We start from the raw sequence: 72089 nt of genomic DNA, 5'->3' as shown, positions 1-72089 counted from the left end.
AGTTTTGATTTTAATTTAAATAAAAATTTTTATTCTATTTATTTATGAAATAAATTGATTGCATGTGATCTTTTAATTGATAGTCTTTATCACTTGCATATTAATGCAAATGTGAATTTTAACGAGCAAGTAGTAAGTATCATAGGTCAAAAGAGTTCTAGAAATGAAACTAACTAAAACTTACTAATAGCATCATAGACTAGGTATATTGGAGAGGACAGAATAAATAAACTAGAAAAAGATGAGATCCTTGGCTCCTTTGATTTAGAATTATACCCAGCTTGTGGATCTTTCCTTTGAAGAAAAATATCCAAGTTATCCTTTATAAGATATGAGGAAGGGCCACTGATTTACTTGCCCTGGTATACATCGATGTGTGTGGGCCATTTGATGTATAGGTCAGGGGGGTTATACTACTTCATCACCTTTATCGATGATCTATTATGGTATGGATATGTGTATCTAATGAAATATAAGTTTGAAGTCTTTAAAAAGTTTAAAAAATTTAGAAACAAAGTAAAAAAATAAACAGGCAAACTCATCAAGGTTCTTCGATCTAATCGAGGAGGTGAATATCTTAGTAAAAAATTTTTGAGATGTCTTAAGGATTATCGCATAATCTCTTAATGGACTCTTCTTGAAATACCTCAGCTCAACAGGATATCCGAAAGGAGGAATAGAACCCTATTAGATATGGTCAGGTCCATGATGAGCTTCACTGATTTATTCTTATATCTTTGGAAATATGCCTTATTAACTTCAATTCATTTATTGAATAGGATTCTATCAAAATCTATTCCTACCACACCATATGAGATATGGCATAGTAAGAAGCTGAGTCTAGGTTATCTTAAGGCTTGGGGATGTCTGACTGTTGTTAAGAGACAGATGACTGATAAATTAGAGGATAGATCTGTAATAGCCCATTTTATTGGATATCTAAAAAAATCAATGGGATATTACTTCTACTTTTCACAAGATCATAATGTGATTGTGAGTCAGAATGCCATATTTTTAAAAAAATAATTTATCTAGGATGGTGGCAGTGGGAGGTTAGTTGAGCTTGAAGAAAAAGTCTCTGAAGAGCAAAGAGCTATGGATCCTTTGAAACCCATTTTTCATGAGCCAGTAGATGTTCCTCCACCACCTCGTAGATCTATCAGGATCTTCCGACCTCCTAAAAGGTACATGGATATGCTTACAAAGGAAGTAAAAGAAATATTTCTTATAGAAGATAATGTTCATGGTGATGATCCTAATATCTTTGATGAAATGATGTCTGACATCAATTTTAAAAAATGATTGATGTAATGAAGTCAGAGATTGACTCGATGCACTCGAACCAAGTATGGATCTTAATGGATCCATCCGAGGGTATAGTATCCATTGAGTGTAAATGGAACTACAAAAGAAAAATAGGTGCCGATGGTAAGATAGAGACCTATAAAGCTAGGCTCGTGATAAAAGGTTATAGTCAACGTGAAAGCATTGACTATCAGAAAATTTTATTGTCCGCAGCCATACTGAAATCTATCCAGACTTTGTTTGCTATTGCAGCTTATTATGATTACGAAATCTGACAGATGGATGTGAAAACTATTTTTTTGAATGGATATCTTGAAGAAGAATATATATGGAGCAGCTTTTGGGTTTCACATTAGGTGATGGTGTTCATCGAGTTTGTAAGCCGCAAAGGTCTATATATAGATTAAAGCAAGCTTCTCAGAGTTGGAATCTTCACTCTGATGATACGATCAAATCGTTTGATTTCATCAAGAATGAAAAGAAACTTTGTGTATACAAGAGAGTCAATGAGAGTGCAATAACATTCCTTATATTGTATGTGGATGATATTCTCCTCATTGAAAATGATATTTCCATGCTGACCTTGATCAAAAGATCGTTGTCCAAAAAAATTTTCATAAAAGATCTAGAAGAAGTATCCTATATTCTTAGAATAAAAGTTTATAGGAATAGATCTAAAAGGATGCTAGGTCTGTCACAAAAGCCGTACATAGAGAAAGTGCTGAAGAGATTCGGCATAAAAAACTTTAAAAGAAGAATTTTACCTCTTAGGCATAGTATTCATCTTCTCTAAGATGATGTGTCTAACAACATTTGAGAAAGTTCAGTGCATGAGTAGGATTCTTTATGCTTGGCATAGGAAGCCTCATGTATGCCATGCTGTGTACTCAACCTGATATTGTCCTTGCTGTGAGTGTCACGAGTAGGTATTAGCCAAATCCAGATGAAGAGCATTGGATAGCTATGAAGAGCATTCTTAAGTACTTGAGAAGAACTAAGGATTTGTTCTTGCTTTTTGAAGGAGGTTTTGTGTTACGAGTCAAGGGGTATACTGATTCAGACTTCATGTTTGATCCTGATGATAAAAAGTCTACGTCAGGATATATGTTCACATGCAATGGTGGCACAATCAGTTGGAAGAGTTTCAAGCAACCCATCATAGTAGATTCGACCACAGAAGATAAATATGTCGTTGCTTTGGATGCCGCAGAGAAAGGCTTCTGGTTCAAAAAGTTCATCATAGATCTTGGGGTTATGACATCAGATGTCATTCCACTTTATTGCGACAATAATAGAACCATAGCACTTGTTAAAAAGCTGAGATCTCATCAGAAATTAAAGCACATCAAGCGGCGGTCCATATCATACGTGACTATCTTGAAAAGAAATATGTTGAGGCGTGAAGAGCAGACTCCACGGATAATGTAGCAAACCTACTAATAAAACAATTGAGCCGGCCAAAGATGGAAGTCCACTTTGAGAAGATGGGACTTAGATTAGTGGCCAATTGGCTTTAGTCAAAGTGAAAGATTATTAGATGTATGCCCTAAAAGCTAATATGGCTGACATATTATAATAAATTTAGGATATAATTTTATACTTAATACATTGATTTGATCAATAAAAGGATAAGTTTAATTTTTATTCAATAGTGATGTGTCTTTGAATCATCCATAAAATTAATACTTCGATACATATTCTCAAGGTATTGAGAATTAGAGGTATGTATAATTAATTCTTAAATACTCTTGATCATAGTATCATCACGAGGATGGTGATCGATTCAAATAGATCGGCACATAGATCGATTCCTTCTAAGTAGATGAGTCTCTAGTCTACTATGTAACGATACTAAACAACGAGTGCAGATAGTTGTTAGAAAATAATTAGTACTAAGCATGACCATATAAAAGATCACTTGAATTTTTAATCAATCATCAGTGATTATCTTAATGTTATAGTTGTGTGAATGATTTTTTGATCAATAATGGTATGACTGCTCATATTGAGGCTACTAGAGTTTGACTGACACATAAATATGGCCTCATTGAGATCTTGAAAAAGAAATTGACGATAATTGATTTACTGTAGGAGTAGGGTGCGTATCTAGATGGAATCTATCGATTTTGATGGAGAGGAGTAGTCCTATGAGATTTGAGAAACTAAGTCCGAGAGTCTACGAGGATGGTGATCATCGAACTCATTAGATTCGATTGTTCTAATCAATGGGTTGGCCAAGTTCTCCTTTCAGTCGATCTTCTTAAGGTCGACTTTACCTCAATTTTTTTAGATAAGGTGATTGCATTGCAGAAAGTATTTAGTTCTCAGATGAAACATCAGTTCTTTATCTTGAGCTATGGTTCTAGTACTGCTGTCAATACAAAAGGATGGGACCATCAACGAATGGTGCCCCTCCAAGCTCACTAATAAACTTCCATGACCAAACAACTTTTTTACCAGCATCAAATATCGCAAAAAACTCCGTATCACAAATAAAATTATCTACTAAATACTACATGGAATCTTTCTAGTGCATCACTCCTCTTTTTAGGGTAAAAACATAACCTGACATAACTTTATCATTTCGATCAGACTAGAAACGAAAATTTATATTCTATAAGTTTTAAGTCAGGTTCTCCATAAATGAGCTACTTGTCCTTAGTATTTCATAAATACTTAAGGATGATTTTCATAACCTTCCAAACCTTTATGAAAAACAGAGATATCATTTTCGATTAAGAGAATTTTATTCCAAACAATACAAAGAATACTATTACAAAACTATTAGTCTATTTATACATACAGGATTCTGCTTCATTCTTAACAAAGCTATACATTCAAAATATATGTTCCAACTCCGAGAAGCTTGATTCAATCTGAATCAACTTGAAGATTGTCAAAAGAAAAAACATCTCATAATAGTCAATACTATATCTTTGATGAAATTTCTTGGCAATCAGACAGAATTAATAGGTCTCCACCTTTCTGTTTGCGCCTCTTATCCATCTAAAATCCACTTACACCCTATAAGCCTTATCCCTTTAGGTGAACCAACAAATATCCATACATCATCGATCTTCATGGACTTCATTTTAGATTTAATGGCTCCAAGCCACTTCTCAAAGTTAGATCCCTGTATGGCATCTGTATGGGAGATCAAATCCCCATCTCAAACCTAAAAATTGAAGTATCTATTTGGCTGACACGATACTCTACCTTATCTACTCAAAGATGCCCTTACATCGGGCTCCAGATTTGATCTAATCAACTCTGATTCTGTTAGTTTATGTAGCAGTGTTAGTTCCTCTATCTATTAAGGTTCACCAAGCTTGTTCTTATTAGCATCAGTTCCTTCACTAAAAAATTTTTTTTGCAAAAATAATGCCTTATTATTTACAAACATCTTATGTCCATTAGGAAGATAGAAGAAATATCTCTAATTTCTTTGATATATCCTAAAACAATATTTATCAGACCAAAATCTAAGCTAGTCGATTTGTGAATATTTCACATAAGCTCGACACTCCAAACCTTAAGATAAGAGAGCATCGAATTACCCAAGTCCATATTTCATATGAAGATTTGGTGACCGATTTGCTCGGAATGTTCTTGAGCACATATTAAGTAGTCTCTAAAACATAACCTCAGATAGACTAGTAAACCCCAACATGGACCAAATCATATCTAACAAAGTTTATTTTCTTCTTTCAGATATCCTTTTAAACTGTGGTATCCTAAAAGAGGTCCATTGAGAGAGAATCCAATTCTCTTCAAGACATATCAAAAACTTACTGTAAAGATATTCACTTCATCAGTCTAACTTATGATTTGTAATACTCTTTGCAGTTTATTTTTCTACCTTATTACATAATCATTTGAATATTTCAACTAATTCAAACTTGTGCTTCATAAGCTAGACATACCCATACCAAGATAGGTTGTCTAAGATTTTAATATAGTAAAGCCCGCTTTTGGCACTTATATTCATGAATGCAAATACATCAATATGTATCAAACTCTGAATATTATTGGCTTATTCATCCTTTCTAATAAAAGGTGACTAAGTCAACTATGCCAAAGGCAGGCTTCAGTGATATTATCTAATTTAGGATGTTAGTTAGATGTGTACTTTATACTAACAGGCTGTGATATTGAGTTTATGCCATTTTTAATTATCCATTCATTATTATAGTATTATTCACAATGATATTACAATAATCATTCTTATTGACACCACCAATATAAGATTGGACAATAGTGACAAACACTTAAAATGACATCATCAGGGTTGAAAATAAGCTCAACAATTCTTAATGTTAGGATTAGAACAGACTTCCATTTTTTACATTCAGGAGTCTCTTGCCGTTTTCAAACCTTCTAGTATCCTGAAGTCTTTGCAATTAATTGCAAACATAATTTACATTGTCGGTATCCAATATCCAGATTATAGAATCACCAATAGAGAAATTTTAAGAAGTTATCATATAACTATCTTGACCAATAACTATTTGCTGATTTCTCTTTTAGGCCTGTTTGGGTTAAGAAAACCAAAATATTAAGGATAATTGCTCTTCCAATAATCCAGCTTCTTCTAAAGAAGCATTCTGTCTAATTATGGTGAGCCTTAGACTTCTTGATCAATTCAGGCTCAAGGACTATGCTTAACTTCTGATGCTGCCTATCGAAGTTAGATCCGATAACATTGTCACTGTCTAATAGTGGACAGAGCGATAATATTCTAGCCATTTCTGAAAAGAGAATAATTGACTTACTAGTATATAAACTATTTTAAGCCTAAAGATTTAGATTTTAGTCTAAAAATTTTTCTACTATTTTATATGAATTAGTAGCCTTTGTCTCCAATTTAAGGAATTACTTTAATTTCTTAATGGGTACTAGAATCCATATAAACTACATATAGGTCTAAAGAAGGCTCAACCAACCCATGTGCATCTATGGATAGGTTCTTAACTAATTATTTCTCCAAACAACTTCTAGTAATTGATTTTGCCCCAGGTGCCTTTTTAGTAGGCGGAGGCCTCCGCTAAAAGTTCTAGTTAGGTCCAACCATTAACATGAACATACTCAAAAATCTAACTAACAAATGATCAGGCCCGAAGAAGGCTCAGCTAATCGAACCACCATCAGAGAGACTCAACTGAGTCATCATATGATGAATAATAATTCTATGATTTAGAGAAACATCAGACGGATGGTGTCTATAATATCAATCTGAAGTAATGGACCCATTACCATTCACCTTAATAGGAGGCTATGATCTAGTTATCCCCATAACTAGCTCATTTTATGGATCTAATAATTTAAAAGATTTGATTAAATTTTTTGAAAGATATCAGTCGACCTGCAAGTCATAAATCCTTTCACTGACTTCATCAAGTCATGAAAAAGATTAGAGTCTAGCTGATCTAGCTGGCACGTTGTAAATCCTCTCACTGACTTTACTAAGTCATGAGAAGGACTAGAGATAAGTCGGTCCAGGGCACCTATATCAGTCACACTAATTAACCTCAATGATATAGGTTAACTCGAATCACTTAACGATCTAATTAGTCCAATGACTCAAGCTTGATCATGAGCCACAATTAAGGTCCATTTGGTCTAATCAAAGATATGGACTCGACCAACTATAACTATTGTATTTGATCTAAAATATCCTTGACCTAATCTAAATTAACTATTGGTTAGATCAGATCCACTACCCTTTTAGTTTGTTAAGTATTTGATTTTAACCTTAGGTCTAACGCAATTAGAAAGACCTGATTTGAGCTAACCTATGCCCCATGTTTTATGCAATATCATTAGATCTTTAATCATAATTATAGATCTAAAATATACTTCTAAATTCTTAATTAAGTGTAGCATTAATATGGATTAAGGTTATTAATTGAAACTATTTTAATTTTATAAAATAATTTTATATCATTTTTATGCAAAATTTTTTGTTATGAAAACTAGGTTGGCTCACCTTTGAATTGAGTTGGCTCACTTCAGTAGATCGACTAAGTCTGATATTTGATCAACTAACTGATCATGAATAGTAACCATTACTATTCGGCCTGAGACAGCTGGGTCAGGTTAGTCAGCACTGAGCCGACTAAATTAAGAGACTGGGTCAACTCAGTTCAAAACTGAGTCGGCTCAGTGGCATGCCAACAGGTATCATATAGTTTTAGATCTGAAAATTCTTATATAAACTGAAATAAAATCAATCATAATGAACTTTTAGATCATATCTAAATATTTTATGATTCTAAATTTTATTTTTTATGATTAAAATAATTTTAATCATATAGATTAGATGTTTTACTTTTTATACAACTCATACATTGTATCACATACAACTAATCTTAGGGCTTCAACATCTAGGATTTTGTAGAAAAGTAAGTTCTTTCTTTTACGTTCTTCCTTATGGAATTAAATCGCATGGCACTCCTACACACCAAAAGAGCACCCTATTGAATAGGAAGTGAGGACCTTTAAACTCTTTTTGCTGCTATGATCGGATGGTCTGGTGATCAACCTAATCTAAGTCCTTGCTAATTAGATCATCTAATCTACTCACATACCATATATGCAAAAATTTAGATCTAATTTAAATTATATTAGATCTGATTTTTATATTAGATCATATCTAAAATTAGATCATAATATATCCCATGTATTACTAAAGCTAGATTTTCAATCTACATACATATATGTTCATGTCATAACGAACCTACACTTTGAAACCAGCTGAAGGGAAGCGTGGCGATTTTGTGCATGTATTTTTAAAATTTTTATGGTAGAACATATATAGATTAAATAATTTAATCCACAATGCATGTATAGATCAAATCTAAAACTACCATACAGGATCTATGATATGAACTAATATGCATATATGTAAATCTGAAATCTAAAATTCAACAAATAAAGATCTTATCTATATTATATTTAGATCATATCTAAAAAATAAATTGAGTTCAAAACTCTATATTTGAGCGTAGGTAGCAGATCACCATATCTGAAATCTATGGTAGTTGGTTTTTCATGATGCTCAGCAGCCGCATGCGCATCCAGCCTCTATGGGTATCTACACGAAGCCCTTGTGCTAATTGGTATTGCTGGGAGTGCTAGCTCGTGAGATACCTTTTATTGGCTAATCTAAGAAGAACATGAAAAAGAAGAATAAGAAGATCCTCTACTTTTTTTTTCTGGATCCATGCATTAGATCTCTACGATAGAGATCTAGAGAAGAACCCTTTCTTTTTAATTCTCCTACGCACAAGAGAGAACCTATCTCTCTTCCTTTCACGCCTTCAAGAAGAACTTTTCTTATCTAATTTTTTATGGTAAAAATTAGATCTAATCTAGATTTTTCATGTAGAAAATTATATGGAATCCTAAGTCCTAGAAGAATCAAAAAAGAAAGACCCAAGAGAAGAACCGTTCTTCTCTTTTCTTCTTCCTTTTCTTCATGATCTAGAGCTTTAGGAAGCGTTCAACGTCCAACCAAAATTTTTTGATATTTCTTCTTTAAATCCTCATGTTAAAAATTAGATCTAATCTAATTTTCATGCTAGAAAAAAAATAAGAAGAAATTTAGGAGAAGAACTCTTTCTTCTCCAAGGGCTGTGCACTAGAAAGAAGATCTTTTCTTCTTCCTTCTCTTCCTTTCGTTGGGAAGAACTTTCCTTCCCTATTTTCTACTAAACCAGCAAAAAGGCTTCTCTTTGACACCTTAGAACCAGCAGTAAACTCTCATAAGAATTCCTTCAAAAGGGGTTAGAAAAGAGGCTTGATGTGGAAAAGTATGGGGCATCCAACCCTTGGATGCCTTAGATGCCTTGGATGCCTCATCCTAAAAAGTAGGCAATAAGGGAGAGAAGGGCCAGGGGTGCCAAATTTCTTCACGGAAGAGGGGGTGGGGGGGGGATGTGTGGGTGCTAGCGCTCTTCTCTGGGCATGGATATGTCATGGTGAAAGGAGTGGGGCATGGAGAATAAATAGGCACATGGGTTTGGGTAGTTAGCCAAGTTTGATTGTGTCCTAGTCCAAATAGGACTCTTGATTCTTGGTCAAACTCTAATTAATTTTTAGATCCAATCCTAACCAACTTAGGATTTAGTTATAACAAACTAACTAATTAGGTCTTAGCCCAATTAGAAAATCAATTAGGTCCTAATCTAAAAAGAAAATTAGTTAGATTAAAACTCCATCAATCTAGGGATTGATTTCTTGGATATAAGATCATATCATAATCAACAGGACTTGATCTAATCAAATCTATTTTCCAATAGGATTTAATCCAATCAAATCCAAATCAAATTAAATTGAACCCTTTTCAATTAAATCTAATTTGCATCTTTAAGATCAATTAGAACAAACCCTATTATCCATTGGGGCTTGATCCAATCAATTGAATCTAATTCAATTAGATTTGATCCAATCTCCATTGCTCAAACAAATTGAGTCAATTAACAATCAAATTATTAATTAATTCTTTCTCTAATTTATCAATCCTTAGTAAATAATTTATTACAACTTTTACACAGGATTAATTATCAATCATATTCATAATTAAAACCTTCAATAATTCATAATCATCAATCAGCCATTTTGATCAGACATGTACTTCTATATGTGTAACCCTATAGGTTTGAATCTAAACTGGTAGCACAAGAATAATTTATGTACCAATCGATATAACCATCTAGCAATGGGATCTAACGTCTGGATAAGCCGAATGTATGCTCAGCAATACTTTAGAACTTATATAGATATAGTTACTATATAATTCATCCCTTTGACTCTCGATGCTAAAGGATGACTTAAGGTTAAACTGTTAACCCTAGAATGGTGGTCCACATTGTCTCAACCTCAAAAATTCTATGATTCCTCACTAAGACTACTCTAGCCAGAGTTTTACTGAATTGAAATAAAGTAATGCATTATCTTCAATTTTACTTGGAGCGATCAATCCCATCTTGACTCGCACTCAGACTTTACAAGTACTTGACTGTACTAAAAAACTTTTCATCATGAAATTAGAAATTCGGATAGTCCAGCACTCAATTACAGTGAGTTGCTTGCAACTCACCGAGGCAGCTTTAGGTCAGAGGGACACTTATCCCATCAGAGCAATCTTTGACAGTAGAGTGCTTCGATGTTGGTCATGCTCAATGAAACGTACTCCTAATTAAGAAGACAACTAACTAATATGGCACACAATGACTTATACTTGATATAATTATGATTCTGGTAACAATTATATCGTTTGGTCACGAGCAGGATTTAAGAATTACATGATAAATCCTTTTTTTTATCATTTTGGAAGTAGTTCTAAGGATTTCATCATAATATATAAGTTCTATTTAGGAAGATATATTTCTTATAATTAATCTATCAAATAATATTTATCAATTTATAATTCATATATATACATGGAGTGCAATCATCTACAACCTAGATGATTGGCTTTAGGAGATATTTCTTAACAGAAAGAGGCATCCCCAATTATCGATAAGGCTTTTATTTGAATTCAAATTTAGATAAGATCCTACATGGCAATTTTTAGATTAATTTAATGAGGGGAGGGATGCCAAAATGCCACTTGATTGCAGCACATGCAGGGAGGAGAGAAAGGTCATATAGAGTCCTTCTACCAGAAGGACACCTTTTTTTGGACACACCACCTTCTGAGGATGTGAGGAAGGGTTGTAACCCTTCTCCACACATCTCTCTCTCATTGATAAAAGCCCCATGTAGATCGGGTGTCATGCCCCCAACTAGAGATTGCGAGTCGAAGGTCATGGCAACCACTGCATGCTCATAGGAAACTCTTCTCACAAGTATGCAAGATATCTTATCATACTATCATAAAACAACAGTGAAATACTTAGTCAATAATTTAAATAAAAAATATAAATAATCTAAATTCCAACTTTAATATCTCAATAAATTCAATAATGTTCAATAGGCTTTACATCAAATTCAATAAGACTTTCAATCTAAAATAAAAATATGGAGGTTCTGCTTCTAATCACTCTTTCATTCATATCTTGTATCATCTTAATTTCTCAATATCTATAAAGATAATAAAATAGAAGATAATTAGCTAGACAGCCCAATAAGTAATGATCACTTTTAATAGATTTTATCAGATATTAAAGTAAATAATTATTTATAAAAAATATGCATATAGAGTTTATTAATTTGAAATCAATTTTAATTATGTAATATAGTTCATGCTAAATTTATTTCTTTTTCAAAAATTCAAGTTTCTTTCAAGATTTCAATTTCTTTCATTCTTAAGTTCTTTTCGTCAACCATGAGCTATGACCGTATTTTTTCTGTGGTAGGATCATAACACTACATATCATCTTGCAATGGGTTGCGAATCATCTGATAGCAAAGTCTCTCAAAACTGTTAGTCTCGTTGGCGGTTTGTCGCTGGTCTCACTGGCGACATAAATCCTCAGGATAAATCAATTGCCAATGTATTTGCCCCCATTGGTGAGATCCTTTACATAGTCAGGTTGTCAATTCATATCATTCTTAAATCAAAATTTTTCATAAATAATATCTCTTATTCTAGTTTGATATAAAAATATATAATCATGTGGTATTGAAATCAATCAATATAATACATAACGAAATCAATAAGTTCAATCATGCTTCATCATAACATATCAAAAAAAGATATTTTTCATGATAAAATATCATTCATCCAATTCATGCATCATTTCACAAATCATGTCAAAAAAATATATTATAATTTATTGATAAATCTAGAAAAGGAAAGCAGTACTTACCTCGTACGCATTCCAACAACTCCACATAATTTCAGAAATATCTTTCCAAAATCTTCAGTTCATAGATCATATCATATATCCAATTATTAGGTATCCACAATCCTATACAAGATCAATTTTAATAATTAAAAAAGACATAAATAATTAAAAAAGTTAGAATTGATGGATACCGCATCCTATAGTTCAGATTGGTCCGATCATCTAATTTCATCTGATTAAAATCTAATTAGGACATAGATGGTCCAGAGTTTGACTACTAGATCAAATCAGATTTCAAAGTGATAGGGTCGAGATTCATTCATTAAGTTCATAAATCAAGTAGAGAGAGAAAGTCAAAAGAGAGAGAATTCATGAGGTACAATCCAAATTGATCAGGTGCCACAGTCCAACATCTCGATTGGTGAAATCAAAATGATCTAATCAAGCCATGGTTAAACCTGTATATAGATGATTCAAAATAAAATTATGGATGTATACAAATGATTCAAAATAAAATCATGGATGATCAAATCTAGTGGTTTGGTTTGATCAAGATAGGCGCTAGCATGTTGTCCGACGACCATGGATCAGGATGCTTTCATTAGAATCATTCAAACTCATCAAAATAAATTTTTTTTCTTGATAAATTTTTTAAAAAATAAACTTCTAGAGAGATACAATTCTAGAGAGAAAAATTTATGAAAAGAGACAAATAATCTAGAGAGAGAAAATTATAGAGAGAGAGTGGAGAGAGAAACTAGAGAGAGAAAGAGAGGGAAAAGAGGGAGAACAGAAGAGAGAGTTTATATCTTTTTATTATTATTTTTTTCTTTTTCTTTTCTTTCTTTCTCTTTGTTTTCTTTTCTTTTCTTCTTTTTCTTTCTTTTCTTTTCCTTTTTCTCTTTCTTCCTTCCTTCTTCTTCTTCTTCCTTCATTTAAACAAAACAAGGGATCGTGGTCCCACTTTCTATTTTTTGGACTGAAAGCCACATCCGACATGGTGGTGGCCAACAGCTATTGAGGTTGTGACGACGCAGCCTAAAAAATCCAAACCGACGATCGGTGGTGACCACCGATATTGGAAAAACCAAAAAGAAAGATGGACGGAAACAAATCGAAATAGGAGAAGGCTTTTCTCAAGAGAATCAATAATTGTTAGGTGGAATCAAGATGGTTGGAAAATCTAGGGAAAAGATCAACCTAAATCTCTTAGGTTCTTACCTAGCTTTTTCAATGATTTTTAAGCTGAAATCCAATGGCATGGTGATGGCTTCCGTGAGGAAAAACTCTAACGGATCAGTGGTGAACTTTGTAAAATCTAGCTTGAGATTGGAAGGGGGTGGAGGGGCTCTTAAATAGAGCTGGGGGCATTGGAATCTAGCTCGAAGTCGGACTATCTGGTAAAGTCGGGGAGAAGTGAGAGATGAGTCCTGTTCAGACTCGTCTCCCCTCTTTTCACTGTGACTCCAGCTTTCCCTTTTTTTTTGTTCTTTTTGTTGCATTAGGATGTGTGCTATAGGATTACACTAGATTGGGGTATTACATTCTTTCCTTCTAAAAGAAATTTCATCTTTGAATTTTTTTTAAGTCTTCAAAAATTCTTACTTAGGATTTGTGGTTTAAAACTCACCCTCAACCATTTCAATATTCTAATTCTCTATATAAATTTATTCTTAAATCATTTTATAAAAAAAAATCAATACATCAAGTGTTGATCTGAATTAGAACCATTCATTTCTTATCATCAAAATCAACATCTCCATTCTAAATAAGAATATCATGGGTCCCACCAAAATCATTATCTACTCTTGACTTAATCAATCTATCAAAAGATTTTTTTTTTACAAACTTTACTATATTCTCCGTAGATGAATATTTGAGGATAAAAATCTAAGATCAAAATTAAGAATTGATAAACAATCTCATTTTTTTTTCTAAAAGATAGAAAAGTATAAGCTTTAAATATCTCAAATCTAAGATTGATAATCAATGTCAATTTTTTTCTAATAGATAGAGAAATATAAACTTCAATTCTAAAAGAAAGAAAATCTATTGTTGAATATTCCAACCCAAGCTAAAGAATCAATGATCCAACCATCTAAAACCTAGGATCCTAAAAAGTTAGCTCAGCATATGATAGGAGAACTTGCTGGTGAAAATCATACCAGGACATCAACTCAATCAACAAGTTAAGCCATTTTCTTTTTCTTGACCATAAGGTTGTCCCAAATCGAGTATTTTGTTATAAAATTTTTCCAACTAAGAGAATATAATTTTCTCTTATAAATAATTCAAACCACCACACTTCCACTGCGGACTCTGATCTTGACCATCAAATTTTTTTTTAGATACATTCATGACTTTCAGTCAAACACCACCATGTAGCAAGAATATTTCAAATTTAAACTCTAGGCAACTTAAGCGAACTTTTTAGTTGTTGTCCCTAATATGCATCAAACAACTCCATCTAAATTAACCTTTTAATCAATCGACACAATCAAAACCATCATATAAGTAGTTATTGTAATTCAACATAAATTGAATTTTGACTCTTTTGTCAATTCATCTAAACAATACCATATCAAACTCTAGTAAGTAAGAATAATTAGATGAATTTTCTCAATCGATCGAATCAAGTTCTAAGGTCTTACATCAAACACATTAGAAAAATTAAGTCACTTATCTCTTGTAATGTTTTTTTTATTAAGACCTTTATCATCTATTAGAAATCTTCCATAATAATCATGCAAGCCACTAAAAGTCAAATTCTTCATTCAATATTAGATTTATTAGGGACTTCAATGACAAAGACAAATAAACTCTTGGTCAATTCATAATCCCAAAAATTTTAAATTATAGTTTCACATGTCTCATGATCCTCCAAAATAATAATCAAGAATTTCATTAGCAACCTCAACAACAATGGTTGAAGATCCCTCGATCATCTTATAAACCTAAACTTTGAATTGAAGTTTTATGCACATTATATAGTCTCCAATAGACATAAATAAGATATACCATTTGGATTCAAAAATAACAACTAAAATTATTAATGATTCCATCAAAGATGAAATACTCCATGATCTCATAATCAATTTCTTCAATAAGAAATAAATCTCTTTGCAAAGTCTCTAACTGTATTTTTTTTTCTATATGAAAGCTTTATACATGATCCTCATTCTAGCATAAATCTCAAGGAGTATTCCAATCAAATATCATAAAAAAAAAAATCTTAGTCCAAACCTCAAACAACTTTTAGAGAATAATATTTATCTTGCCACTAAATAACCAACTTCAAGGCTAGGAGCAATATTGTGGTATTACTCCCATACCAAACTTGAGCTTATAATTCACTTAAACAACTGATGGTCAAATTAATAATCACAATGCATAAAAAATTTCATGATCAATCATTTTGCAACTTTTTTTTTATTTTTTTTCAAAATCTAACCATGTCATGATCAATAGATTATTCATCACATATCACATCCTTTGAATACTTATTCCTAAGCAATTTTTTCATTCATAATCATAAGGGTTAATCGAAATCATGAAAATAACTTACACTACAATCATTACAGATCTATACCCCGATGTGTCTATTGTCAACCCACCTATACTTATTTTATGTATGATTCTATGTTTTATAATTTGTCCACTTATGCTCTGATACCACTTTAATTATCATGCTCCCGACTCGAGATTGTGAGCCGAAGGTCATGAAAACCGTCGCATACTCATAGGGAACTCTTCCCGCAAGCATGCAAGGCATCTTATCATACTATCATAAAATAACAGCAGAATATTAGTCAATAATTTAAATAAAAAATATAATAATCTAAATTCTAACTTTAATATCTCAATAAATTTAATAATATTCAATAAGCCTTCATCAAATTCAATAAGACGTTCAATCTAAAATAAAAGTATGGAGATTCTGCTTCTAATCATTTTTCCATTCATATCCTGTATCATCTTAATTTCTTAATATTTATAAAAATAATAAAATAGAAGATAATGAGCTAGACAGCCCAGTAACTAATGATCACTTTTAATAGATTTTATCAGGTATTAAAGTAAATAATTATTTATAGAAAATAAGTATATAGAGTTTATCAATTTTAAATCAATTTCAATTATGCAATATAGTTCATGCTAAACTCAATTTTTTTTTATAAAAATTTGAGTTTCTTTCAAGATTTCAATTTTCTTCATTCTTAAGTTTTTTTCATCAATCATGAGCTATGATCATATTTTTTTTATGGCAGGGTCATAACACCGTATATTATTTTGCGGTAGGCTACAAATCATCTAGCAACAAAGTCCTTCAGAATTATTGGTCTCGCTGGCAGTTTGTCGCTGATCTCGCTAGCAACATAAATTCTAAGGACAAATCAATTGCCAACATATTTGCCTCCATGGTGAGGTTCTTTATATAGTCAGATTGTCAATTCATATCATTTTTAAATCAAAATTCTTCATAAATTATACTCTTATTCTAGTTTAATAAAAAAAATATATAATCATATAGTATCAAAATCAATCAATATAATACATAATAAAATCAATATGTTCAATCATGCTTCATCATAACATATCAAAATAAGATAATTTTTATGATAAAATATCATTCATCCAATTTATGTATAATTTCACAAATCATGTCAGAAAAATATATTATAATTTATCGATAAATCTAAAAAAAGTGAAGATTACTTACCTCGTACACATTTCAATAAATCTACATAATTTTAGAAATATCTTTCTAAAATCTTCAGTTCATAGATCATATCATAATATTCTATTATCAGGTATCCACAATCCTATACAAGATCAATTTTAATAATTAGAAAAGATATGAATAATTAAGAAAATTAGAATTGATAGATACCTGCATCCTATAGTTCAGATTGGTCCGACCATCTAATTTTATTTGGTCAAAATCCAATTAGGACATAGATGGTCCAGAGTTTGACTACCGGATCAAATCAAATTTTAAAGTGATAGGGTCGAGATTTCTTCATTGAGTTCATAAATCACGTTGAGAGAGAAAGTCAGAGGAGAGAGAGTTTATGAGGTACAATCCAAATTGATCAGGTGCCACAGTCCAACATCTCGATTGACGAAATCAAAATGATCTAATCAAGTCATGGCTAAACCAGTATCAGATGATTCAAAATAAAATCATAGATGATCAAATCTAGTGGTTCGTGGTTTGATCAAGATGGGTGCTAGCATGCTGTTCGACGACCATGGATCAGGATGCTTTTATTAGAATCATTCAAACTCATCAAAATAAAAATTTTTTCTTGATAAATTTTAAAAAAAATAAATTTCTAGACAGGTACAATTCTAGAGAGAAAAATTTATGAGAAGAGATAAATAATCTAGAGAGAGAAAATTTTAGAGAAAGAAAGTGGAGAGAAAAACTAGAGAGAGAAAGAGAGGAAAAGAGAGAAGAAAAGAGATAGAGTCTATTTCTTTTTTTATTCTTTTTTTTCTTTCTTTCTCTTTTTTTCTTTTCTTTTCTTTTCTTTTTTCTCTTTCTTCCTTGTTCTTCTTCTTCCTTCGTTTAAATAGAATAGGAAACTGTGGTCCCCCTTTTTATTTTTCAAACTGAAAGCCACATCTGGCATGGTGGTGGTCGATGGCTGTCGAGGCTGTGATGATGCAGCCCAAGAAATCCAAACCGATGGTTGATGGTGACCACTGGTGCCAGAAAAACCAAAAAGAAAGAGGGGCGGAAACAAATCGAAATAGGGGAGGGTTTTTCTTAAGAGAAATCCAATGATTGTCGAGTGGAGTTGAGACTCCGATGGTTGGAAAATCTTGGAAAAAGATCAACCTAAATCTCTTAGGTTCTTACCTAGCTTTTTCGATAATTTTTAGACTGAAATTCGATGGCATGGTGATGGCTTCTATGAGGGAGAACTCCAATAAATTAGTGGTGAACTTTGTGAAATCTAGCTTGAGATCGGAAGGGAGTGGAGGGGCTCTTAAATAGAGCTGGGGGCATTGGAATTCGGCTCGAAGTTGGACTGTTCGGCGAAGTCGGGGAGAAGCGAGAGATGAGTCCTATTCGGACTTGTCTCCCCCCTTTTCACCGTGACTCCAGCTTTCCATTTTTTTCTTTTTGTTGCATTAGGATGTGTGCAGCAGGATTACACTTGATTGGGGTATTACATGGGGTTTCAGATCAGTCCAATCTATTCTAAAATCTCTTCCTGAGTCCCCTCCTAGTCTAAGAAAAGACTTTTCTTTCTCTCTCTAGTCTTAGGACAAGGTTTTTATATTTAAGACAAGTCTTGTTCTGATCCAGACAAGGGCAAAGGAGGTTTTAAAGGAGAGGATTAAAAAATTCAGAAGAGTACCTTGAGAGGGTGAAGTTAAGTTTTTGAAGAAATCTGACAATGCGAAGCTATTCAAGTTCTAAGGCTAGAACTCTTGAAGCAAGATTTAAGAAGGAATGCTATCCTTGGATCGATTCTTGTGTGGATCACTATTGGAGAATGAACATTTGGGCACCTAGTGAAAATTGGAATAAGCATTATAGGTATTTCTCTTATCATGTTTGTTAATTTATGCTTTGATTACTATATTTAAGGGATATTGGGCTTTAGGGTTTTGATGCAACTGGATGTTTAAATAAAAAATTTTGAAGACCTAGACCTTCCGCTGCACCACCAAAATCCTACAATGGTATCAAAGCCTCCTTGATTAATACAATCAAAGGATAGCATGTTGGTGTGATTTAAATTTTCTAAGATTTTGATAGTTTGGGCTAAAAGTTGAGTCAGATTGAACATCCAAACCCTAGTCATGCTTAGAGATTTGTTTTGATGCTTTACTTTAAATTATGTTGTCATGATTTAAGTATGATTATGCATCATTATGAAATGTATCAAATAGGCTGTGCATGAGACCATAAAGTCCTCTCAAAAATTATATTAAGTCGCAGTGGAGAAAAATCAAAAACTGATCAAGTTTGGAACTGATTGATCAATTGGTGTCTAAGACAAGTGGTTCTTGAGCAGTGGTTATTTAATTAGGACCATTGCGAAAGCATGGGGAGCCTCTCACTAATTTTACACTTAGCCAATTAGGTTAATTAGTCTGAATTTTGGATGCTTGGTACTAAGATCACTACACAAGCCTTCCTTTATGTTAAGCCAATATCATGTTAAAGACTATAGTAGATTTGTTGTGCGATCCACAAAGCTTACTATGAGAATTGATGTGGGGATTGTCTTGGTGTATATGAGATGCTTACGATATATTTGGATGTATTGCTTTGTTGTACTATCCACAAGAGCAATATTAATTCAGATATGACTGTATAGAAATAAAGAGTCTAACTTAACTAAAACACTATAGTTTGTTGTACTATCCACAAGGCTATGAGTATTTTAAAGGCAAAGATTTTGTTAAGACTTGCATTGATGTAATTGGAAAGAGTTTTCTATTTTTGAACTCATTGGGATTTGTTGTGCTATTCACAAGGCTTTTTTGAAAAATTAGGATCTCAATCCCACTAAAAAACTAGATTAAGATTTCTTGCTTATCATAGATGAGGGCTATGATATTCGATAAAATAGTGAAAGACATAACTAGACAGCAGATCTCATCTAGTTATGCATATCATCATGAGTGATCCACTTATTTAATTGTTCTTAATTCATCATGACATCTTCACTCTCATTGCATGGCATCTTTGATGTAAATTAGTTGATTGATCCAAACCATGTGGACTGATTAAAGAATTTGCAAATGATATTCACACAGGAGAAGATCTCCTATTTTCTGGATATTCCTGATCCAAGTCTGATAAGTGATGATGCTTTCAAAAAGAAAAAGGCAAAGGATGCCCCCATAGATATTATCTATTATTATTGTGGTAAGATGGGATATTGGAAGAAGAATTATAAGAGTTTTCTTGCAAACCAGAAATGGGGTACAAGTGTTGCACAGAAAAGTATGTATATGATACATACTACCTTTTCATTGGATGCTTCAGTCAGGATTCTTGGGTATTAGATATCGCTTGTGATTTTCACATCTATAATTCATTGCAGGGACTATGGAAGGCTGAAGATAGGTGACTTCAAACTTTTCGGTGCAAGTGGAGAGTCCATTCATGTTGACGCTGTAGGAACTTACCTGTTAAATTTGCCATTGGATAAGATTCTGGAATTAGAAGAATGCTACTATATATCTAAGATCATTAGAAATATTATTTCTATGCCGTTGTTATTGAAACAAAATTTTGAAATAAAGATAATGGGCAATAGTTGTTCCATATATCATTCTAATAAATTGCGGTAGTGGCTATATAGTTGATAACCTTCTGATTCTTATACTCAATGAAAATATCTATCATATATATAGAAATATGAAAAGAAAGAGAGAAGATGTAAATATCACATATCTCTGATATTACCATCTTGGATTTCTTAGGACCGCCATGCACCAGCGTGGACCTGAGGAGACTTGTGACAAAGTCCTCTACAAGGCCCACTGTGATCCGGACTCTCTAAGGGTTGCAAACGCCATGCCCTAGATTGATGTAACCTTGAACCCTATGCAGCAACCTAATTAGTGTCCTCCTTTGCTTCCAAGGACTTAAGATGCACCTCCAGATCTGATCTTCTACCCCCAACACCCTAAGAACTAAAGCTTGGGGCATGGTACCTGGGGCCTATGAGATCTAGACCCGAAACATTGATGAGGAGGAGTCCTGTTGGATTAGGACTCCATGATAGCATCTCCAAACCCCAATCTTTACCTTGTGCGCTCCATCTTGGCCCCTACACACCTCTTAACCGAATCAAAGTCCAAACCTCCCCATGAGATCACTGACTCATCCTCCTAAAAATTAGGGCATTGGGCCATCCAAACCTGGAGCTATACCACAGAAGAGAGAGTCCAAAATTGGACAGCATCTTGTATCCGTAGCCTTTGTGTTCTACATCTTAATCTTCTTCTCCCAAAACTTTGTTGATACCAAATTTGAAACCCTTCATTTCAGATATGAAAATATACTCTTTCAAGCCCACAACCAGCAAAGAAAAGGGGGCATGGAGACCTGGGAGATGGCAGCACAAAAGGTGATGGGGTGCCTCCCTCTTCCTAACCCTAGGGCGTCAAGGGTTTGAGGGAGGCGCCCCCCCTCTAGGGTTTCTTCCTTGCTGCTTATGGTGGTGTGCAAACCAAAGAGAGACATTAGGGAGAAAAGCTTTCTTTGATTCCTCACCTTAGGGTTTACAATATACAAGTATATATACCTATTATATGGACCAAAGCCCTAGCCCAAGATCTTCCTAGGCTAATCCAATCTGATTGCACTCACTCAGACCTATGTACACCTATGATCTGATCATGCACTTAATCCCATGGATCCAAATCTAGTCCAAACTTGGATTAGCCCCCACGAGACCCACAAACTAGGGCCTCATGATCGTGAAGGCTGAACCTCTATCCTAGGACCAAATCTTTCCTAGTCTTGGACCCAAATCAATCTTAGAATCCAGGAGGCAAGCCCATGGCTCCTCTCCTAGCCTCTCAAGGCTTGGGAGCATTACATATGCACTAACATCTCCACCTTGGTGCCCCAATTCTTGGCAAATCTCTGCACGATCCATCTGTATGATCCTACTGTCACTGCACGCCCTAACAGCTCCCTGTGCAAACCTCAATCATTGATGCCAAACCTTTCAGCTCTAGAACTCCCCTGGAGCCCTCTAAGATGATTGCCTCCAAGATCCTTGCTTGTATTTGGACACCCTTTTGTGTCCTATCGGCATCTTCCTCTTTTGCACTGCATCAACTGTCGCTTAAGCTTCTCTTAGAGGGACTGCAGCTCAAATCTTGTCTGGTCTTCGACCCACTTATCTCATCCATGACTCATCTCAGCCTCCTCATAGGAATTCAGATCTTTTCTTACTGCAAATGAACTATCTGATATGATCTCCCCAGAGCCACGGTTCTCCTATGCCCGCACATTCCGCATAGAACCATACTATGCATCATCGTCGCTAGTGTTGGAATCTGGCTCCATCCCCGCAGTCCTCAGCTCTAAACCTATGCCAAACCATCCTCCACCTATGGAGGCATCTCTGACCAGTGCTCCACCTGAATGATGACTCCTCCTGGTGCTCCTATAGAAGAAAAAATAAAATATGAGATCAGCTGCCCAACACTATCCTGCTGGACCTCCTGCTGAACCTTTACCATCGCTGCTGTTGTTTCGAACCTTTCGCACTCCGCAGACCTCTACAAAACCACCAGAAAACCTTTTTTGAACTAGCTATGACACTCTATGGATCAACCATCTCAATCAACCCAAGGCTCCGCAATTCCATGCTTAGGTTGAACTACTGAATGCACCCCAACTACTTCCTCCACCTTTCTGCATCCGAAGGATGTATAATTGCTTCTTCAACTCCACCTTGACCATTACCCCTTGGGGAACCTCTCTTTTGACATGCCATATATGCCAAACACTCCTCATCCACCAAACAACCCCCTACTGCCCATCTTCCCTAGAGAACCCTATCGCCTAACCATCAAACCCTCCAACCTTTCTTCTTCCAAGGCCGGATCCAACCAAAGTTGGACCAGAAAACCTTCCACCTCAAAAAACCATCAATCCTACTAAATAAAAAGAATTTGTTAGTAGGTATGCCACTTTCTTGAAAAAAAAGTAATCCAAGAAGGAGGTAGTAGGAGAAATATTGAACTTAGAAAGTTCAAGACCTACAAAACATTCCAAAAATACCTATGGTTGGACCACAAGAAAATCCTCAACCAAAAGTACCCAAGGATGAGGCACATCCACTATACACACCTTGTTGGAATTTCATATGGTGCTCATGCATGTGAATTTCAAAACTCATTTTCGAAACAATGCAGCAGAATAGCAGATCAAAACTTCTTAAAATCTAGAACATGTATTCATAAAGTCAAAGCACCTAATGATCTAGTTCATATGTAAAAAATTAATACATGTTGATTTTTACTTGAAAAATAAAAATATGCGATCGGATCACATATCTGTTTTGCTTTTTTTTTTTTCTTAAATTTGGATTTGAAAGATGAATAGATTCTCTCTTAGCCGCACAAGTGCTTGGCCTCTATAGTTATCCATGCAGAAACAAGTTGGATTGCTCCTTTTTTTTCTTTACATGCAATTGATCAACCCTTGATCAGGTTTTGGACCTTTTGATCAACACCTTGATCCGCCTTTTCTTCTTCCTTGGATCTTCCTTGATGTAGATCAGCCACCAACCCAAGATTGGAAGGAAGGAGGGACGCCCAAACACCTTTTGAGCATGTGGAAGCTTGGACGCCCAATTATTTTTATGTTGGAGAAAGAGAGGGAGAGAGGGGAAGCATGGAGACCTTATGGGCTGATTGCTTGGAGGCATAATTGCTTATAAAGGACATGAGGTGGTCCCTTTAAATAGGCCTTTAATTGGAGTTCAAACCAAACTCCAGTCTTTATTCAAAGAGGAATCCTAATCTCATTAGGATTCCTTCTTTTAATACCTTAAACACTCCTTATCTCATAAGGAAAAGGATGAGGCGCCAACTGTTGGCCCTCTAGGATTTCTCATGCCATAAGGAGATGGGCGTGTGCCCCTCTCATGCTATCCAATAGCTCACACCCCAAAATCAGATTTTAAGAGGCATGATCCCTCTAATTCTTCCACATGTGGTGCACCCAATTTGATCAAACCAAATGGCTCATAAAAGAATTGATCCAAAGCATGTTGGTGCTCAATAATTGAACTCCTTGAACTCAAATCCAAATCTAAGTTGGATTAGGTCTAATGCATGTAACTAACTTGGTGTAATCTTTATCAAATAAGGAATTCAAGTCTAAAGAAGAATTGGATTTAACCATATGCTAGTAAGGCTTTCCTAAACCCAATAGGATTTTACTAAATCCTAATTCAATTAGGACTTTACAAGTCTAATTGGTCAATCCAAACTGGTTCTCTTGTTTGTGTGACCTTATAGGTTCAATTCTGTCTAGTAGTAAGATATACCATGATCTTCATATTAGATGTATGTCCTAGAAGTCAATTATTGGTTGATACATTGTTCATTTTATGACACAAATTTATACTTAAACTATTGATTTAATCAAAATAAGATAATTTTTCGTTTTCTATTCAAGTGTTATATATCCTTGAATCATCTTTGAAATTGATGTTATGATACATATTCTCAACTATTGAGAATTAGAGGTATGTATGATTGATTTCTAAATTGCTTATGATCATAGGATAGTCATGGGGATGGTGATCAATTCAGATAGACCGACACATGGTTTGCTTTCTTCAGTGTAGATGCATCTCTAGTCTATAGTGTAGAGATACAAAGTGATAAGTGCAGATAGTTGTTAGAGAACAACTAGTACTGAGCATGACTATTCGAGAGATCATATAAATTTCTATCCAATCATCAGTGATTATTTCAATGCTGTAGTTGTATGACTGATCTTTTGACCTGCGGTGTCACAATTACTCACAGTGAGATGGCTATAGTTTGACTACACATAAGTATTGATTCGATTATGAGTCTTTGTAGTCGATGTTGGCTTCAGCTGGTTAAGCTATGGGAGCAAGATGTGCATCTAGATGGCATCTATCAATCTTGATAGAGAGGAGTAGTCCTATGAGATTGGAGAAGCTGAGTCTATAAGTCTATGACTATAGCAGTATGATTAATAAAATTTTTTTTTTTATTTGGAATCATTATTGGACTTGAGCTAATCAAATTTATTATATGACTGATGATGAGGTTTGATGATTTATCCATAACTTACCATCTAGTCGGGACTCATGATAGAGGGATTGTATTATACATTAACTATACCTGAAGATTTTTTTTTAGTTTTGCTGGGTTACTACACATATTGCTAGATATCACTGGTGGATTGTGATAGCTCAATAGGATTGTTCTGGATTAACGATCCTTGTTGAGTTAGAGTGAAACTATTCCGATCCACTGAAAGTGATTTCAATGATTCCTATGATAAAGATCATAATATGTCTCACTACCAGACAGAATTGAATCTATAAGACCACACGTAAAGGAAGAAGACCTAGAGATTGGTTATAATTGGGCTTATGAAGTATCAATTTTTATGAATTTAGAAAAATCCTATTGGGTTCATGTTAACCTTGCTAGCATCTGGGTGAACCCAATTCCTCTTGTAGTTGGTTTGCTTATATGATAAACATTAGTCCTACATTTGATTTGAACCTAATTGAATTTGATTCAATGGGCTCCAATAGTTGGATGCTTAGTTTATGACTTGGATTAAACCAAGAAAGAGTTTTTTGATTTTTTTGATTTTATTCATCTTGATTTGATCAAAAATCCTTGAAGTGAATTTATGAAACTATGTAGGCTGATTTGAGAACTTTAATTGGATCTCATGTGATGGGATGCCTACTGGGTGTGGGCATGAGTGAATTATAGGTGGTGCTCCATTTACTTAGTCCAAGTATATTATGGCCAGGACTTCTATTATGATTAAAAGGAGGGATCTTAATTTGATTAGGACACTCTTATGTTATCTATTTAAAGGATCCTAACCTTATCTCTTTCATTATCTTATATTCTCCTTGTTGGATGTATGCCCTAAAAATCAATCTTGACTGATACATATTATATTTCTAGGACATGATATTGTACTTATTGGGCATTTATATTACCATTCATGCTTTATGTTTCCATAAATCATCCAAGGGAGTAACAAGATGATGACACATATTCTCAAAGAGTTGAGAATTTGAGACGTGTCATTGATGGTTAATTCCTAAATTACTCTTGATCATAGGATCATCATGGGGATGGTGATTGATCTAGATAGACCAGTGCACAGATCGCTTCCTTCGGACAGATAGATCTTAAGTCTGTGGTGTAGTGACACTGGAGCGAGAGTGCACGTGGTTGTTAGAGAACAACTAGCACTGAGTATGACCAACACAAGAAGTCACATGGATGTCTACTCACTAATTAGTGACTTCTCGATGCTGCAATTGCATAACTGATCCTTTGACTTAAGATTGCACTACTGCTCGCAGTGAGGCTACTGGAGTTTGACTGAAACATCAACATGGGTCTCAATGAGCCCTTGTAGTGGATGTTGATAATAGTTGGTCCACTGTAGGAGTAGGATGTGCATCAAGATGGGATCTATCAATCCTAGCTAAAGGGAGTAGTCCTATGGGATTTAAGAAGCTAAGTCTTTAAGTCTATGGCCATAGCAGTATGATTGATAGAAAAAAGTTTCCATAGAATCACATATGGACTCGAGTTAATTGAATCTATCATATGACCGATGATGAGGTTTAACGATGCATCCATGACCTGCCATCTGATTGTGACTCACGATAGAAGGACTGTATCATGCGTTAACTGCACCTAGAGGTTCATCATTTTTTATTCTGCTGGATTGCCATTACATACTGCTAGGTGTCACTGGTAGATTGTAAAACCCACGAGCATTATCTTGATGATTGATGATCCTTGATGGGCAGAGTTGGAATGGTTCCAACCTGTTAAAAAGAGTTTCAATGATATTGTGATAGAGATTACAATATATCTCACTACCAGACAGAATAGAACCTATGGAGTCATACACAAAAGAGGCTTTTGACTAATCAGATGGTTGAATTGCGATTATGAATCATAATAGGATTTGATTATCAATTTGATTGATGATTGATCCGATGCAAAAGTTGCAATCAAATAACTCGCTAAAGAGTGAGTTAAAGGAGGATTAATTAGTATTTGGATCGTTAAGTGGCTCAATTTGATTGAACTATGGGGCTTGTATCAAGTCTAACTAAATTAGATTTAATTTGACTTGATATGGTTTTGATTTGATCAAACCTGATTGGGTTATAAGATAATTTAAATTGCATGAGAGAATAATTCATATTTGAATTAGAATTTGAATTTGACTGAATTCCTAATTAGACTAGGATGTATGAGTTCCTATTTGGACTAGATATTCTCATTTTCATGGGTGCACCAAATTCTTATTAGACTAAGATTAAATTGAGTTTGACTCATGCATCAAGAGGGGTCCAAAACGATTAGGACTTCTCCAATTAGGTGATATCTAATCTAAATAGTTTGGGCTCCAAATCAGATTTGGATTTCCATCAATTTGGGTCTAAGCTGGTCCTAATATGATTAGGATTGATTGAAGTTTTATTGGGTTTAAAATAGCCACCTAAAGGAGAGTCCCATGTTATTTAACTTCTTTCTTCCATGCACCACAAATGAGTTCCCACGTTAAACCAGTTTGGATGCCACCTCTCCACTTTTTTTTAGCATGTAAAAGCCTTAGGAAATCCCCTTAATTCCTGTGAGAAGCCTGGGTGAAAAGGATGTGGGGTGGGTGGCATCAAAATTGCAAGTCCCGGTATCTTTGGACTCTTGTCTCCTAATCAATATCTAACTTCCTTTTGCCTATTTAAACCATGGACTCGTGGGACAGTTGGAGGACCTGATATAGATCAGGTTTGACACCCAAAAAGAGAGGAGTGTGTGCGTGAAAAATCAAGGGAGAAAAAGAGGGACGGTGTGAAGATGTTGGTATGAGGTATGAATCTCCATATCCCTTCTTTCTTACAGTAATCAAGGGTTGGCTATTTGGACCATCTCTTCTCTCTCTTCTGTCTATGTTTGGATATGGATGTGTGTTTTTGTTTGTCCAAAATTTGGATAAAATTCCTACATCTCTATTGTAGATATTTGGTGTATGGATTTTAGAAAAAAAGAAGAAGAAAGGGTTCTTCTCACGATCTCTAGCATAGAGATCAATATCCTCCTACTTCTTCTCTAAGATTGTCTTTAGAGAAAGAAGATTTTTAACCATCAAGATACGATCTCTGTAAGGAAGCTAGCATCCTGATGAGATCAAAAGGCTTTTGATCAGATCAGAGTCTCATATGGATATTCGTAGAGGTCGGACGTTTGTGTGGCTACAAGGAACCTTTAGAAGACATCCATGATCATCAGTTCGCAGTGAAGATTGATCCATACCAAGGTATGTTCTTCATTTATTTTTCTCTATTTGATTTCTGTATCTAAATCTTATCTCATATATGATGATCCTCTGTATGGTTTGAATATTTGATCTTATGCATACTTAGATTAAATTAGATTTAATCTGAAAATTTTTAAATTCTACGCATACTTATTTTGAAAAATTTTGCATGCATGAAACCATGAAACTCCAACAGTGGTACTAGAGCCATGTCATATACATGACACTAGGATTTAGATCTAAAATTTGTAGAGAAAAATTTCAGATCTGAAAGTTTTGATGTTGTTCTGGCATAAGGTTGCCCTGGCATGACTTGTTATGCTGTATGGTTATCCTAGAATGATGTTAAAATTTCTAATTAAAAAGAATTTTAGATCTAATTTTTTCAGCATATATGTGATATATATTTTGTTATTTAGATCTGAAAAGAATTTTGAGATCTATTTGGATTTATATATATGATATAAGTATGTTTAGGACTGAAATTTATTTCTATGATCTGAATTTGTTTATGTATATGATACATATTTGTATGTATGATCTGAAACTGTTTCGAGATCAAAATTTACTTTTTATGCAAAAAATTTAGATCTAAAAATTTAGATTTAAGATCTGAAGTTAGTGTTTATGCATGAAGCATTGGTCATGGGTAGATCAAATTAGGTCATATTGGGTCTGATTTGATCATATTGGGTCTAAATCGATTTAACAGTTGATCAAACTAAGTCAAGTGTTGATTAAGATGAAATCAATAGAGCTTAAGATTATATAAATGTTATTGATCGAATCGATTGACACCCATATATAGAATCGATTAATTTAAGCACCTAATTCGGCTCTATGGCTCGAATCTAATTCACCTAAGCCAACCTATTTGGATCAATTGTCCAATTGGTGTCTAAGATAAGTAATTGAAATGTGATTATTTAATAGGTTTCATTCATTGATTTGGCCAATTTATTAGTGTCTAAGAAAAGCAATGGGGGACCCCCACCAATCTCCACTTATCTGGCCAATTTGAAAGATTGAGTGTCAAATATAGTTGCTTGGCTGTTTGATTTAGTCCATGCCAATTAGATCAGTCATATGATGACTGATTAGATGAGACCTAAATCTAAATCTCTCCATGAATATTAAGTCCAAAGTCTTCCACCATTGTAGATGAGCGGGCATGCTACCGGCATTGATTGTTCTCGGTTGGTCACAGTGGTTCAGTTGCATTGAAAACATGCAACCACTCTATTAGCAAAGAGTTACTCCAGGGTAAAGATGGGGTTGGCCCAATAACTATTAAGTGAGGGATCCAATGACAGCTTTGTACCTACTTGTGAACAGTGGGCTGACTTAACTAAGGAGTGTGGGCAATAATTGTTAGGTGATCTCATATGACTTAGAGACTAAGTAGCTGTAACATGCTTAGAGAAGCATCTACGCAAAGAGTTGTCCACACATCGATGTTCATTCATATTACCAATAACTGTTAGATGAGGTGCACGGTATCGGTGGGACCGTAGCACCCACTAGAAACTCAGTTGTCGCATTAGAATTTTTGTTTCTCTACTCGAAGAGTGTGGAAGATCTGATAAAATAGTGGGAGTCTCTTTTTGCATCTAAAAATCTCTAGAGCAAATAAATAAGTACAAACATATAATTAAAATTTTTGCTCTCTACTGTTTATTGTGTCAGCTTCCAACCCTCTAGCTTGAATCTTAGATATCAACCAATTAACCAAAGTCAACTACATAGACTGGCTCACAAACTTAAGATTGTTTTTAATTTTAGAAAATTAACCAATGTACTATATCAGGTTATTCTAATGTTAACGACTCGTCCAATCCATATTCAACGAGCTATATTTGATGAATAGATGGACAATGTCAATAAAGATAGGTGCTATATGTTGAAGTCTATGTTAGATGAACTCCAACATATGCATAAGCACATGTTCACTGCTAACGACATATTGATTCATCTATAGTATTGTGAGGTGATCAGAGTCGCACAGCATATGCGATGCATAATGGACAATTAGTTTATGATCGTTATTTGATAATGATCGAGGACATTAAAGAGCTTAAAAGGCTCGACATGACCATGCATAAGGAATTATTTGTGGATTTGATTCTGTGATTTTTGATTAGTTTATATAAATAGTTTATGGTAAACTATCATATGAATGACCATCATGGCACCTTATCTGAATTGGTCAAAGTATTGCTAACAAAGGAACTTTGAAAGAGTTTAGAGGTAAATATCTGGAGAGCCTAAAGAAACAAAGACATGCCTAGAGTCGGCATGTCGAAATTGCTGAATACTATCCTTATGATTTTCTCTTCTCCCAGATGAGTTTTGAACTCTAATGTAGAGTCGATAGGAAAGTAGAGGGCTGAGAAAGTAACCCTTAAATTGGCTATAGGGCAACAAGTGCTGTTGTAGCCATGGGTATCTATCCTTTGTGATTATCATTTGGATTTAGTTCTTAGAGACGGTCTCTATCATTTGTATGATGATGTATCTGTGAACTTAATTGAGCAAGTAGTGAATACCATTATATCGGAGAGATCTAGAATTAAGATAAACCTTAAGTATATATGGATTCTTAGGCTAAGTCATATTGGAGAAGAAATGATTAACAAAATGAAGAATAATGGGTTTTTGAGCTCATTGACTGTTGAGTCATATCTAGTTTGTGCATCATCTCTTTGAGAAAATATGATCAAACTACTCTTGTGAGACAAGAAAAAAAAAGATCATTGAGATACTTATCCTTATACACATTTGATGTATGTAGCCCATATGATGTGCTAACCAATGAGTTGTCTCTACTTTGTTACCTTTACTGATGATCAGTCATGGTATGGGTAAGTATATAAGATACAAATCTGAAATTACTGAAAGGTTCAAAGAATTCAGATGTAAATAGAAACAAATCGAAAAAATTTCTAAAGGTATTTCGATCGGATCAAAGATGCAATACCAATGAAAAGAATTTCTTGGTTATCTCATAAAATGGTATAGTTTCATATTGGACTGCTCTTAGTACATCTCAGCTCAATGAGATAAGAAGAGTCATGGGACTATATGAGATATGGTTCGATCCAAGATGAAATTTACTGATTTATGTTGTTTTTTTAGGGATATGCTTTATTTCTATGAAATTGAGTTCTTTCTAAATCTGTTCCTACCATACCATATAAGATATGTATGGTGAGAACTGAATTTTGATTATTTTGAGATTCAAGGATGTCCAGCCTGTATCTAAGACAGCATGTGGATATGTTAGAGGATAGGTCTATAAAGCTCAGCCTACAAGAGTGTGGGATACTACTTTTTTTCTGAAAAGATTACAATATGATTGTAACCCGACATGCTATCTTCTTGGAAAATTGTTTAACCAAGTTGAAGTAATGGGAGGAAAGTTTAGCTCTAAGAGAGTATCTCTAAAGAGTAGCGAGCCTTGGGACCTTAAGAACCTATTCATCATGAGCCAGTAGATATTCCTCTTCCACCTCAAACATATAGTAGGATCTCCAATTTCCTCGAAAGGTACTTGGGTATACTTAACAGAGGATGTAGAGAAAGTCATTTCTCATGGGAGATAGAGAACATAAAGATGATCCCAGAATCTACAACGAGGTGATGTAAGACATCGACTCCAAGAAAGAGATGTAAATTAGCTTTCCTGACTGGATACTAGATGCTGAAAGGGTTAGCATAGAAATCTTAAAGAGGGGTCTGCTACCCTCTCGGACATACATATATGCCATGTAATGTACTTGAACTAATATAGTTAATACTGTGAATGTCACAAGTAGATATCAATTATATCTAAGCTAAGAGCATTGGATTGCTATGAAAACATCCTGGAGCTCTTGAGAAGAACTAAGGATTTGTTCTTAATTTGGAGAAAGATCAAAGTTAGGAGTGAGAGGATACACCAATTCAGATTTTATGTCGGACATGATAGTAGAATGTCTACATCATTGAGTGTGTTCCTATGTCAATAACTTTGAAGGGTTTCAAATAATCGATCGATGGAAGCTGAGCATACTGTAGATGTGTAGAATGCATTCTGATTCTAATGTTAGTTGCAGAATTGGATGTCATGCTATCAGATGCCATGACACTATACTGCAAAGACAATGGCACCATAGCCCTTGCTAAGGAGCCTAGGTCTTACCAGATATCCAAGCACATAGAGCAGCAGAACACGCGACTACATTAAGTAGAAATACATAGAGGTGTAGAGAGCAAACTCTACATGAGACATGGATGACCCACTAATAAGTCACTTAGCTAGCCTAAGACCAAAGCCTGTCTTGTGTAGATGGGGCATGGTACATGGCTGATTGACTTTAGTGCAAGTGGGAGATTATTGGATGTATGCCCTGGAAGCTAATCTTAGCTGACACATATTATATTTCTAGGATATGATTTTGTACTTATCAGGTATTTATATTACCATTTATACTTTATGTGTCCATGAATCATCTAAGGGATTAACAAGATGATGACATATATTCTCAAAGAGTCGAGAATTTGAGACATGTGTCATTGATAGTTGATTCTTAAATTACTCCTGATCATAGGATCATCATGGGAATGGTGTTTGATCTAGATAGACCAATACACGGATCGCTTCCTTCGGACAGATGGGTCTCAAGTCTGCGATGTAATGACACGGGAGCGAGAGTACAGGTGGTTGTTAGAGAACAACGAGCACTGAGCGTGACTAACACGAGAAGTCACATGGATGTCTGCTCACTCGTTAGTGACTTTTTCGATGCTGCAATTGCATGCTGGTCTTTTGACCTGAGATGACACTACTGCTCGCAGTGAGGCTACTGGAGTTTGACTGACATATCAACATGGGTCTCAATGAGCCCTTATAATAGATGTTGGCAATAGTTGATCCACTGTAGGAGTAAAGTATGTATCAAGATGGGATCTATCGACCCTAGCAGAAGGGAGTAGTCCTATGGGATTTAAGAAGCTGAGTCTTTAAGTCTATGGCCATAGTAGTGTGATTGATGGAAAAGAGTTTCCATATAATTATATATGGACTCAAGCTAATTGAATTTATCATATAACCGATGATGAGATTTAACGATTCATCTATGACATACTATCTAGTCCGGACTCACGATAGAGGGACTATATCATGCGTTAACTGTACCTAGAGGTTCATCACCTTTTATTTTACTGGATTGCCACTACATATTGCTAAGTGTCACTGGTGGATTGTGAGACCCACGAGCATCATCTTGATGATCGATGATACTTGATGGGCAGAGTTGGAATGGTTCCAATCTATTGAAAAGAGTTTCAATGATATTGTGATAGAGATCAAGTTTGAAGGCCTTGAAAAGTTCAGAGAATTCAGAAATGATGTAAAAAAGAAAACAGATAAATCCATAAAAATCTTTCAATCAGATTGAGGAGGGAAATACCTAAGCGCTAAATTTCTGAGATATGTTAAGGAGAACGATATAGTCTCTCAATGGACTTCTTCCAGCATGTCTCAACTCAATGGAGTATCTGAAAGAAGAAATAGGACCCTATTGGATATGGTCCAATTCATGCTGAGCTTCACTGATTTACCTTTATTTCTTTAGAGACATGCCTTACTTATCACGATGTATATTTTAAATAAGATTCCTTCTAAATCTATTCCTACCACACTATATGAGATATGGTATAGTAAGAAGTAGAGTCTGAGTTACCCGAAGACTTAGAGATGTCTAGCCTATGTCAAGAGACAGAAGGCTGACAAGTTAGATGATAGATTTATTCTAGCTTGCTTTATAGGGTATCCCAAGGAATCTATGGGATACTACTTTTACTTTTCACATGATCATAATATGATAGTTAGTCGCAATGCCACATTCCTAAAAAAATAGTTTATCCAGGATGTGGTAATAGGAGGTTAATTGAGCTCGACAAGAATATCTTTGAAGAGCAATGAATTATAGATCCTCAGGAATCCATCCATAATGAGCCAATAGTTAATATTTCACTTCCATCTCATAGATCAGGTAGAATCTACCATCCTCCTGAAAGATACATGGATATGCTGAAAGAGGATGTAGAGAAAGTATTTCTTATGGGAGATGGGGATCATGGTGATGATCCTAGTACTTTCGATGAGGCAATATCTGACATCGATTTTAAGAAATAGTTAGATATAATGAAGTCAAAAATTGACTCAATGCACTCGAACCAGATATGGACCTTAGTGGATCCACCTGAAGGAATTGTTTCTATTAGGTGTAAGTGGATCTATAAAAGAAAAATAGGTACCAATGGTAAGTTAGAGACCTATAAGGTCCATATCTATAAAAGGAATTGTTTCTATTGTGTCTTAGAGATCTATAAGGTAAGGCTGGAAGTGAAGGGTATAGTCAACATGAAGATATTGACTATCATAACAATTTTTCACTTGTAACCATACTGAAATCTTATTGAAAATTGTATCTTAAAGTCAATTGTCAGCTTGTTGATGATTATGCTCACATTTGTAAAATGTATATGAATATTTATTAATAAAAGTTATTTGACTTTTTCATCATATTTTGTCCATCTTATTTGAACTCCTGTATTGTGATGAAGTCTTTAGTAAAAGGAATATACTCTATAAGCCAATCAAAATTTATATTTTGATAGGTTTTCCTTATAATCTTCGAGACTCATGTATTAACATTTTATAAATAAAAGGTATTTTTCATCATATGCTGCATCTTACTTTTGTAGTGATTATAATCAACTCCATAAATTAGGACAATGGATTTAGGGTTATGATAAGATCATACCTATGAGACCTAAAATTCTAAAAATTTTGATTTAGAATATTCCTAGTTATAGGAGCATTGAGTAGAAGATCAATGTTCCAGATAGACTAGTACTTCCTATGTATGCTCGATGGAGAGGATGGCTGATCTCATAAGCCACTTATGTGAGACACTAATGCAAGAAAGTTGGTGTTGATTAGAGAATGAGTTCACTGAGTCAATCCGACCTAAGAAACATCTTATGAAATTTACTTATCCGTTAAAAGATATTTTTTTATAGTGGTAGTTGTGCATGTGATTCTTTGACCTGAGACTACCATAGAACCTTGTATATATGAATTCATATTTTGGTTCATACTCATTGATGACTTAGTCATGTATGGGGTATTCTGGATATGGTGGAATGTGTATGGAGGTTGTGAGTAGGTCAACATAGAATCGATTACTCTTGATAAGAGGAGATCACATCCTATTTGCTCTAATCGATTGATGATTCAGGAAGTCTTTGATCAAAGTAGAATGAAAATTAGAAAGAGTTTTTAATATTTTATTAATCAAATCATCATTTAAGATCAAGAAAAATATGAATATAATATTGAATTTGACATCATTCCATATCCAGAGTTATATTTCGGGTGCAGAGAGATCACAGAATCGAATTGCACGGTAACCTTTTACTGAAGGATATTTTAGGTATTTTTATCAAAATTCAATATCTTTTAGGTAAACATGACACATTGCTAGATGTCAATCTTGTCTTGTGGGTTTGATCAAATTAAAGAATTTAATTTGATCACCAATTAGAAAGAGTTCTAATTACTGAAATCGGGTTAGCTCGATTGAATCTAGATCGATAAGATTAAATTCTAATCAAATCAGATCGACTGTCATTTAGACCCACTATTAGCTAGATGTGGAACCCAATGAGTCACATACAAAAAAAATTGATCAAAGGTCTAATTGGATTAGATTACATTTGCGAAATAGACATGCTGGCACATGTTGCAATTCCTAGCTCCTTATTTCGAATCGGGTTTGAAATTGATTCCATATTAGGCTAATTAAGTTCAAATTAATTCAAACTAATTTTGGGTTTGAGTTGGGTTAGCCCTTGGCTACATGTATCAGAATTTTGATGCCATTTTACTTTGTCCCCACACATCAAGAATTTTTTTTGTGCATGGGGTGCAAGTTTTGAGTGCAGGACCTGAATTAGTGTCCCATGAGATTTGATGCCCCTTCTTCAAGCTTATCCAATGTTGCACGATAAGAAAAATTTTTTTAGTGATTTTTGAGTTAATTTTGAGTACAAAAAATTCTTCTGAGGCTAAAACATTTTCTGATTTAATCGTGAAAATTGGTTGAAGTTTGAAATCCTGTCAATTTGATCCATGCACCTAACCAAGAGTCCAACCTATGAAAGACTCTAATCCAAGTGTCACGCCACATTTTAATTTCAGATTTTTTTTACACCATTAGCAAGTTAGCGCCTTCATTTTGGCATATTGGATAGCCAAAAGTCGCTAATGGATGGTGGAGAAAAAAATATGCAATGGGAAGCTGTGCGACACATCGAAGAATCATCGAGAAAAAAATATTTCGAAGAGTCCTTCTGCGCGAAGTGTCTCTCAAATTTTTTTCTAATGATTGTCATGTGTCATGAGATTTCTGATGGGCATGGAAAATTGGCTAGGGGCATGAGAAATTTTTTAGGGTGCGAGATGGTGTGTGGAGGGGGGTGCGAATCATTCCCAAAGGCAATCTATCGCTAAGTATTTAAAGGGGGTGCGTCGGGGGATTTGATTCATTTAGATTTTCAATTCCTTCTTTCTTTCTTACATCCTTTCTTTATTGTCCAATTAGTCTCTTTCTTCTCTTATTAAGATAAGTCCAAAAATAGTAAGGACAGGTCCGATATTAGGATATGAGCCTAGGGAGAGAATTAAGGAAGACAAGGAAAGAAGAAAGGTAGGGATAGGAAGGCTAGGAAGAGAGGAAGAAGGTCTTGAGGTCTTGGTGCCAAAAAAAATTCTCAAAGTAAGAATTTTGGAGGAGGAATCATCTCAAGGAGTTGGTGTCCTGGTCATAGCACTGTATGGATCATCGTTGGAGGGTGAACATTGGGCGTTTGGTAAAGGTTCTTTCAGAATTTGGATTAAGCACTGTAGGTATTCTTTTATAGCTTGAATTTAATTTTAAATATATGTTATATATGATTGTTAATCATCAAGAAGATGTTGATTTATAGATTTAATATTTATAATTTTTTATTTTAAATTTTTGAAATATATTATGCTTCCGTTGTGCATGCCCACCCTGAAACCCTACAGTGATATCAGAGCCGGCCTTATTTTCAATCATATATACATAATATTTATGTGATACATATTATGATTCATGCTATAAAATAAATTTTGCCATCAATTATGCTTTCATTGTTGGGCCTTATGTGGTGCTCCCAAGGCTCAAGGGACCAAGGCTAAGGCCAAGGTGTAAAGTCCATGAAGTGGTCATGGGGTTTCTAGGACTACTTTAGGCCTTAGGATGAAAGGCTGTCCACCTTTCGGATCTTGAGGTCCAGGGATTTTGGGCCTTAAGGAGCTAACTTATATTTGGGCTATGATTGAGTTCAAGATTATGAGATTGAGTCAAGTCATGGGTGTACATGGGCTTGGGTAAGCACAATCTTATATTGAGTTAGCCAGGAGAGGTTTTGGGTTGGGTCACATTGACCCTGTATGTAAACATATATTGTATTTGGACTTGATGAATCGAAAGGAATATAAAATCATTTTCTCCCTAACTTTCTCTCCTTTCCTTCCTCTCTCTCTCTATTTCTCTCCATGTCCTAGAAGCAAGAAACCTAGGGTTTCTTGGCTGCTACCCCAAAAAGAAAAGAAAAGAGGCACTAGAAACCAGTGCCCCCCTATTTGTGCACCCCCTCTTGGCCGCCCAAGAGGAGTTTCAGGTCTCATCTTTTATTTTTGGAGGCTTCATCAAGAGTACTTCCAGATCCTAAAAGGTAGATTTTAGATCTGATGGAGAAGGGATTCAAATCGCAGTAAGAAATCTTGCTGATAGGATTTACAAGGCTGCTGAAATCTTGAAGGTTGTTTTTGTTTTGCTTGGTTGCTGGCCTTCAAGGACCTCCATGACCTGATCCTTACTATTTCCTAATGTCCACAACCTGGGGAAGCTGCTCCAATAATTAGTATCAGAGCACAGGTTGTGTGGAGAAAGAAGGAGACTCTAGAAGTTGAAGATCTTTAAAGGCTGAAATTATAGCAAGGACCCTGCTCAAGATATTTGTCAAATCCCTTAGAGTTTTATTGTGTTTTAGTTTGGATCCAACCATGGGAAGCAACATGAAGGTTGATTTTGAGAAGTTTGATGGGAAAGAAAATTTTTCCATGTGGAAAGTTCAAGTTGAAGATCTTTTTGGTTCAAGCAGATCTGGATCAGAAGAAGCTTGTTCTGTGATTAGAGAATGTTTGGTGGATGCGACACTCTATTCGGTATTAGAGGAGAGGAGGACCTCGAAAGGTTTGTGATCGAAGTTGCACACCATATATATGGAAAAAAATATGTGCAACAAGCTGATATTAAAGAAGAGACTATGTAGCCTTCGGATGCAGGAAGGTGGAGATGTCTTGGGTCACATCCAAAAATTTGACCAGATGTGCAATGATTTGCTGAACATCGGGGTGAAGATAGAGGAGGAAGATAAGTCATTGCTACTACTATGCTCACTGCCCCCTTCCTATGATCTATTGGTGACGTCACTGCTCTACGGCAAGGAGACCTTGGAGTATGAAGACATGATCTTGGTGTTGCAGTCCAATGAACAGCGAGAGAAGTTGACTAAGGAAGGTGCTCTCCAGGAGGGCTTGGCTGTGGGGGAGAGATCTAGAAGAGGAAGGGAAAGAGGCAAGTCAAGGGGACGATCAAAGTCTCGGAAAAGTAGGAGTAAGAAGGATGTCAGGTGCTACAAATGCAACGAGATTGGGCACTTCAAATGAGATTGCCCGCAGTGAAAGAATAAGAAGGAAGATAAGGGAGGATCTGATGCGCTGAGTACGATGGCTGATAGTGAGGTGGAGGATGACCTCTTGGTAGTATCAAATGGTCACAGACAAAACACAGGTGTATGGACCCTGGATTTAGCCTGTTCACATCACTACACCCCAAACTGATCTTGGTTCGCTACATACATCAGGACAGATGAATGGAGCATGACACTTGGAGATGATCACCCATGTTGAGTTGCTGGTATTGAGAGTATTTGGGTGAGGATATTTGATGGGATGGTGTGGACTCTCACTAATGTGAAGCACGTCCCAGATCTAAAGAAGAATCTCGTGTCACTTGGTTACCTGAAGTAGAGTAGCTACAGCTTTAGTTGTCATGCCAGGAGTGGGGTGTTGAACATCTCAAATGGAGACATGGTAGTGATGAGAGGTAGGAGGATGGAGAACAACCTCTACAGGATGGAAGGACTTGTGGTGACTAGAGAATTTAATGCAGCAGCAGCAGCGTAAGATCAGCAAGGGACTCACTGATTGTGGCACTACCACCTAGGCCACATGGGGAGATCGTGGGATGAAGGAGCTGAGAAAGCACAGTCTGATTCTAGATCTGGATGGAGGTATTTCAGAGGTATGTGAGCCATGCCAGATGGGAAAGCAGAGAAGAGTGTAGTTTACCAGCAGTTCGGTTCGCAGTGCAGTCTCACTGGAACTAGTTCATACTGATATATGGAGATCGGCCTCGATTTCAGCCAAAAATGGGGTAAGATACTTCTTAACCTTTATAGATGATTTCTCAAGAAAGGTATGGGTCTACTTCATGAAGGAGAAATCAGAAGTCTTCACCAAATTCAAAGTATGGAAAACTGAGGTGGAGAAGGAGACAGGTCGGAGCTTGAAGTGTCTGCGGTCCGACAATGGAAGAGAGTACACCGGCAAGGAGTTTCTAATTTTTTGTGAGGAGTGTGGTATCAAAAGGCACTTCTCGGTGAGAGGGACTCCTCAGCAAAATGGGGTGGCCAAGAGGATGAACAGAACCCTTATGGAAAAGGCACGGTGCATGAGGCTGGAGGCAGGGCTTCTTAAGGTGTTCTGGATTGATACAGTAGATGCAGCCTGTTATTTGGTGAATCGGTCACCTCACACTAAGTTAGATAGTGGTATTCCAGAGGAAAAATGGTTTGGAAGGAAGATTGGGTTGAGCCATCTAAGGGTGTTTGGGTGCACGGTATTTGTGCACATTGGTGCTGGTGAGCGGAGCAAATTGGACGCCAGGTCATGGAAGATAGTGTTCTTGGGATATTCATGAGGAGTTAAAGGATACTAGCTGTGGGATCCCTTAGAGAAGAATATTGTCATTAGTAGGAATGTTACCTTTGATGAAAATTCAGTTCTCCAAAAGCAAGATGGCATGGAGGAGCAGCAGGAGCAGTAGGAGGTCCAAAAGGACAATGCTGGACAACTAACTTCTTATTCTATTTTGTCACTTGCAGGTGCATCGAGAGAACTTGGTATTCAGATGAAGCACTCCCCAAAGGTGTCTCCATAGGTGGAGAGAGCTCAAATGGATAAAAGAAGCCAGAGGGCCCGACAGGAGCAAACTGGACTTAGGACGGATATCGGGTTGCACTGCACATGCCCAAAAGAAACATCAAGCAACCAGAACAATACGTCTTCGAAGAATCGGTGTCATATGCCCTGGTGATAATGAATGGGGACCCCTACACCTATGAAGAGGCTATGGAGAGCCAGGATAAAGAGAGGTGGGTCCAAGCAATGTTGGAGGAGATGCAGTCTCTCCACAAGAACAAGACGTGGCGATTGGTGCAGTAGCCACAAAGAAAGAAATCCATTGGTTGCAAGTGGGTTTACCAATACAAAGAGGGACCTTTGGAGCAGGGAGGTATCAGGTACAAGGAGAGGCTAGTGGCCAAGGGATACTACCAGAAGGAAGGCATTGACTTCAATGAGGTTTTCTCTGCCATCGTCAGGTATACTTCCATCAAGGTGCTGCTGAGCATCGTTTCCGCTCAGGATTTGGTGCTGGAGTAGATAGATGTCAAGATAGTATTCCTTCATGGGCATTTGGAGGAGAGCATCTACATGGAGCAACCACTTAGGTTTCGAGAGCCAGGAGTAGAAGAAAAAATCTGTTTATTGCAGAAATCACGATACAGACTGAAGCAGTCGTCGAGGCAATGGTACAAGTAGTTTGATTCTTATGTGAGGAGCATCAGGCTTTCTAGGTACAAGTATGACTCTTGTATTTATATTAAATCTTTGGAGGATAGGTTTAGAGTGTTTCTACTATTGTATGTGGATGATATGCTTATAGCATGCAAGAGTAGGAAAGTTGTGTAGGAATTGAAGGTAGCCTTATCTCGAGAGTTTAAGATGAAGGATTTGGGGCATGTGAAGAAGATCTTAGGCATGAAAATCTTCAGAGATCAAGCCAAGAGGATGCTGCATTTATCTCTAGAAGGTTACATCAGGAAGGTCTTGGAGAGGTTTGGGATGAATGATGCAAAACCGACGGAGCTGCCACTCGTCGGGCACATTAGACTCTCGAAGACGATAACACCACAGACTGAGATGGAGGCTCAGAAGATGGAGAGAGTGCTATATGCCTCTGGTGTGGGGAGTCTTATGTACGCAATAGTGTGTTGTAGGCCGGATATCGCCCATGCAGTGAGCCATGTCAGCAAGTTCATGGCACAGCTTGATAGGGAGCACTAGTGAGCACTAAAGGTGATCTTCAGGTACTTGGTGGGTACTATTGGAGTTGGCATTTGTTACGGACAGCGAGAAGGTGCTGAGGGACTCTCCAACACATCCAAAGAGGCTCAGGGGCAGATAGGAGGGTTTGTGGATGCGGATTTCGATGGAGATGTGGACACCCGATGGTTGATAATAGGTTTTGTATTTAGCCTATTTAGAGGTCCCGTTTCATGGAGATCGTGCTTGCAGCCCATCACGGCCTTATCCATGACTGAGGCAGAATACATTGGTGTTACGGAGGCAGCGAAGGAGGCCCTATGGCTGAAGACTTTGGCATTGGAGATGGGCCTTGCACAGGAGGCTATCAGGGTGTACTGCGACAGTCAGGTGCATTGTTGCTTGCACAGAACTCTGTCTACCATTTTACGATAAAGCAAATCAATATCAGGTATCATCGGATCAAAGAGCTTATGGAAGAAGGTGAGGTGGAGCTGGTGAAGGTCCACACCAAGGAGAATCCAGCGGATGCACTGATGAAGGTACTTCCATGGGACAGCATTCGAAAATGTGTGATATTGATATACTTGAGGAATAGAACGGAGTTGGTTGAGGCCTTGGGGCACCAAGGTAGAGATTATTGGGCCTTATGTGTTACTCCCAAGGCTCAAAGGACCAAGGCTAAGGCCAAGGTCCAAAGTTCATGAGGTGGTCATGGGGTTTCTAGGGCTAGTTTGGGCCCTAGGACGAAAGGCTGTCAGCCTTTCGAGTCTTGAGGTTCAGAGATTTTGGGCCTTGAGGGGCTAACTTATATTTGGACTAGGATTGAGTCCAAGATTATGAGATTGGGTCAAGTCATGGGTGTACATAGGCTTGGGTGAGAATAATCTTGTATTGAGTTAGTCAGAGGAGTTATTGGGTTGGGTCACATTGACTTTGTATATAAACATACATTGTATTTGGACTTGATGAATCGAAAAGAATACAAAATCATTTTTTTCCTAACTTTTTCTCTCTTCTTTTCTCTCTCTCTGGTCCTCTCCATATCCTAGAAGCAAGAAACCTAAGATTTCTTGGCCGCCACCCCAAAAAGGAAAAAAAAAAGAGGTGCTAAAAACTAGTGCCCCCCCTTTTGCATGCCCCCTATTTATGCGCCCCCTCTTAGCCACCCAAGAGGAGGCTTCATCAAGAGTACTTCTAGATCTCAAAAGGTGAATTTCAGATTTGATAGAGAAGGGGTTCAAATCACAGTAAGAAATCCTACTGACAGGATTTACAAGGCTGCTGAAATCCTGAAGGCTGTTTTTGTTTTGCTTGGTTGCTGGCCTTCAAGTACCTCCACAACCTGATCCTTGCTATTTTCTGATGTCCACAATCTGGAGAAGCTACTCCAACATTTAATGATGAGATGAATTGATGCATATATGATGCACCATTTCATCATCCTGACATAAGGTTGTCCTAGCATAACGGGGTTATGCTGCAAGGTTGTCTTAAGATGATGAAAGTCTATATGTTACACTTGTACATATAGAATATTTTAATACTAATATATATTAGTATAAATTAGCATTATATAGTTAAAATATGCATGAGACTAATAAAGTCCTCATTAAAAATTATATTAAGTGGTAGTGATTAGCAACAACGGATTAACCAATCTTGATCAATTGATTGATGGGTGTCTAGAAAAATGCTAAAGGTGGTTCTTTAATTGATTTCGTTGTCTAACTTGGTCAATTTATTGGTGTTTAAGGAAAGCAACGGGGGACCCCCACCTTACTTACCTGGCCAATTTGATTAAGCGAACTTGATATTGAAAAATCCTATTGTTGAAAATACTACTAGAGGCCTTCCTTCATGCTAGGTTAATGTTACATCATGAACTATGGCTAGCTTATCGTGTTATCATAAATCTTGTCATAAAGATTGATATAACATAATCCTAGTGCATAAAAGATGCTTATGGCAATTTTAGATGTACTGCTTTGTTGTGTTCCCACAAGGACAATTATATTCAAATTTGATCGTATTGAAATGAAGGGTCTTACTTAACTAAAATATTATGGTTTGTTGTATTACCACAAGGCTAATAATATTTTAATGGCCAAGATATGATATTGAAAATTGCATGAGATATAATTAGAAAGAGTTTTCTACCTATGAACTCATACAGATTTGTTATGTTAACACAAGATTATTATGAAGAATTAGGATCTCAATCTTATTATGATAAATATGCAATATATATCTCCTTCATCATAGTAGAGGGTTATGATGTTTGACAAAATAGTGAAAGGCACAATTAAATCTAAAGATCTAATTTAATTGTGTAAGTCAATATAAGTTGTTTGCTTTTGTAATGTTCTTTATTCAATGTAGATTAAATTCTACAAATGGCATCTTCACTATCATTGAGAGAAATTTTAGATTTTAACAAGTTGATCGGTCCCAATTATATGGACTGGTTGAGGAATTTAAAAATTGTACTCACTCAGGAGAAGCTCTCCAATATTCTTGATGTCCCCGAACCACAAGAGGTTGGAGATGATGCCACAGAGGAGGTATCCACATACAGGATGTAGAAGAATGATAGTTTAACTATTAAGTACATCATACTAGCCTCAATGAGTAATGAATTACAGAGGCAGCATGAGAGCATGGATATTTAATCCATACTCCTCAATCTTAAAGAGTTATATGAAGAACAGAGTAGGGCTGCTAGATATGAAATATCCAATCCATTATTCTGTACTAGAATAACTGAGGGGTCATCCGTACAAGATCATATTCTGAAGGTCATTGATCTGATCACCAGATTGGGTTAATTAGGTTTTGTGATGGATAGAGAATTAAGTCAGAATTTGATCCTGCAATCTCTCCCCGAGTTATTCGCTTAGTTTGTCATAAATTATTATATGAACAAACTGAATACCTCCTTGCTTGAGCTGTTGAATATGCTCAAGACAGCTGAGAGCCATATGAAGAAAGAAAAAGCACCAATTCTTCTTGTGGGTAAAACTTCTAAGAAGAAGTCAGGCTTTAAGGATTCTAAGAAAGCATTGAACTCTAAGGGTAACAAGATGAAGAAGAAGGGAAAGAAAGTCTCCGGATAGGGTACCTGTTTTCACTGCAGCAAGGCAGGACACTAGAAAAGGAATTACAAATTATATCTTACAACTGTAAAGGCTGGTGCAAGCGATGCACCAAAAGGTATATATGAGATGCATACAATTTTGTCATTGAGTTCTTTCAATTCAGACTCTTAAGTATTGGATACCGCCTGTGATTCTCATATATGCAAATCATTGTAGGGGTTGCAGAACATTAGAGTACTGACGAAGGGTGACTTCGAACTTTATGACGCTAGAGGAGAGTCCATTCAAGTAGAGGCTGTAGGGATATATATGTTGGAGTTACTTTGTAGGAAGATCTTAGAGCTAGAAAATTATTATTATATGCCTAAGATCATTAGAAATATTATTTCTGTATTGTTGTTATTGCAATGAGATTATAAAATTAATGGAAAGAGTAATAGTTGCTCCATTTCTTTTTCTAATGAAATTCTTTGTCATGGCATTATTAATAATGGTCTTTTGATTCCATCTAATGATAATATTTTTCATATTGATAAAAGCAAAAAGTGAAAGAGAGATAAATAATACTTTACTTTGGCATTGTTGACTTAGTCATATAAGTGAGATAAGGATTAACAAGTTATACATAGAAGAGTTCTTTGATCCTCATGATTATGAATCATTAGGAACTTGTGAATTTTGTCTTATGGGAAAAATGTCTAAGACTCCATTTAGTGGACATGGAGAAAGGACAAGTGAGTTATTAGGACTTATATATACTGATGCATATGGTCCTATGACAACAGAAGCTAGAAGAGGATACTTTTATTTTATAATGTTCGATAATTTATCTAAGTTTGGATATGTGTATCTTATGAAATACAAATCTAAAACCTTTGATAAATTTAAAGAGTATCAAAGTATGATTGAGAAACAAACTGGAATAAATATTAAAATCCTTCGATCCAATTGAGGAGGGGAATATTTATCCAATGAGTTTCTACATCATCTTAAAAAAAATAAAATTCTCTCAAAGTGGACCCTTCCTTATACACCACGGCTAAATAGTGTAGCAGAAAGAAGAAATCGTACTTTATTAGATATGGTGTGGTCCATGATGTACCTTACAGACTTGTCTGTTTTCTTCTGAGGATATACCCTAAAAACTACTGTCTATATCCTGAACAGAGTACCTTCAAAATCTATACCAAACACTCTATATGAGATATGGAGAGGAAAGAAACCTAATCTTAAGTATTTTAAGGTATGGGGTTGTCCAGCCTATGTTAAAAGAAATTTTGGACATAAGCTGAGTGCTAGGGCAGAAAAATGCTTATTTGTAGATTATCTTAAAGAGAGTATAGGATACCTCTTTTACCACCTTACTGAATAAAAGGTGTTTGTCAATAAACATGTTACTTTAATAGAAAAAGTGTTTATCCTAGAAAGAGGTAGTGGGAAGAAAATTGAACTTGGAGAAGTTCAAGATCTACAAATGCAAGCACAAGATGATCCTCAACCAGAAATACCCATCAATGAAGTATAGCCATAAAATACACCTCCTCTCCAAAGATCGGATAGAGTACGAAATGCACCTATAAGGTATGGGTTCGTTATTAAAAATAATGAAGCCCACATCATTGAGAATGATGAACCTTTGATCTATATGGAAGCCATCATGAGTAGGGACTCAGACAAATGGCTAGAGACTATGAAATCCAAAATAGACTCCATGTACTCTAATCAAATATGGACTTTGGTTGATGCACCAGAGGGTGTGACCCCTATTGGATGGAAATGGATCTACAAGAAAAAGATTGGAGCAGATAGCCAAGCTGAAACCTATAAAGCCAGACTGGTTGCTAAAGTTTCAGACAAAAATAGGGTATTGATTATAATGAAACATTTTCACCTGTTGTCATGCTTAAATCTATACGGATTATGCTTGCAATAGCAGCATACCATGATTATGAAATTTGACAAATAGATGTAAAGACCACCTTTCTTAATGGTTATCTTGAGAAAGAGGTTTACATGTCTCAGCCAGAAGGATTTATCTCAAAAGAGAGAGCAAATCAGGTATGCAGGCTTGAGAAATCCATTTATAGATTAAAGTGGGCCTCGAGGAGTTGGAACATCCGCTTTGATGTTACAATCAAAGAGTTTGGCTTTATCAAAAATATGGATCAACCTTGTGCATACAAGAAGACTAATGGGAGTGCCATTGTCTTCTTAATTTTATATGTGGATGACATACTTCTCATTGAAAATGATATCCCAATATTACAATCGGTCAAGACATAGCTATCACGTAAGTTTTCTATAAAGAATTTGGATGAAACATCCTATATACTAGGTATAAAGATCTTTAGAAATAGATCTAAGAGGATGTTAGGCTTGTCCTAAATCAAGTACATAGACTTAGTACCAAAGAGGTTTAGCATGGATGGGAGTAAAAGAAGTTACTTACCCATGAGTCAAGACATACATCTCTCTAAAAAGATATCTCCTAAAACACTGAAAGAGAGAAATAGAATGAGTTCTATTCCTTATGCTTCGGTAGTAGGGTCAATCATATATGCTATGCTATATACCAGGTCTGATGTTGCATATGCCTTAGGCATAGTTAATAGATTTCAGGCTGATCTAGGAGAGGATCATTAGAAAGCAGTGAAAAATATTTTTAAGTACTTGAGAAAAACTAAGGATATTTTTCTCGTATATGGAGGATCTGATCTAAAACTAGAAGGCTATTCTGACTCTAGTTTCCAATCAGACCCTGAAGATAGCAAGTCCACTTCAGAGTATGTTTTTACTCTTAATGGTAGAGCAATTAGTTGGAAAAGTTCCAAGCAGCAGATTGTAGCTAACTCAACTACTGAGGCAGAATACATAGCTCCAAGTGAAGCCACCAAAGAAGTTGTCTAGATGAAGAAGTTCATCACTAAGTTGGATTTGATTTCTGAGATTGAGAATCCAGTACCACTTTATTATGATAATACTGGAGCAGTTGCTCGAGCAAAGGAACTAAGATCTCATCATAAATCCAAGCACATTCTAAGGTGCTTCCATCTCGTTCGTGAAATAATCAAAAGACAAGATGTTGTCATTGAACAAATAGAAACAAAGAACAATGTAGCAAACCCGTTCACTAAGGCACTACCACAACAGCAGTTTGATCACCACCTTGATTGTATGGGAATAAAATATAAGAGCAATTGACTTTAGTGCAAGTGGGAGATTAAAAGGAATATGCCCTACAAACCAATCGAAATTTATATTTTGATGGGTTTTTTTTTGTAATCTTCTAGACTCATGTATTGATATTCTATAAATGAAAGGTATTTTTTATCTTATGCTGCATTTTACTTTTGTAATGATTATGATGAACTCCATAAATTAGGATAATAGATTTAGGGTTATGATAAAATCATACCTATGAGATCTAAAATCCTAAAAACTTTAATTTAGAATATTCTTAGTCATTGGAAAATTGAGTAGGAGATCAATATTTCAAATGGACTAGCACTTCCTATGTATGCTCGATGGAGAGGGTGGCTGATCTCATAAGCCACTTGTGTGAGACACTAATACAAAAAAATGGATGCTCATTAGAGAATGAGTTCACTGAATTGATCCGACTTAAGAAACATTTTATAGAATTTACTTACCCATCAAAAGATGTTTTCTTATAGTAGTAGTTGTGCACGTGATCCTTTGACCTGAGACTATCATAGAACCTTGTATACATGAATCCGTATTTTGGTTCATACTCATTCATGACTTAGTCATGTACGGAGTATTCTGGATATGGTAGAATATGTATGAAGGTTGTGAGTAGGTCAACATGGAATCGGTCACTCCTGATAAGAAGAGATTCCTATTTGCTCTAATCGATTGATGATTCAGGAAGCTTTTGATCAAAGTAGAATGAAAACTAGAAATATTTTTAATATTTCATTAATTGAATCATCATTTAAAATCAAGAGAAATATGAATATGATATTGGATTTGATATTATTTCATATCCAGAGTCATATTCGGGGTGCAGAGAGATCACAGGATCGAATTGCACAGTAACTTTCCACTGAAGGATATTTTTGATATTTTTATCAAAATTTTATATCTTTCAGGTAGACATGACATGTTGCTAGATGTCAATCTTGTCTTGTGGGTTTGATCAAATTAAAGAGTTTAATTTGATTGCCAATTAGAAAGAGTTCTAATTACTGAAATTGGTTAGCTCGATTGGATCTGGATCAGTTAGATTAAATTCTAATCAAATCAGATTGACTTATACTTAGATCCACTGTTAGCTAGATGTGAAACCCAATGGGTCATATATAAAAAAATTGATCAAGGGTCTAATTGGATTAGATCATATTTGCAAAATAGACATGCTAGCACATGTTACAATTTCTAGCTCCTTATTCTGAATCGGATTCAAAATTGTTAAGTCTAAATTAATTCAAATCAATTTTGGGTTTGAGTTGGGTCAGGCCTCGGCTACATGTACCAGGATTTTGATGCCATTTTACCAGGTGCCCATGTATCAAGAATTTTTCTTGTGCGTGGGGTGCAGGTTTTGAGTGCAGGACCTGAATTGGCGTCCCATGAGATGTGACGCCCCTTCTTCAAGCTTATCCAATGTTCCACGATGAGAAAAAAATTTTTCAATGATTCTTGAGTTAATTTTGAGCACAAAGAATCCTTCTGAGGCTAAAACACCTTCTGGTTTAATCATGAAAATTGGTTGAAGTTTGAAATTCTGCCAATTTGATCCATGCATCTAACCAAGAGGCCAACTTGTGAAAGACTCTAATCCAAGTGTCACGCCACATTTTGATTTCAAATTTTTTCCAAGTCATCAGCAAGTTAGTACCTTCATCTTGGTCCATTAGATGGCCAAAATTCACTAATGGATGGTTGAAAAAAAATATGCCATGGGAAGCTGTGCGACGCATTAGAGAATCGTCAAGAAAAAAAATATTTCAAAGAGTTTTTCTGTGTGAAGCATCTCTCAAATTTTTTATCCATAATTGCCATGTGTCATGAGGTTCTTGATGGGTGTGGAAAATTGGCTGGGGGTGTGAAAAATTTTTTGAGTCATGAGATGGCATGTGGAGGGGGGCACGAATCATTCCCGAAGGCAACCTATATCGCTAAGTATTAAAAGGTGGTGTGCCGAGGGATTTGATTCGTTCAGATTTCCAATTCTTTCTTGCTTTCTAATATCCTCTCTCTATTGTCCAATTAGTCTCTTCCTTCTCTTGTTAGGATAAGTCTAAAAATAGTAAGGACAAGTCCGATTTTAGGACAAGAGCCTAGGAAGAGAATTAAGAAAGACAAGTAGAGAAGAAAGGTAGGGATAAGAAGGCTAGGAGGAGAGGAAGAAGGTCTTGAGGTCCTGGTGCCCAAGAAAATTCTCAAAGTGAGAATTTTGGAGGAGGAATTGACCCAAGGAGTTGGTATCCTGGTCATAGTCTTGTGTGGATCACCGTTGGAGGGTGAATACTTGGGCGCCTGGTGGAGGTTCTGTCAGAAATTGAATTAAGCGCTGCAGGTATTCTTCTATAGCTTGAATTTAATTTTGAATATATGTTATCTATTATTGTTAATCATCAAGGAGATGCTGGTTTATGGGTTTAATATTTAGGATATCTTATTTTAAATTTTTGAAATCTATTATGCTTCTGTGGTGCATGCCCATCCTGAAACCTTACACTTAGGACTATATTTAATCGACAAAAATAGATTTGTCTTTTAGTCATTAAAATATGTTCGTGACTAAATGATATACTGTTAATAGGATGATAGCAATATCAAGTATTGGTCATTGTGTGCCATATGGGTTGGTTGTCCTCTTAACCAAAGAGTGTGGAGACATTGGTATGGCATGTAGGTGGAATATAGATGTACATTCGTACCGAATGTGACTATTTACCGAGCACTCTACTGTCAAGAGTAACTCATGAAGGGTATGGGTATAAGTGTTCCTTCGACCTGAGATTACCATGGTGACTTGTAAACAACTCATTGTACTTTAGTATTGGACCATCTGAATTTTTAATTCAATGACGAAAGGTTACCAGGTGTAGTTAAGTACTTATCAAATCGATGAATGAGTCAAGATGAAATTGACCTCTCTGAATAAGTAGGAGTTATGTATCAGTGTATTTCAATTTAGTAAAATCTTGGTCAGGATAATCCATGTGATAGATTTGAAAGATTGAAATACAATGTGGTCGACTATATTAGGGTTGACAGTTAAACCCTAGGTCACCTTGAGCATTTTTGTTAAAGGGATGAATTATACAGTAACCATAAGCTAGTAAATTTTAGAATGTTGCTTTGCAATCTTTTGACCTATCCAGATGTTGGGTATCATTGCTAGATGGTTACATCAATTAGTGTAGAAAGTTGTTCCTATACTACCGGCTTAGGTTTGAACTTATGAAATCACACATATTAGAAGATTTGGTCAGATTAAATAGTTGAAGAGTCCAATTGGATTGTCTCTGGTGAAGAGTCCCACTAGAACTGGGATTCTACAGGAGAGTTCTACTGGACTAGGACTCTGCTATTAATAAAGGATTTATTAGCAATTGACTCAATTTGATTGCTAAGTACTCAATTTGATTGAGCAAAGAGCTTTGGATCTAGTCTAATTGAATTGGATTCAGTTTGACTTAGACTGGGTGTCTAATCGTAAAGAAAATTTGTTCCTGATTTGATCAGGACTTGGGCTCAACTAATTCCTAATTAGGCTAGGAATTTATTGAGATGATTGAGTTTCTAATTAGATTAGGTTCATTCCTCTCATTGAGTTCAAATCAGATTTGATTTGGTTTAGAATCATATTAGATTTGATTTGAGTTCAATCCAGTCAACAGGGACTCTATCCTTCTCCCTTGTGCCACCCTGGATGCATGCCTCTCTTCTCAATGCCAAAAGGATTTTGTTGTGTCAATTTTGGGCATGAGGAGAGAGGGCATAGATAGGATGGGCGGCATTCATGATGAGTCATAGTCTTTATCTCTTATCTAATTTGAATGTGATCTAAATTAGAGATAAAAAGATAAGAAGGAAAGACATTCGTTATGTTTGAAAAGAAGGGTGGCGCAAAAAGATTTTTTCCTTGAATCTTTGAAGAGTTTGTTGGCATGAGAAAGATCATATTTCTTTCTCATGCCTATTGGAAAATGTATCTCAAAATCAATCGTCAGCCTGTTGATGATTGTGCTCATCTTATAAATTATATATAAATTTTTATTAATAAAAATTATTTAATATTTTTATTATAAATTGTCCATCTTTGAACTCTTGTGTTGTAATGAAGTCCTTAGGACTAGAAGTAATTAACAAAAGAGGATTTATCGTTAAGTCCTTAAAAGTGTTCCGACCAAATGATATGCTATTAATAGGATGATAGAAATATCGAGTATAGATCATTGAACGCTATATGAGTTAGTTGTCCTCTTAACCAAGGAGTGTCGAGATACTGTTATGACTAGCAGATGGAATATAAGAGTATATTCGCATCGAACGTGACCATTTGCCGAAAACTCTGCTGCCAAGAGTAGCTCATGAAGGGTATGGGTATAAATGTCCCTCAGACCTGAGACTACCATGGTGACTTGTAAGCAACTCACTATTCTTTAGTACCAGACCATCTGAATTTCTAACTTAGTGATGGAAGGATACTGGGTGCAGTCAAGTACTTATTAAGTTGGTGTGTGAGTCAAGATGGAATTGATCCCTCTGAATAAGTAGGAGATATGCATTAGTGTATTTCAATTTAGTAAAACTTTGGCCAGGGTAATCCATGAAATGAATTTGAAAGGTTGAAATATAATGTAGTCGACTTAATTAGAGTTGACAGTTAAACCCTAGGTCACCTTAAGCATTAAAGTTAAAGGGATGAATTATACGGTAACCATATGCCAGTAGGTTCTAGAATGTTGCTTTGCAATACTTTGACCTATCCTGTCGTCGGGTCACCATTAATAGATGGTTACATCGATATATATAGAAAGTTGTTCCTATGCTACTAGTTTAGATTTGAACCTATGAGGTCACACGTATTAGAAGATTTAGCCAGATTTGATGGCTGAAGAGTCCAATTGGATTGTGACTCTGATGAGTCCCATTGGGACTCCTACTTTAGAGGAGAGTCCCACTAGGATTGAAACTCTATTATTAATAGAGAATTAATAAGTAATTAAATTATTAATTGACTCAATTTGATTGAATAAAGAGCTTTGGATTAAGTCTAATTGAATTAGATTCAATTTGACTTAGATTGGGTTTGATATGATTAATCCTGATTACAAGAAAATTTTGATCCTGATTCAATCAACTTGGATATTTGGATTTCTAATTGGATTAGGTTTATGCCCACATCTCCTAATTGGACTCCCTTGTCAACTTGGACTCTATCCTTATCTTCTTGCACCACACTTGGTCTCATGCCCACATCTCCATGCCAAATTGGATTTGGCTTGACCTTTTTGATGTCAAAGTAGTTGACATAATAAAGGTGGGTGGCAATGATTGATGAGTCATAATCTTATCTCCTGTCTAATTCGAATGCGATCCGAATTAGAGATAAGATGCAAACTAGAAAAATAATTTTTCATACATGAAAGATTGTTGGCACCTTTATGATTTCTTTCCTATTTTTCTTGGAGAGTCCTTTGGCGTGAGAGACTCCAGAATTATTCTCCATGCCATGGTGATTTTTCTAAAATTTTTTAGGATGCCAAAAGTGGTTTTGGTGTGGACTCTTGGCGCCCTTCCCTTGGTGAAACCCTAATTCCTAGTCTATAAAAGGGTGGTCCTCCTCTTTGGCATCATGTTTCTCTTCTCCCTTGCTAGTGTTTTTATTTCTAGAGTCTCTCCTCCTCTTCTTCTCTTCCTCCTCCAGATCCCTTCCTGCTTTGGAGTGTCCAAGTTGCTTGAAGAAGAAGGAAGAGATCAGTTATCAAAGTTGCTTGCATGCTAGCACCTTCAGGCACCTGATCTGCACCAGTCTTTGCATAGATTTTTTGTAGAGGCCAGATGATTTTATATGATTGCGAGTGACCTGAGGAACATCTTCTCCAACCATTAGACCAGAGAAGATCAATATCAAATTGGTTTGGTAAAAATTTCTATCTTATCTTGATCGTAATGTTGATCTAATAGTTAGATCTAGGATTTTAGCATCAATGAGATCGATGTAGGTTTTTATTTTCAGATTTAAAATACATATATTTCATATCATAGATCATGATGTGATAGTCTAAGATTAGATCTTGTGCATGTGATTAGGATTAAATTATTTAATATTTTATTTTTGCTGTATAAAAATTTTAAAATAGCACTACTGTATATTTCCTTTAAATGGTATCGGAGCCAGATTATTTTGATATGAATTATTATGACTTTAGATTTGATTTTTTAATGTTGGATCTAATTATTTATGATTTAGATTAGATTTAAATAAGTTTATTTTTAGATCTGATTCTCATTTGTTTTGATTAGATGTTTCGAGTAGCAAAGTACTCGGATTGAGTAATCACCAGACCGTCCGATCATAGGAGCAAGTAGAGTTTCATGACCCTCTCTTCCCATAAACCTAAAGTTAGAATCAAAGAATTGATTGACCATATAGAGAAATTGATTAAGTCTAACCAAATGTTGAATTAAATTAATCAGAGTTTCTCTAATACAGTAGTTGTAGATGGTCAAGTCCATGTCTTTGATCAGACCAAAAGAACCTTGATTGTGGCTCAGTAGTTGAACCTAAATAATTAGGTTAGTCAAATCGAAACTAATTAACCAATTGATGTTTAAGGTAAGTTTGGCATTTTGACTGGTTGTTTTTAATTGGGAGCCGATTACCTCACCATTTCGATGGTGTCTAAGGCAAGCTTAGAAGACCCTCTCACCGATCTTACTTACCTGGTCAATTTGATGAATTAGATTTTAATTAGATTGCTAAGTGATTCAAGTTAGCCCTTACCATTAAGATTGATACTGATCTAAGTGCCAGTTCAATCAGCATGACTTAACCCAATTCAGTGACTTGGTTTAGTCAGTGGGAGAATTATGGTCTACTGATTGAACTCTTCTTCTCTTTTTTAAATTAATTAAATTTTTTAAATTATTAGATCCCTAAAATGAGCTAGTTATGCTGATAACTAGATATAGCTTCCCATTAAGGTAAATAGTAATGGGTCCATTATTTCTGATTGACATTGCAGGCGCCATCCATCTGGTGTTCACTCTGAATAATAGAATTATCATTCATCATATGATGACTCTTTGAACTATCTAATGATGGTTGGGTTGATCGAGCCATCCTCAGGTCTGATCACTCATTAGGTAGAATCACTGAGTAGATTCATATTAATAGTTTGACCTAACTGAAACTTTCAGTGGAGGCCCATCACCTACTGAAATGAAGTCTAAGGCTAAATTAATTACTAAAAGTTGTTTGAAGAAATAATTGGTTGAAAACCTACCCATAGGTACATATGGGTTGATCGAGCCATCCTCGAGCCTATATGCAGTCCGTGTGGATTCTAGTACCCGCTAAGGAATTAAGGTAATTTTTCGAATTGGAAGTAGAGGTTATCAATTCATATAAAATAGTGGGAGGACCTTTAGACTAAAGTCCATATCTTTAGGATTAATAAATTCATATACTAATTAGATTTTAGTTTTTCCTTGTATGTGAAGATATGGCCTCAAACTTGTCGCTCCGATCACTATTAGATAGTGAGAAGCTAATCAGACCGAATTTTGATAATTGGTATCGAAAGCTAAAGATTATCCTGGAACACAAGCAGATCCTATATGTGATTACAGATCTAGCACTTGAGGAGCCTGCTCCCAACGCTCGAGGTATGGTCTGAGATACTTATTTGGAGTAGCTCAATGACCACACTATAGTTTGTTGTATTATGTGGGCCTCCATGAATGATGAGTTCAGTCGAAAATTTAAAGACGCTCAGCCAAAGTTGATGCTCCAAGTTTTGAGAGATTCCTTTGATACTCCTGATGATGTTGAGCAGCACAAGACTAGTTGCTATTTTCAATGCCTGAATGAGGGAGGGTGTATCTGTTATCGATCATGTATTGTACATGATCGAACAGATTGAAAATCTAAGCAAACTTGGCATTTTCTTGCATAAACAGCTAGAGAAGGATGCGATCCTAAACTCACTGTCCAAGTTTTACCTACCGTTCCTCAGTCATTTTAGAATGACGAAGCCTGTAGTCAACTACCACAGTCTGTTGAGGTTTCTACAGACTTTTAAGAAAGATCACCAGCTCTACAAGGAGATGGAGAATTTAGTGAAAGGATCTTCTTCGGGTAGTCATCGTCCCTTTAAGAAAGAAAAAAAGAATAAGAATAAGAAGGTGCTAGGTACTAGGAGTCAGTCCCAGAAATCCAAGTTCAAGGCTGATCAAAGTCAGGCAGAGTGCTTTTTTTGCAAAATACAGGATTACTAGAAGATGAACTATCCTCAGTATATCACTTCCCTTGACCCGAATAGACCAAAGTAGAAGAAGCAATCAGTTGCTGGACAAAGTACTTATGTGATAATACCTTGTAACTTCTCTCTTTTTGATACAATGACTTGGGTATTGGATACCGGTAGCCCATTCATATTTGCAATTCGTTGCAGGGTCTTCAGGTCAGTAGGAGATTTGGAGATGGTGAGAGATTCTTGAATGTTGGAGATGGAAGATCAGTTCCTGTTCTAACTTTAGGAATCATCATGCTTGTATTCGAGTCTCGTTATATTATTCTTGATGAGTGTCATTACTGTCCTAGTTTTTTTTTGAATGTTATTTCTGTAGGCTTTTTGGCCAAATCTAGTTATGAAATATCAATAAAAAAAAATTTTGCGATATTATTTTGAATGGTGTTATAATTTTGTGCGAACAATTGAACAATGAAATCTATATTATATCTAGACCTAATGTAATGTACATTTCTAATAAATATTTTAGAATAGATGATATCACAGATGCCTACCTTTGACATTATAAACTAGGTCATATCAACAAAAATAGGATGAATAGGTTAGCTCAAGAAGAGATTCTTGATAAAAATGATTATGAATCGTTACCTACCTATGAGTTTTGTTTACTTGAAAAAATGACCAAGTCATCTTTTATTGAAAAAAGTGGATGAGGCAGTGATGTGTTGGGTCTGATACATACTAACATATGTGGACCCATAAGCACATGTGCCAGAGGAGGGTATAGCTATTTTTATTACGTTCACAGATGACCTATTAGGTATGGGGTCTACTTGATAAAACATAAGTCCGAATCATTTGAAATGTTCAAACAGTTCTGCAATGAATCATTTGAAATCGTTTGAAATGTTTGAATCATTTAAAATCATTTGAAACTCTACTATTAATGAAGAATTAATTAGTAATTAAATTATTAATTGACTCAATTTGATTGAGTAAAGAGCTTTGGATCAAGTCTAATTGAATTAGATTCAGTTCGACTTAGATTGGGTTTGATATGATGAATCCGATTACAAGAAAATTTTGATCCTGATTCGATCAACATTTGGACTTGGCTAATTTCTAATTGGGTTAAGAATTTGATGAGATATTTGGATTCCTAATTGGATTAAGTTCATGCCCACATCTCCTAATTAGACTCCCTTGTCAACTTGGACTCTAACCTTATCTCCTTGCGCCATACTTGGACTCATGCCCACTTCTCCATGCCAAATTAGATTTGGCTTGACCTTTTTGGTGTCAAAATAGTTGACCCAATAAGGGTGGGCGATAATGATTGATGAGTGACAATCTTATCTCCTACCTAATTCGAATGCGATCTGAATTAGAGATAAGATGTAAATAAGGAAAGGGATTTTTTATACATGGAAGATTATTGGCACATTTATGATTTCTTTCCTATTTTTCTTGGAGAGTCCTTTAGCGTGAGAGACTCTAGAATTCTTCTCCATGCTATAGTGATTTTTCTGTAATATTTTGGGATGTCAAAAGTAGTTTTGGTGTGGACTCTTGGCGCCATTCCCTTGGTGAAACCCTAATTCCTAGTCTATAAAAGGGTGGTCCTCCTCTTTGGTATCATGCTTCTCTTTTCCCTTGCTAGTGTTTTCATTTCTAGAGCCTCTCCTCCTCTTCCTCTCTTCCTCCTCCAGATCTCTTCTTGCTTTAGAGCGTCCAAGTTGCTTGAAGAAGAAGAGATAAGTTTGTCAAAGTTCCTTGTAGGCTATCACCTTCAAACCCCTGATCTACACCAATCTTTGTGTGGATTTTTTATAGAGACCAGATGACTTCATGTGGCTGCGAGCGATCTAAAGAATACCTTCTCCCATTATTGGACCAGAAGAGATTAATATTAAATTGGTTTGGTAATGATTTCTATCTTATCTTGATCACAATGTTAGATCTAATAGTTAGATCTAGGATTTCAACATCGATGACATCAATGTGCATTTTTATTTTCAGATCTAAAGTGCATATTTTTCATATCATAGATCATGACGTGGTAGTCTAAGATTAGATCTTGTATATATGATTAGGATTAATTTGTTTAATATTTTATTTCTGCTGCATAAAAATTTTAAAATTGCATGCATCGCACTACTGCATATTTGTTTCAATGCCATCACCCATTTTCGAAATTTTTGGGACACCAAAATTGATTTTGGCATGGAGACTTTGGCGCCCCTCCTTTTGAGCCAAACCTTGATGCACATCTATAAAAGGGAGGGCTCTAATTGTTGATGCCATATTGTGCTCTTTACTGACTTTTATTTCTCTACCAGAGCCCTCTCCTCTCTTCCCTTCCTCTGCATATTCTTTCTCTCCTTTGGAGCATCCAAGAGTTCAAGAGAAGAAGAAGTCGATCAGCTTTTGAAGATTCTTGCGAGCTAGCACTCCCGATAAGCCTGATTTGCAACTGATCTTCATGTCGATGATTTGTAGAGGCCAGACACCTTTGAACGGCTGCGAGCAACCTCAAGGAGCATCTATCCACATGATAGACCCGCAAAGATTAGCAGACAATAGTTCGGTAATGGTTTCTGAATTTGTTAGATCAATTTTCATTAGATCTAAGTGTTAGATTTAATGTAGAGCATTGATATGATCTATGCTGATTTTTTTTTTCAGATCTTTATGTCATATTAGATATTGACATGGTAGTCTAGATTAGATTTTATACATATAAATTAGATTAAAGTGTTTAACCTCAGATGATCTACTATGAAAATTTTAAAATTACATGCATACTACTCTGCTCTACTTTTCTTTCAATTGGTATCAGAGCTTGGTTCCTTATGATATGATATTATATGCTTGTAGATCTGATTTTATATTATTTAGATTAGATCTAAATAAGTTTTAATTTTAGATCTGATTTTTTGATCAGTCCTGTGAAGGTAAGGGAACTTATTTCTCTTCGGATAACCAGGGTTGCATCTAAAAATTTTCTACAAATCTATATGAATAAGGATCAAATTCTTACTTGTATTGCAGTAGAATTGGGGATCAAATCTCTAAAATCTAGATTTAACCTTTGTGGAGGCTTGGAACTGCAGATCCTCTACTTCACATGCACGCTAGACAACACAGGAAAGTCGAATGACGTTTGATCAAAGCACCTTTGCAACCCAACCAAACGAGGGAGGAGAGCAACCAGGTGTGATGCCTCACACCAGCAAGGGACACCCAAGGGAGGGCCCATGGTAAGGAGGAGATGGGCAGCAAAGAGGGGTGATGCCAAGGAAGAAAGGGGATGCCCACTTCTCTCGTCTCTCTCTCTCTTTCTCTCTTCTTTCAATCTGATTTGTTTGCTATCTCTTGTATGCATTCATAGGTAAAGACCCTCTCTATTTATAGATGATTCCCATGACTCAATATAAGTATAGGACTCCTTATTCAAACTTGCTTTGAATGAGTCTAATACTCATGAAAGAAGGACTCCATGAGATAGAATTGCCATCATATATGGTGCCCACAATGCATCCATTCCCACACCCACATGGGATGCCCACAACCAGCACCATGCCAGGTGCTGGTCGGTCAAAGAGTGAGGAGAATCTCAGTGCAAATAGGACTCTAAAGATCTCATCTAAAAAAGATCTGATTCGAATCTAATTTGAAGCTGGATTGAAACAATTTCGAAAGGTTGTCAATCCTAAATTCTTTAGGACTTTTGTACCAAGTCTGACTTAAAATTTTGAACCCAATTAATTCTAATTAATTCAAATTTAATTTGAAATTAATCAGTACCTAAATTCAATCTCTCATAGATATTATAGATCATAAATCAGAAATTGTTCATCCCCAAGATTGAACCTGAACCTCATGCATATTGCTAGCTAGACATAGTCAACTCTTCAATCTAGTTTGATCTATAACTTAATTCTCAATTAAGTTAACATATATATTCAATCAGATCAAGTACTTCCAAATTAGATATATAAACATAGGCCAATACTTTTCTACCTTCTCTGACTTATGTGCGTGACTCCATAGGTTCAAACATTAAACAAGTAGCACAGGAACCGATTCCTACACTAATCAAGATACCATCTAGTAATGATTTTTGATGTCGATGTTGGAGCAACTTTCTCAAATTGTGGACATCAGAAAACAGCAAGGAACAGATCGTGGAGTTCCTTGAAGGCCAGCAACTAAGCAAAATAAAAACAACCTTCAAGATTTCAGTAGCCTTATAAATCTTATCGGTAGTATTTCTTTCTGCGATTTGAACCCCTTCTCCATCAAATCTGAAATTCACCTTTTGGGACTTGGAAGTACCCTTGATGAAGCCTGCAAAAAATAAAAGATGATGTATGGAACTCCTCTTGAGCAGCCAAGAGGGGGTGCACACAAAGGAAGACGTGCACAAGGACGGTGCGAGAAACCCTAGCACCTCCTTTCTTTCCTTTTTGGGGTGGGGGCCAAGAAACCCTAGGGTTTCTTGCTTCTAGGACATGGAGAAGACCAGAGAGAGGGAGGAAGAAAGAAAGAAAAGGTTAGAGAGAAAAGATTTTGGTATTCCTTCGATTCATGAAGTCAAAATACAATATATCTTTATATACAGGATCAATGTGAGCCAATCCAAAAACCTCTCCTGGCTAACTCAATATAAGATTGCATTTATCCAAACCCATGTACATCCATGACTTGATCCAATCTCATAATCTTGGACTCAATCTTAGCCTAAATATAAGTTAGCCTCTCAAGACCCAAAATCTCTGAACCTCAAGACTCGAAAAACTGACAGCCTTTCGTTCTAGGGCCCAAACTAGCCCTGGAAACCTCATGACCATCTCATGGACTTTGGACCTTGACCGTAGTCTTGGTCCTCTGAGCCTTAGGAGCACCACATAAGGCCCAACAATCTCCATCTTGGTGCCCAAAGGCCTTAACCAACTCCATCCTATCCATCAAGTACATCAGTATCATGCATTTTTGAAAGCTGTCCCGTGGAAGTACCTTCATCAATGCATTCGCTGGATTCTCCTTGGTGTGGACCTTCACCAGCTCCACCTCACCTTCTTCCACAAGTTCTCTGATCCGATGATACTTGATATCAATGTGCTTCATCCTCACATGATAGATAGAGTTCTGTGCAAGTAACAGTGCACTCTGATTGTCGTAGTGCACCTTGACGGCCTCTTATGTGAGGCCCACCTCTAATGCCAAGCCCTTCAACCATAGGGCCTCCTTCACTGCCTCCGTAACACCAATGTACTCCATCTCAGTCATAGATAAGGCCGTGATGGGCTGCAAGCACGATCTCTACAAAATAGGACCTCGAAACAGGCTAAATAAAAAACCTATCATTGACCGTTGGGTGTCCACATCTCCATCGAAGTTTGCATCCCCGAACCCTCCTATCAGCCCCCGAGCCTACTTGGATGTGTTGGAGAGTCTCTCAGCACCTTCTCGCTGTCCATAGTAGATGCCGACTCCAACAGTACCTGCCAAGTACTTGAAGATCTCCTTTAGTGCTCACCAGTGCTCCTTGTCAGGCTGTGTCATGAACCTGTTGACCTGGCTTACTGCATAGGCGATATCCGGCCTACAACACACATGGCATACATAAGGCTCTCCACACCAGAGGCATATGGCACTCTCTCCATCTCCTGAGCCTCCACCTCAGTCTGTGGCGACATTGCTTTCGAGAGTCTAAAGTGCCTGGCAAATGGTAGCTTCGTCGGTTTTGCTTCCTTTATCCCAAACCACTCCAAGACCTTCTTGATGTAACCTCCCTGAGATAAATATAGCACCCTCTTGGCTTGTTCTCTGAATATTTTCATGCCTAAGATCTTCCTCGCAGGTCCCAAATCCTCCATCTCAAACTCCCAAGATAAGGCTGCATTCAATTCCTGCATAACCTTCCTACTCTTGCATACTATAAGCATGTCATCTATATACAAGAATAGAAACACCCTAGACCCATCTTCCAAAGATTTAATAATACAAGAGTCATACTCGCATCTAGAAAGTTTGATGCTCCTCATATAAGAATCAAACCACTTGTACCATTGCCTTGGTGACTGCTTTAGCTCGTACAGTGATTTCTACAACAAACAGACTTTTCTTCTACTCTGGGCTCTCAAAACCCAGGTGGCCACTCCATGTAGATGCTCTCCTCTAGATGCTCATGGAAGAATGCTGTCTTGACATCCATCTACTCCAGCTCCAAGTCCTGAGCTGCTACGATGCTCAGCAACATCCTGATGAAAGTATGCCTGATGACAGGAGAGAAAATCTCACTGAAATCGATGCCTTCCTTCTGAGAGTATCTCTGGGCCACTAGCTTCACCTTGTACCTGATACCTTCCTACTCCAAAGGCCTCTCCTTGCTTTAGTAAACTCACTTGCAACCAATGGATTTCTTCCTTTGTGGCAATTGCACCAATCGTCATGTCTCGTTCTTATGGAGAGACTGTATCTCCTCGGACATTGATTGGATCCACCTCTCTCTATTCTGACTCTCCATAGTCTCTTCGTAGGTGTAGGGGTCCGCATTCGCTATCACTAAGGCATATGATACCATCCCTTCAAAGCCATATCGTTCTGGTTGCCTGACATTCCTTTTGGGCTTGTGCAGTGTAATCCCGATATCTGTCCTAAGTCTTGTTTGCTCCTGCTAGATCTCCTAGCTTCTTTCATCCATTCGAGCTCTCTCCACCTGTGGAGACACTTTTGGAGAGTGCTCCACCTAAATATCAAGTCCTTCTGATGTATTTGCAAGTGGCAAAATAGAATAGGATGTTAATTATCCAGCGCTGCCCTGCTGGACCTCCTACTGCTCCTCTATACTATCTCGCTTTTAGAGAACTGAATTTTCATCAAAGATGATATTTTTACTAATGACAACCTTCTTCTCCAAGGGATCCCATAGCTAGTATCCCTTAACTTCTTATGGATATCTCAAGAACACCATCTTCCATGACCTGGTGTCCAATTTGCACCGCTCACCAGCACCGATGTGCATAAATACCATGCACCCAAACACCCTTAGATGGCTCAGCCCAATCTTCCTTCCAGATCTTTTTTTCTCTAGAATACCACCATCAAATTTAGTATGAGGTGACCGATTCATCAAATAACAGGCTGTATCCATCGTATCAACCTAGAATGCCTTGGAAAGCCCTGCCCGCAGCCTCATGCACTGTGTCTTTTTCATAAGGGTTATGTTCATCCTCTCGGCCACCTCATTTTGCTGAGGAGTTCCTTTCATCGAGAAGTTCCTCTTGATGCCACACTCCTCACAAAAAATTTGAAACTCCTTGCTGGTGTACTCCCTACCATTGTCGGACCGCAAATACTTAAAGCTCCGACCTGTCTCCTTATCCACCTCAGCTTTCCATACCTTGAATTTAGTGAAGACTTTTGATTTCTCCTTCATGAAGTAGACTCATATCTTCCTTAAGAAATCATCTATGAAGGTCAAAAAGTATCTCGCCCCGTTTCTGGTTGAAATCGGGGTCGGTCCCCACACATCAGTGTGAACTAGTTTTAGTGGGGCTGCACTACAGGCTGAAGTACTGGCAAACTGCACTCTCCTCTACTTTTTCATCTGGCATGGCTCACATATTTCTGAGATCCCTCCATCTAGATCTAGAATCAGACCATACTTGCTTAGCTCCTTCATCCCAAATCTCCCATGTGGCTTAGGCGGTAGTGCCACAACCGATAAGTCCCCTGCTGGTTTTGCGCTGCTACTGCTGTATCAAATTTTTCAGTCACCACAGATCCTTCCATCCTGTAGAGGTTGTTCTCTATCCTCCTATCTCTCATCACTAACATGGCTTCATTTAAGATGTTCAATAGCTCACTCCTGGCATGATTGCTGAAGCTATAGCCGCTCCACTCCAGGTAATCGAGTGACACGAGATTCTTCTTCAGATCAGGGACATGCTTCACATTAGTGAGAGTCCGCACCATCCCATCAAACATCCTCACTCGAATGCTTCCAATACTAGCAACTCAACACAGGTGATCATCTCCAAGTATTATGCTCCCTTCATCCGTCCTGGTGTATGTAGCGAACCAAGACCAGTTTAGGGTGTAGTGATGCAAACAGGCTGAATCCAAGGTCCATACATCTATGTTTTACCTGTGACCATTTGATACCACTAAGAGATCATCCTCTACCTAACTATCAACCACTGTACTCAACGTATCAGATCCTCCCTTATCTCCCTTCTTGTTCTTCCACTGTAGCAATCTCGTTTGAAATGCCCGATCTCGTTGCACTTGTAATACTTGGCTTCTTTCTTGCTCTTGCTCTTCTGAGACTTTGACCGTCCCCTTGACTTGCCTCTTTTTCTTTTTCTTCTTAATCTCTCCCCCACAGCCAAGCCCTCTTAGAGAGCACCTTCCTTGGTCAACTTCTCCCGCTGTTCATTGGACTGCAGCATCGAGACCATGTCTTCATACTCCAGGGTCTCCTTGCCGTAGAGCAACATCGTCACCAATGGATTATAGGAAGGGGGCAGCGAGCATAGCAGTAGTAACAACTTATCTTCCTCCATCTTCACCCTAATGTTCAGCAACTCATTGCACACCTGATCAAATTTCTGGATGTGACGCAAGATATCTCCACCTTCCTGCATCTGAAGGCTGTATAGTCTCTTCTTCAACATCAGCTTGTTGAACATATTTTTCTCCATATACAGGGTGTGCAAGTTTGACCACAATCCTTTCAAGGTCCTCTCCTTTAACACCGAACAGAACAAGTCTTCTTCTCTAGGGGACATCCACTAACGATCTGTCATCCCTTCAGGCTTTTCCTCCAATGCCCGATCTTGATCTGCTTGAACCAAAAGATCTTCTACCCAACTTTCCTCATAAAGAAGTTTTCTTTCCTATCAAATATCTCAAAATCAACCTTCATGTTGCTTCCCATGGTTGGATCCAAACCATGGGATTTGAGAAATACTTTGACAGGGTCATTGCTGAAATTTCAGCCTTTGAAGATTTTCAATTTCTGGAGTCTCCTTCTTTCTCCACACAACCCGTACTCTGATACCAATTATTGGAACAACTTTTTCAATTTGTGGATATTAGGAAACAGCAAGGATCAGGTCGTGGAGGTCCTTGAAAGCCAGCAACCAAGCAAAACAAAAATAGCCTTTAGGATTTTAGCAGCCTTATAAATCCTATCGGCAGGATTTCTTTCTACAATTTGAACCCCTTCTCTACTAGATCTAAAACCCATCTTTTGGGATCTGAATGTACCTTTGATGAAGCCTCCAAAAAATAAAAGATAAAGCATGGAACTCCTCTTGGGCGGCCAAGAGGGGGCACACAAAAAAGGGGGCGTGCACAAGGAGAGTGCTAGAAACCCTAGCGCCTCTTTTCTTTCCTTTTTGGGATGGGTGGCCAAGAAACCCTAGGGTTTCTTGCTGCTAGGACATGAAGAAGACCAGAGAGAGGGAGGAAGAAAGAGAGAGAAGGTTAGGGAGAAAATGAATTTGGTATTCCTTCAATTCATCGAGTCAGAATGCAATGTATCTTTATATACAGGGTCAATGTGACCCAACCCAAAAAACTTCCCTGGCTAACTCAATATAAGATTGTGCTTACCCAAGCCCATGTATATCCATGACTTGACCCAGTCTCATAATTTTCGACTCAATCCTAACCCAAATATAAGTTAGCCCCTCAAGGCTCAAAATCTCTGAACATCAAGATCCGAAAGGCTGACAGCCCTAAAAACTAGCCCTAGAAACCCCATGTATTCTCTTTTTTTTTTTCTCTCTCTTTGTTGTAACTTTTTCTCATTCTCTTGTACTTAAGAACTATTTAATCAATGAAATCGGATTCTTATTTACAGAGAGCTCCTCTTTCTTACTCTGCATTCTTTTTCTTCTTTTTTGTTTTCTGGCACTGATTTGTGTTGTAGCGCTCTTATCTTCCAACGACAGTGCCCTGTCAAAGCTCTTCCCCTACCACATGGGCTTCCTCTAAAGTTGATGATCCGGGACCTCAGAAGGAAAGTTCATCACTTGACGAAGAAATCAAAGAAGCTGGATGACGAACTTCACCGGCTGAGGGAGAGCCATTCGAAAGTCACTGCGGAGGCTATTCGCTTTCGGGACCTCCATAAAAAGGGCTTCATGGACACACCCGGAGGAAGGCTGACTTCGTGAAGGAGCTTGAGGAACTCCAAAAATGTGCCAGCGATCGATCTTGGACTCAGGCTTCCAAGATCAGCTCCCTTGAGGTCGAGCTGGTGGCTGCATGGTAGAAGATCGGCCAGTTGGAAAAGAGCTTGTCCTGGCTCACAACTTAGGCCGACCACGATCGAGACTGGGCAAAGAAATTCTTCGACCTTCAGAAGTAGCTACAGGACGCCGAGGCGAACTACAACGCCTATCGAGTCGGCTGGTGCGGGCAAGTAGATGACTACCGAAGGAAGCTCAAGACGGCGATCGACGAGGTTGCTCGCCTTCAGAGGCAGTTGTTTGAGAGAGTCCAGGCTGTCTCTGCACAAGGCTCCGATGAGCTCCGCTCCTTGAGAGGGACCATGGAAGAACTATCCGCGGGGTCCTTGGGCAGAAGAAGGTCAAACTGTAGCAGCTGAAGATTCAGCTGGCCTACGAGCAGCAGGCGATCAAGGATGCTGAGGCGGAGTCCGAGGTTCTGAGGAAGAGGCTTCGGGAGTCGGAGGGTGAAAGCCGGTAGTTCCACCAGATGTATCGGGAGATGCTTTTAAGAAAGAAGGAATTGGAAGAAGAAGTCAAAAATTTAAAGCAATCCCTGACAATGACTGGAACCGAGAGTTCAAAGTCGGAAGAAGTTGAGCTTCCTTAGAGCTTCTTTTACCTTTTGTTCTTCCATGTATTCTTTTCTTTTCTTGTCATTTTTCTTTTTTGACCTTCAAAGGCTTTGTAATGCATACTTTACTAATGAAATGAAAAGGAATTTTTTCATTACCTTGTCTATTCTTGCTACGAGTTGTTGTTTACCGAGCTTCTTTCGTCTTTTGTCTTATTCGATGTCGACGTCGTTTGAAAGTTCTTAGTCATCGCCATGTTGATTTGCCCTTTTTGTTCATGACTGAAGGTCTTTTCGAGGCCACTCGAGTTTGACACTTCCTCCCGATGCTCTAGCTTGGGGGTCCGAACTTCTCGTTACCTTGAGAAAGTCGATTTTCTCCTACCAGTGTTGGGTTCCCTCTTAGAGACTGAGGATTTTTGACAAGAGTCTCCTTCCTTGTTGAGATGAGGTTCTTTGTGTCTTTGATGTAGTTTGTTTTTTCCTTATCACTGGCGTGGCTCGTAGCTTTCCATTTTTCTCTCCACTTTTTTTTTTGTGTTCGAGTGAGGGTTTTTCCTCTGCTCTTAACGGGGTTGTAGGGATGTAGAGGAGCCGTTGAGGGGACTTTCCCCCTCATCCGGTCTTCAAGTACCAGGTCTTTGTTTGTGTCAGGACGAGGTTCTCCTCCTGTTCGTGACACAGTCAATTTCAGCTCATGTTAGGATGAGGTTTTCCTCCTGTTCCTAACAGGGCTGTGGGGGCACGTAAGGGCCGTTGCAAGGGCCTCTCCCCCCATCCAGTCTCTAAATAATCGGGCCTTCAACTTTGCTCATATTAGGACGAGGTTCTCCTCTTGTTCCTAACATGGCTGTGGAGGCGCATAAGGGCCATTGCAAGGGCCTCTCCCCCCATCCGATCTCTAAATAACTGGGCTTTCGACTTTGCTCATGTTAGGATGAGGTTCTCCTCCTGTTCCTAACATGGCTGTGGGGGCGCATAAGGGTCGTTGCAAGGGCCTCTCCCCCCATCCGGTCTCCAAATAATCGGACCTTCATTTGTGTCAGGATGAGGTCCTCCTCTTGTTTCTGACATGCTTAGTTTCGATTGTCTGAAGGAGCTACTCCCTATCGTTACAAGCTCATGCCAAAAAAAAAGATATGCGAATATGAAAGAAATTTTTATTTAAGACAAAGTTGTTGGAAATACATTCGTAGATTTTTTGAATTTCATAGTCGTAGAAGGTCTGCTCCCCATCGGGATCCTCCAAAAATGGTGTTGATGATCCGGATTGAAGGCCGATCTTTAGCCTGTTCCTCCCTCCTTGGCGGCTCCGGTTGTGGTAGGGCCCTTGTCCGATCTTCCTTACCTTCGGGCCGGCGTCGAATGAATCTGTCGAACCGACCTCATCTGATGAGCTCCTCAATCTCGTCTCGATGCTGAATATACTCCTCCATGTCGTGGCCGTGGTCACGATGATAGAGGCAGAACTTGTTAAGGTTGCACTTTTTGGGATGTGTGTGCAACCTTTCCGGCCTTGGTAGCTGCTCCCTGACCTCCATCAGCACTTGAGCTTTTGGAGCATTGAGGGGGGCATAGCTGTGGAATCTTCCTGGGAGAGAGCTCCATCGAACCCTACGGTCTGGGCTCCTCTGCCTACGAGCCTGGGGAGAAGTGCGGACACGCTTGTGTCCGGGGAGAGTTTGAGAACATGGCCGAGCTTCACTCGGCCCTTTTTCAACTGCGAGCTTGCTGGAGTCACCCGCCTCCGCTCCTTTGTGGCCTCCTCGTCTTTCAGCTTGAAGGCTTCTTTTGCTCGGGCATATCCTTCGGCCCGAGCTAGCAGATCAGCGAAGTCCCTAGGATACTTCTTTTCCAAGGAAAACAGAAGATTGTTTGTTTTGAAAACCGCTCTTCAGGGTGGCCATTGCAACTGACTGGTCCAAGTTTCGGACCTCCAACGCGGCGGCGTTAAAATGGTTAACGTAAGTTCAGATAGATTCTCCCTCCTTCTGCTTGATGTTAATGAGGGACTCCGAATCTCTCCGAGGATGCCGGCTGCTGACGAAATGAGAAACAAACTGGTGGCTCATCTGATCAAAGGAGAAGATAGTACCTGACTTCAGTGTCGAGTACCAATTTCTTGCTGCTCCCTTCAAGATGGATGGGAAAGCTTAGCACAGGATGGCGTCTAGCGCGCCATGGAGTAGCATCATTGTCTGGAAGGCCTCCAGATGGTCAATCGAATCTGAGGTCCCGTCGTAGCTCTCGAATTGGGGGAGCTTGAAGTTTGGTGGGATTGGTTCCTACATAATCATTTGAAAGAAAGGAGGGTCAGTACAGATGTCCTCACCGTAAGCAGTGGGAGCATGACGGAGCTCTTTGATTCGTCGGTTCATCTCCTGGAATCTTTGATCTAGGAGGTCCTCTCGACTGCTAGTCTCGAGGGTCTTCTAGTAGAACGGAGGTAGGGACCCTCCGGGGGTGGAATCGTGATCGGACGGAGGGCTCTCCGCCTCCTGCTTCCCCTTTCCAGGAAAGACAGGGCGACTGGCCCAAGTGGCCTACCCGGTCGCCAGATTCTGGAACTCCGACGATGCTCTTTCCAGCCGCACAAATGCCTGTAGCTGTTGCTGCTGCTACTGCTGCATGGCCTGCACTACTTTGATGAGGCCCCTGACCTGCTGAACCAGCAAGTCGAACTGCTCCATGCTGACTGTCGTTGCCGGAGGAGGAGGAGCCTGAAAAACTGGAGACGAGACCGGAGCTTGCGGGTCTTGCTGAGATCTGGCCATGGAGGCCGTGAAACGCCTGATGGATGCCTTTTGGGGAGGCATCAGGTGGAGATCTGACAGGAGAAGAAGGAAAAATATCAAAGAAGATGACCGAAGACAATCCCGTTGAGTACTCCTTTAAGAACAAAGGTACTGTGAAGACACAGCACCCTTCCTCTAGCGCCAATTCTGTTGGTGCAGAATTTCGTCGACGCCGGAGAAGCTGGAGTTGAGGGGATCGCGTCTGCCATCGGGACCTGCAAGAAAAGTCTAAACAGGAGTTGGGGGTGCTCCGCCAAGACCCTCCAACGCTCAAGTCAGTACTCTGCCTCAACAGAAATTGAGCACTCGAATGGAATTTTAGCAGAGTTTCGAGATAGAGTTTAGAGCTTAGAGAAGAACGTATTTGGGGGTCCCTTTTTATAGACAGAGAGCGTAACTGATTAACAGCGACGTCTGTAACCGCCTGGTAGTAGGCCGTTCGGGGCCACGCAGAGTTTGTTACGGAGTAGTGGCATCAGGGGGCCGTTCAGAGCCACGTGGAGTTTGTTATGGAGAGTGGAGTGGTGTCCGTTGTCGCGACTTGCCAGAGAGTGGTGGGGCCACGTGGAATCTGTTATAGAGAGTGGAGTGGTATCCGTTATCGCGACTTGCCAGAGAGTTCGGGCCTGACGGTCGAAGCTCGGCTGGGATGTTTGATGGAGCGGAATGGCTCTCTGTCTCAGTAATCTAAAAGAAGGTCAAATATTTTTGAGGTTGCTGATGAGTCCACTGTTGTCGGGTGCCTTGGGCGCTGATGCTGCAGGCGGTAGTCATCTGCTGTAGAAGCTCGAACGGAGACTTTCTGCTGGAGAAGTCTGATAAGAGTCCGATTGCTAGAAGAGTCGGTGTGGAATTTGCCTGATATGGAAGCTCATCTAAAGATTGTCCGTCGGAGAGGTCCGATTTCTTGAGGAATCCAACAGAGGGTCATCTAACAATGGAGTTCGGATGGCGCTGTGGAGATTCATCCGCTGGAGGAGTCTCGAGGACACCAGGAAAGGTCGAACATTGGAGGAGTCCGGGATTCAGTTCTGTTGTAGAAGTTTGGACAGAGACTGGCTCTTGTAGGAGTCCGGACGAAGTCCGCTTATTGTAGAAGCTCGGACGAAGATCAGTTGTCGTGGAAGCTCGGATGGAGACTTCTTATTGTAGAAGTCCCATGGCTGGAGAACTCGATCATTGATGAGGTCTGGAAGAAGTTCGGAGTAGAGATCCGGCTGGTGGAGCCTGTCAGTCATAGAAGTTCGTCTAGAATCCATCCGCTGTAGAAGTTCGGTTGGGATCCGACTCTTATAGGAGCTCGGATGAAATCCAGAAGACGGTCAACCATCGTAGAAACTTAGATGGAGTCTGGTTACTGTAGAAGTCCTGCTATTGGAGAAGCTCGGACATTGACGAAGTCTGAAAGAAATTCAGAGTAAAGTCATTCATGGCCGGAAGAAGTCTGAAAGAGATTCGGAGAATAGTCGATCACTGTAGAAAATCGGCTGATAGTGAAGCTTAGAAAGTGTTTGGAGCAGCCCGGTAGATGAATGGAGGAGCTCATTATCGGAGAAGTTCAGATGGTATTATGGAAGCTCGGACGGTTGGGGGAGTTCAGAAAGACGTCGCACAAGGTCGGAAGCCGGAAGAGCCCTGGAAGGGTTGGCCTTTTTCGAACTTCGGCTGGGGTTATTTTATACCCAACACCAGTCCCCCTACTTCCAAGTTCGGGTTCTGAATGAAGGAAGTACAGAAAAATTTTCACAACCGAAGTTGCCTCCCTTGAGTTCCGCACTCGGTTATTTCCAGATATTTTGGTGTTTGACGCGCTGGTGCTGGAGCCTTTTCAAATCGAGGCAACCCGAAAAGATTTTTTCAGAATTTCCGTTGGAGCATTGCTCTAGGTACAGTACAATAATTGTTCTATCAGTTGTCAGCCACTTTTAGCCGCCTGCCATGGTGAGTGGGACACGTGGCGGTTGTAGATCGGCCAGAGGAGATCCGCAATCATTACTGCGTCGGACCTCATCGCTTATTTAAACCCACCTCCCTCCTTCAGGGGTCTCACTTTGCTTGGAAGTTTCTTCGATCCCTCCTTCCTGAGAGTTTCGTTCTTCCCCAGCATCCTTCTCAGCCTTAAGCGTTCTTCAAGTCATCCCCATCTCTACATCTCTGCATCCTTCAGATCAGCCTAGGTTAGTTCCAGAATTCTCCCCCTATATTTTTTTCTTGCTGTTCT

This window comes from Elaeis guineensis, chromosome 14 (genome assembly GCF_000442705.2).
Source record: "Elaeis guineensis isolate ETL-2024a chromosome 14, EG11, whole genome shotgun sequence".
Taxonomy (NCBI): domain Eukaryota; kingdom Viridiplantae; phylum Streptophyta; class Magnoliopsida; order Arecales; family Arecaceae; genus Elaeis; species Elaeis guineensis.
This window is presented reverse-complemented; position numbering follows the sequence as displayed.